General features: G+C 47.3%; 2 protein-coding genes across 2 annotated transcripts; one reads left to right on the plus strand and one right to left on the minus strand.

Annotated features, from left to right (window-relative positions):
* Nucleotides 1–3,172: 3,172 nt before the first annotated feature.
* shisa9a (shisa family member 9a) lies at nt 3,173–12,114 on the minus strand. Its single transcript, XM_056577696.1, has 3 exons — nt 11,600–12,114; nt 10,875–10,981; nt 3,173–3,216 (listed from the first exon to the last, which is right to left on the minus strand). The coding sequence occupies exons 1-3, from the start codon at nt 12,112–12,114 to the stop codon at nt 3,173–3,175; spliced, it is 666 nt and encodes a 221-aa protein (XP_056433671.1).
* Nucleotides 12,115–13,795: 1,681 nt separating this feature from the next.
* Nucleotides 13,796–49,275, plus strand: cpped1 (calcineurin-like phosphoesterase domain containing 1). Its single transcript, XM_056577169.1, has 6 exons — nt 13,796–14,018; nt 15,254–15,463; nt 24,841–25,013; nt 26,258–26,377; nt 27,130–27,262; nt 48,041–49,275. Exons 1-6 carry the CDS (start codon nt 13,955–13,957, stop codon nt 48,268–48,270), a joined length of 930 nt encoding a protein of 309 aa, XP_056433144.1. The 5' UTR covers nt 13,796–13,954; the 3' UTR covers nt 48,271–49,275.
* Nucleotides 49,276–62,500: the final 13,225 nt, after the last annotated feature.

Raw genomic sequence — 62,500 nt, forward strand, 5'->3', positions numbered from 1 at the left:
AATCTTCTGGGTCAGAAGGAGACAGGCATACATAATGCCAATCTGCCAAGCGGATGGCACAGCATGCAATGAATTATACATCATTTACGGCTGTTAACTGTTGATCTGAGACCCTGTGTGTCTAGCAGGCCTGCTTAGACAATACAGCCAATCAAAGAGGGGGGAGGTGGGGGGGGGGGGGGAGGGAGGGCGCGGGGGTGAGTAGGGATAGATAGACAGAGAGAGGGTGGGGGGGCTGGAGAGAGCTGAGCAGGGATGGACAGAAAGGACAGAGGGAGGTAGGAAGGGAGAGAGGGGGGAGAGGCAGATAGATAGGGAGAGGGGGGAGACAGAGAGAGGGACAGCGAAAGAGGAGGACAGAGAGAGAGAGAGAGAGAGAGAGAGAGAGAGAGAGAGAGAGAGAGAGAGAGAGAGAGAGAGAGAGAGAGAGAGAGAGAGAGAGAGAGAGAGAGAGAGAGAGAGAGAGAGAGAGAGAGATCACAGCTACCATTTTCCTGATAGACAAAATACGCAGCGAGAGAGAGATGACCATGTAGGAGATGATGCCGAGAGTGGGAGACGACAGGAAGTGTCAAAGGCGCTGATTAAAATCAATACCAACATATGGGCCACATCGGCGGAGGGGGCCATATTAAGGGATGTGGAATTCAATATGATGCTGAAATATCTTGAGGGGCGCGGTACCGACACAGGGGCTCTGGGAGCAGAGATTGCACAGCGTGGCTGTGCATTTGAGCACTCTTTCAGAAGGATGACCATGTACACCCTCTTCTCACACGTACGTGCAAACTCATGGACACACACGCAGGCACTCACACATCGAAAGGAAGACACACACACACACACACACACACACACACACACGCATACAAACATGGACTCAAAACACACACACACACACACACACCCACACACACACATGCATGGATGGACACGCAAATGCATTCAAACACTTTCGCCTTTGTCTCTGAAAAACCAGACCCGGCTCTCATAGGCTTCCCCATTGTGCTGCAGATCTTTTAAGCAACAGCTCAAACCCCCACAAGGCATGGCTAATCAATCAAAGATCATTAGCGCGGCTCTCTTCCTTCTCCTTGGGAGACCGAAAACTGAGGCTTCTGTCAATCTCCCGCATCAATATGTGTCTCGGCGCACCGAGAAGGGGGGCCTGGTGCCCATACAGTGATTGGGCCGGGGGGGGGGGGGGGGGGGCTAGCTGGAGGGCGGCTACTCCTGCGTCGAAGAAAACCATTAGTCAGCCTGACTTATCGAACCGCATTTTTCGGTGCACCATTGTGTTTGAAGGTGAGGCTCAACAAGGGGTTGTTCCTCAGTGTGCGCCCCCTCCGCTCTCTCTGTGTCCGTGGTCCGACGGCGTGTGAGGGCGGGCAGAATCCATAGACGGCCGTGGATTGCTTTGTCTTTGATGTGGTCCGTTCACCACGAAGTGAAAACAAATAAATCTCAGTTTGTTCTCGTGTTTGCCAAGGCCATCTTTGCCTTGGCTGCTTCCTCTCAGGTGTCCATCCCTCACTCTATCTTGATGTCTATGTCTAGCTCTCTCTCTCTCTCTCTCTCTCTCTCTCTCTCTCTCTCTCTCTCTCTCTCTCTCTCTCTCTCTCTCTCTGTCTCTGTCTCTGTCTCTGTCTCTCTCTCTCTTTCTCTCTCTCTGTCTCTCTCTTTCTCTCTCTCTGTCTCTCTCTTTCTCTCTCTCTGTCTCTCTCTGTCTCTCTCACTCTCACTTTCTGTCTACCTCACTCTGTCAGTCTATCTCTCTATCAGTCTCTGCCCCTCTGCCTCTCTGGGTTTCTCTCACTCTCTCTCACTTGCTTTCTATCTGCGATACACTATTCATAAGAAACCGTATATATCTATCTCATATAGAGGCATAGGGACAGAAATGGCTCCTTTATCATAATTTTCCCAGAATTCCTTGGGGGAAAGATTCCTGGGGCGATATCAGTACCTGGTACATCATAGCAATCCCCTCTGCAAAAACATTGTTCCTCTTCGTCTCCTTCTAACCACACTGGACTTGCAATTTCCCCCCTCTCTATGGTGGATGGGTAAATTGTTTTGTTCTATTTTGTTTGATTGTGGAGGGCTATGATGAGGCACATAAGAAAACATATATTCATAGTCTACAGGCTGATTTAAACTGCATGGGCGGCGTCCATGCAGGTTAAAAGGTGTGCTGCCAGTGCAACCAGTGCTATAAATACCCATCTCTACTTCCACTCCCGGGGGGCAAGGCTATAGGTTGTTCGGGGGATAAAATCACAGGTGCTCAGGGGATTTTTCACAAAGGTAAGGCCGGTGGAGAACATACAACCCGCTATGATACACACGCGCCCAAGCAGGCAGTGTCCAACCAGGGTAAACATGAGTAAAATGGGGACATTTGCATATATGCATCTTAAAAGAGAGTGACACAATGGAAAGGGCATGGTGATGATCATTGTTTTGATAACCCCACTGGACTTAGAGTTTGGCTGTTGAAACAACTGAATCGACTGTCACACTCCACACTATCATACTACCGTTACTATGTCAGCTATTGTCAGCTATTGCCCAATCAGTGAACCAATGGCCTTTTTCCAGCAACAGAACCAGCTCAACTCGCCTCGACTTAGCCTGCCTATTGATTCGGTTCGATTACCAAAATTAGGTAACCTGGTACTTATATAGACAAAACCGGAATGGTAATACTTATTTGAACTTATTGAAGGCAAGTTAGGTTCCAGATTGTTGTGATCATTTTGTGTGTGTGTATTGAACATTGTTCATTTTTATTGTTTATTGTATATTTTATATCATGCATTGTATATGCACAATATCGATTACAGATCGGGTAGTATTTGCAGCAAAGGTCTTCCCCGATGCAATGTTCTGTTTGCTCTCTGATCGCAGGTAGCAAGTGGCCAGATTACCGAGGGATCCTGCCTGACCTGCCGGCTAACATTAACCCTGGACAAAACAACTCAAAACAAACAATTACAACCAAAAGACAAACTCATGTCTCTTCTCCAGGGGAGAGCAAGTCGTTCAGAGCCAGGTTTGACCTGTGCACTACCTCCAAGAAAAGAAGACGCAAACATGCCCCCAGTAAATATACTCTGGAAGACCAAAGGTTTTGGACGAGCAGGCCCTTGTTTCCTTTCGTGTCTGTCTCCTATTGGCTGCTGACATTGACACACTTGAGGTTCTCTTCGGGGGCTAGCGGTCGAAAAAGAACAGCGTTAGCGGTAAAGTAGCACAGCCCCCATGACAAAATACACAGCGCCTCGCCGAGCTAAACAGATAGAGGAGGCTTGAAAGGAAGTGCGTGTATTCGTGTGTACCCCTGTGTGTGTGTGTGTGTGTGTGTGTGTGTGTGTGTGTGTGTGTGTGTGTGTGTGTGTGTGTGTGTGTGTGTGTGTGTGTGTGTGTGTGTGTGTGTGTGTGTGTGTGTGTGTGTGTGTGTGTGTGTGCGCACCTCTAGGTGTCCATGAGCGGTTTCAGGCTGGGGAGTCATGGGTAGACGGGCAGACAGACAGACAGACAGACAGGCAGAAAGACAGACAGTCAGACAGGCTGGCAGAAAGGCGGGCAGACAGACAGACAGACAGGCAGGCAGCAGATCTATTGGAACCGGAGCCAGGCTTTTGTGACACACTCTCCACCACATGTCCCCCATCCATGGGCCAGCTACCAGGCTGGGTCAGTGTATGTGTATGTGTATGTGTGTGTGTTAGTGTGTGTGTGTGTGTGTGTGTGTGTGTGTGTGTGTGTGTGTGTGTGTGTTTGAAGGGGGAATGGGGCTGGTGGAGGGTGTTGCCAGCCGGCCCACTCTCCCTAGGGCGTGGTGGTAAGCGAGCCAGGCCATGCTGAAGCCCGTAGGCAGAGAGAGAGAGAGAGAGAGAGAGAGAGAGAGAGAGAGAGAGAGAGAGAGAGAGAGAGAGAGAGAGATCAGACCCATGCGCTAGCAGGGTAGCGTCGGGTGGCGGGGGGCTGGAGGGTTGCTGTAACAAATGGGTGCACAGCAGGGGCTCTTTCTGTCAACAAGTCAAGATTAGCTCGCGGCGTTAGTCACCTAGCCAAGCTAACCGGGCCACCTCTTTCCAAAGGACATGTGAAATATTGAATGAGGAACACAGCAGAACATGTCATGTATCCACATTATGTATTCATGGAAGGTGCAAAGAAAAAAATCATCATGTCTTTGTACGCAAGGAATCGTTTTTTCGTCGGGTTTCAAACCAAATCTCCCTACACTGTCCTTCAAAGCCCTCTCTCTCAGCATGCAAGCACATTATTTAAACAACTGCACAGCCCATGGCAATCATATAACCAAACATGTACAACCATTCCAGTATTTATAACTGAATGTATGATCTATACATACATACACACACACATGCACACACACACACACACTATTATGTGTATTATTATACAATGCATTAGGAAGGTAGTAGTAGTATGAAGGCATAGGAGAGTGGTGCATGTGCATGATTTCTTTTGCGTATTTTGTCTTGCAATTAGACTGGATACTGGCAACTTGGAAAGTATTACCCTTGAAACTAGAACCTGAATACGATCGGCTCCACACAAAAGATTAAACGAAACATAAGTTACGTTTCATCAAAAGAGACTCTTACACAAACGAAAGGCGTATATATTTGCCAACTGCTTGCCTCATTAACTGGAATGGTCAATTAAAAAGAGTTAATGTATCAGTTAATCTAAAGCCAGTGTTGGCAGCCCACCTGAGCAGATGCCTAGTTTGAAAGTCTGGCTGCACGCTCCTCAAAGTCCTCTCTGGCTCTACTCTCTCACTACCGATAGTCGGCTGGAGAGGAGATTGAGACAGAGACGCCAAGACAGAATCGAAGAATTATTACTTTGGACATAGTTGAACGAACTAGCTTGGCCTGGTCGTGCACCAAAGTCACACACACACACACACACACACACACACACACACACACACACACACACACACACACACACACACACACACACACACACACACACACACACACACAAATACCCATTCACATACAAACTTGGACTTAGAACATGCTTGCGTGCCACCAACCCATTTCGTCATACACACGCCTACACACCGCCCTGCACGCACATAATTACCTGTCATCTGTAAGATGTGTCACCCTGGGAGTAAATTAACTGATTAATATTCGCGAGGAGGGGCAGGGGTTTGGCGGGGGCGGTTGTGTTGGAGGGGATGGCGGCGGTGGCTGGCCGTCTGATTGGAAGTTAAGATATTCCCCAAGTTCTCAATCCTTCTTTCATTAAAGCAGCCAGGTGACGAGATTAGAGGATCATCAGGGAAACGGTGCTGAACACTTGAAGGTCCGCAGGAAGACAAAAGGGCGTGTTCACCTCGCTGTCATTCATATATTCCCGACTGCTTTTTTTATTTTTCTCATCTACTCCAGAAGACGCCGTCCTCGGGCTGGGTATCATCGTCATCGTCATCATCGCCATCATCGTCATCATCATCATCAACATCATCATCATCATCATCATCAGCGGAGTACCTCTCGGGAGAAACACACAGGTCCGAGGGAAGGGCAGCTAGTTTGTTTCGTTGTCATGTTTATCTTTCCACCCATGGTCTTACCTCCCTCTCCTCTGGCTCCCCCTGCCTCTTTGCACAGAAAGAAAAAAACTGCCAGGAATAAAGAAAGAAACGGTCTCCCCTATCCTCCCCCTCCTCCCCCTCCTCCCCCATCTCTGTGACTACATTTAGCCAACGTCTGCTGTTGGTTCCACGCGGGCCTCCAGAGCAATGTTGGTGTGTGTGTGTGTGTGTGTGTTTGTGTGTGTGTTTCTGTTCGTGTGTGTGTGTGAATGACTGTGTGTTGTGAGGGGGTGTGGGGTTGTGTTCATTGGCCCCAAAGAAAAGGACCTGCCAAGCTTTCTCTGATTCTCTCTCTGACTCTGTACCGTCTGCCTGTCTAGGTTTGATTGAATCTTCTGTGCTGTGTTATGTTTGTTTGTTTGTGTGTGTGTGTGTGTGGTTGTGTGTGTAATTGTCTAGCCTGCCTATCAAATCAGATGCAAGATCCTAGAGGAGGTGTGTTAGTGTGTGGAGGCGGGGGGGGGGGGGGGGGGGGGGGGGGGGGGGGCACCTGCCTTTAAGGACCAAAGGGCTCCCCACCGTACAATTGACAACCACACACAACGCTACACATACGCAGGTGCCTGCGCCACTGTGCACACTCACACGGAGACACAATGTGTGCATTGAAGAAGCGATGCGATGAGTGAACGATTCAAAGGAACACACTCAAAACACACAAATTCACAGGCAGCGGAGAAGACTTTGTTTTACCCTAGCATCTGTGGCAGCAACCTATTTGGGTGTCATTAATCTCATCAGTGAACTGTTTTGAGGAATGCTCGGGCTCCTGTTAAAGGAGGCCGCTTTCTTCTACGGGCCGTTTTCAGGAAATAAAATCCTGAAAACGGCCCGTAGTAAGCGTTCTTCAGAATAATTCAATGCAATAAAATGTAATCTACGGGCGTGAGCGTTAATGACTGGCCGCTCGGGATGCTTGCGCAGTACGCCTTTGAAGCACTGACATAGCATCTGTTCTGATCGTTACCATTACGGAGCGGTCGGAAACCCTTAAATGACGAGAACAATGGTGCGGTGTAATTGAGTCACCTAAAAGCCCTGTTTCATCGACGCTAGAGTTGTCTACAGTTAGCCGCCTCTGTGGTATAATGAGCTCCTCGAGGCTGGGACTATCACATGCCACCGCATTGTTGTGGTGTCTGGTGTCTGAGCGGTTCTCCAGGAACTGAACTCGGGTCTGAGCTCTGTCCTTCAGACAGTTGATAATGAAGATATGACCACTTTGTTTCAGGACAATGGCACACACTCATCAAAATGTCTTATAGCTTTCAACTCTCATGCTCTCTCAATTCTGTGTTGCTCTCGTCTCGCGTCCTTCATACTATTTTCACCCACCCTCGCAAATTTCTTCAAATATCTTTCTTTTAACTTTCCTTTCGCTGCCTTTCATCCCTTCGCTCTCTTTCTTCCTTTCTTTCTCTTTCCTTCTATATTTCTATCCCTCCTTATCCTCCTTTTCTCTTGCCCTCTTTGATGCTGAGAACGAATCTCAGAAAGTGGATTCCCTCCCCCCGGAAAGCGGTCTGCGGGACGCTCCGATGAGGTTCTACGATGGGCTGGTTTGTTTACGGCCACAAAGGAGTGTTCACTGCTAAAAGGTTCTTGCCTTTTGATTAATATGCAGTGGGACGTAGGGAGCAGGCTAACACACAACACCAACCTCGTAGACAAACCCATTCATGATAATACCACCAGAGCCCAGGTGACCGGGGATCTGTCTTCAACCCCGACACAGCGTGTACCAACCAGCGGGAGCGCAGGGCTTTGCTCGCTGTTGACAAATGTGCACTGAATAAACAGTTTTGCAGTCCAAGGCATATAAATGATATAGAGCAGCGTAGCTGTTCCCAGTGATTGCTTTTACAGACAAATACTATTCTGTGAGTGACGGGCCACACAAGCCCCCCGGAGGGACTTTCTCCGCCGCGGAATAAGCCAGGGAGAAGGCTGCCAGCACAGATTCATTGACGCCGGTAATAGCGCAATACTGGCCGTAAACTATAATCAATAAATGGTGTGCGCTGAAATACATAATCCCACACGGCCCCTCTCACCACAACACCTGACCCGTCTCCGGCGCCAATGTGGGGGTGCGAGCGCATGTGCACACTGTGTGAAGAGAAGATGCACGTGTGCAGCGGCCTATTCCACCCGGGCACTTATTTTTTACATAGCGCTTCACCTCCTATCGCCTCTGCCTCCAATCATCTGCCTTACCGTGCGTTCTGCTCCTCTATCTCGGCAAAGAATCATCATCCAGTACTGTTCATTTGATTTACTTTTCATCAGCCTCTTCTTCTAACTCTGAAATAAGCCATCCATAACCATTGCCTCCTCTTCTCTCCTCCTTCTTCTCTCCCATCGTCAATTCATTGCTCCATCTGTAATAAATGTCCTCTTCCTCTTTCTACGAGAGAGACAGCATAAGAGAGAGAGAGAGAGAGAGAGAGAGAGAGAGAGAGAGAGAGAGAGAGAGAGAGAGAGAGAGAGAGAGAGAGAGAGAGAGAGAGAGAGAGAGAGAGAGAGAGAGAGAGAGAGAACAAGGGATGTCTACACCCATCAGGTACGAGAGATCCTGCCGGATCACAAAGGTTAATAGCGTTCCACATGATTACCCACAAGCCCTGGGATTAGTAGGTTCAGGAGAGCAGGTTCCACATCACTGGTAATAATCACTATTTCACAGCAGCCTCCTTTTGACCAATAGAGGTGATCGCCCGCTTCCTGTAATACTCCTCTCTCTCTCCCTACCTCACCCTCTCTCTCTCTCCTATCTCCTCTCTACAGGTCGGCTTATTCCCCGTCCCCGTCACCTACTTGAAGCTCATGTATCCTCTAGTTTAAAGGTACTTCACCATGTATCTCTCTGCGGTCAGACCGATGAAATACGCCTATGGAACTAACCAGGGCCATTAGTGAAAGCCACCTCCACCCTCATTTTTCTTTCAATGAGATCCATGTTTACGACGGTGGTGGGCGGGCTGCTTTAACATGAACAAGGTTAGATCATCGTGTCCTCAGTTTATATGGTACATGCTGTTTTATCATCAGGCTACTATGCAGCCCCACGCACCCTTAGCTGACACACACACTCACATAAACACACACAGACACACACACACACACACACACACACACACACACACACACACACACACACACACACACACACACACACACACACACACACACACACACACACACACACACACACACACACACAAACACAAGCAGACTCACACACATGCACATCCACTCACACAGACACACACATGCTGACACGCACACACACACACACACTCTTGCACAGACACAAACAACGCATATTTTCGCGGGGGCGTAGGAGTGGTTACTCATGTTGCCCTTGCCTACTGGTGGGAAGCGCACCAGAAGTTAGTCTCCCAGGTCTATTTATTCCTATATCTTTGAGTTGTAGCGATGCTTACCTAACATGATGAAAATAACACAACAGGAAGAAAAGTGGGACAATCCAACGTTTGAAATAAATGTTTCTTCTTTTTTTCGGGGGGACCGCCACGTGTCGTGGAATGAAAAGTGCATCGGCGCGCTCCCTCTCTCTGGGGGATTAGTGGTTTTTGACAGACATTGAAATGTATCTCAATGCATTGGCATAATTTACATCAGAAACTCTATACTGTACCAAAGACACAGTGAACTTCTGCACATGCCTTATATTTCTGCGTGGTTAGCGAAGCAGACTTTAAAGCTCTCTTGGCAAACCTTTCATCAGAAAGGCACCAAAGCCTCGCGAACGCTCTCTCAGTTATCACAGTTGGAAACGGGCGTCGGGTGGAATCATCCCAGATCCAGGCCTCCGTACACGACAACAGATCATCATTCTAGTGCAGCTGTGCTTAGGGTAGGGTGGTGTAATGTTGGTGGTGGTCGTTGTGGTGGGGGAGGAGAGGGGTGTCTGGGCTGGACTTCATGTCAACTGAACGGCTCCCCCACTGAGCCTTGTTTCGGTAGGGCCAGTGTTGGCTGAGGAGGGGGCGGGGGAGGGGGAGGGGGAGGGGGTGGATCGCTGGTGGGTGGTGACCCGTCCAACACAATTGCACTCTGATGTAATCTCGGTGGAAATTGAACACTTTGAGTGGGAGGTGCTTAGATACATCCTTCCTTTCTCTTCCTGCTGTGGACTTAGCGTTTCCAGTCTGGTTTCTGGAAAGGCTCTCTGGAGATCAGTGAATAATGACCACCGAATTGCAATAATTTCGCTTTCGCTCAATGATGTTATTTTTGTAAGAAACCTTTTGAGGGCTAAATATGAGATTAACTGCCTGATGTTGGTGTCTGCGTTCTTAGTTGTTTGATGTTCTGGTGTTAAGACACAAAGCTTACCAAAAAAATTGTACTGTAGCAGCCCACGGGACGTAACAGAAATAGATGGCATTCAGATTCATATTCATATTCAATACACACACACACACACACACACACACACACACACACACACACACACACACACACACACACACACACACACACACACACACACACACACACAGGTCCACATCTATGCCCATGTCTTCGCTCTCTTTCAGTTGCATTCTTTCAATCTGTCTCACTCTATCGCTCTCTCTCTCGCTCTCTCATTTCTTCACCGCTTCACCATATCAGGCTTGTTCCTCTCACACATTCACACGCACACTGTCTTTCAAGTTCTCTCTCTCTACACTTGTTATCACATGTGGGCATAAGATAAAAATATACCGGCGAATAACCAACGGATTCGAAAAGCACATCAGAAACCACATGGAGCAGCCGTCTGTGCTTTATGTATATGAAAGGGCTGGCTAGCTACCAGTGCTTATATACCAGCATGCCTCAAGAAATAATAATAATAAAGAGAAATGTTTAGTGGCAACAATGTATGCATCATCTCAATCCACTTTCTTTGTGCAAATATTTATTAGTAACAAATTATGTCATCATGGTTAGTTACCACGGCCGCCCCCTTCTTACTCCAAATTCGACTACAATAGGCTAATTTACTTTAAACTCAGTCGGCCTATCCCCGACTGCGTCTATCAACGACTCTCAACATATCCGTGTCTTTATACTCACACCAACTGCCCCTGTTCATGCCGACACAATTAACACCCCGCAACAATCATCACTTCCAACAGAACACTGATGTAGGTCAACCAACAATTCACCCCAGACCAGTAATGAGCTGTCCAAAAACAGTGGCAGAGCAACTCACGGAGGTTAGTGGCCTTGGCAACAAAGTGCTGAGAATGCATCCCCAGGGGGTCCTTACCCCGAAACTGCTCACCCGGAGCTCCGCCCTGGAGAACGCTGGCGACGGCCCTGTCCACACACAGGGAGAGAGAGAGACAGAGGGAGAGAGTGCGACAGAGGGAAACAGAGAGACAGAGAGAGACAGAGAGAGACAGAGAGAGACAGAGAGAGAGACCGAGGTGAGGTTGGTGGGAGAAAAAGACAGAGATATTAGGAATTGTGTGTATGATATGCTTGCTTTATCAGTTAACCTGTGCCTCTGCACACCATATTTTCTGCACACCATATTATGCACACCATATTCTCCTTCAAATATGGGGGGGGGGGGGGGCATTTCACATATTGAAATGTGCTATCTGCAAATGCATTATTTATGCAATAGAAATGTGAACATTTCGACGGCAGCTGCAGGGGGAGTTCATTGGTGCGTATTTCTGAGTGTATTGTTTCACGGTGGAAGCCTGATCCGTATACTTGTGAGCATAAGTACACAAACCGAGAGGAGAGGAACAAAGAACAGCACTTCGCGCGCTCCAGACTGTCCGCGTGATGCTGCAAGTCCCGAACAGGCGCGCGGAGCGCAGCGCGGGATTTAGGAAATAAAAACAGGTGGAAGCTCATGGATAGAAGAGAGAGAGGGAGAGGGGGGAGAGAGCGGAAGAAAACCAGAAGCACAGTGAGACTAACCTGGACATGTTCTCTCTTTGCGGTCGGTGAGCCTTCTCCAGACCCAGTTTGGTAAAAATACCCACAAGAGCCATGATAGCCACTACTCCACAGATGATGTAAACGATTAAGTTGGTTTTGTCTTTGGTGCTGTCGTGCAGCTTGTTGATCTTCTTGAACGGGGTCTCCCTGGTCTTCATCCACACCGGGGTGTCGTAGTTCTTACAGGTGCTTTGGTCCAAGCGCGAGTGTTTGTACGAGCAGCAGAATCGGAAGCCACAGGTGCCGCAGCAGTAAAGGTAATTCTCGGTCTTGCAAATGAACGGCGGGTCCCACTGGCCCATCACGTCGAAGTAACCCCGGCATTCCTCCTCCGTGTGCGGCGTCTCCTCCGACACGCTTTCCTCCTCCCTGGATCCGTTGGAGGTAGTGATCATGACGAACCCCCCCAGCAAGCCCGGCTCGCCGTCCGCCTTGCATACAAGGGCCATAACTTTGACCAACAAGTAGCCCAGGATAAAGTATTTCCCCTTCATGGTGCTTTTGCACCTTCGCTCAATTGCATGCGTAACCGAAACAGGAGGAAAGACAGGCAAACGCTGGTGTAATCAGGAGTCCAGGAACATACATCCAAACGACAATTCACCGCCATCCGCGGCGATTGGCATTTTCTCGAGAAAACCAACGCATGCGCCGATAATCTTCAAGTCTTCACTCTATACCTGAAATAAATCGGATTAAATGTTATGTCAAACTGAGATGTTGCACACACATCCAATGGAGCGCCTATGGGTCCGTTCGGCAGCGCATCGCGGGTTCTCAGAATGTTGCGTTATCACAACTGCATCTCTTTGAACATGGCCATCGGCGCGCTCTTACGCACGAGGAGGAAGAAGAGCGAGCCACACCAACGGAGCGCGCGGCGCGACTGAGCGAATTATAGAGCCGAGGTTTGGTGAAGCCTCGCGCGCACAGAGAGAGGTGGAGATGAGCGCAGACGGGGAAGGGGAGGGAAGGAGAGATATAGTGCAAGAGTCGGAGTGGGAGAGGGAGAGAGAGAATATGTATTGACATATTAACCCAGAAACAAAAAATGGCCAAAAGGTTTCACTCGAATGTTAACAAAGCTTTATTTAATCATAATGTTTATTTGATCATAATGTGTCTTATCTGCAACATGAAGGTCTGATGACTAGGCCTACGTCCCCGTCTGCCGGAAAAAAGCAGGCCTCTAGTCCGGGTGGCCTACCCGAAACATTCAGGCTAAGGTCCTACTCCCCAAGTTATTTTTGTTTTGCTGATATAAACGATTGTGAACTCCCCAATGTCGTGGCGACTGCAGCCTCACCAGGAACAATTCGTTTAATTTAATTCGTTTTCCAATAATCTTGTGAAAACAATTATAGGCTGTAACCTGTGAAGGTTTTACAACCCCCTCGGACTTGTCATTGATGTACTTTTGCTCCTGATCATTGATTATGAAAATAGCCAAGCAAATAAGCCTAATATCTTGGTTACAGGCCCACTGGTCGGAGATTAAAAAAACGTTAACATGTAGGCGGGAGATTTAATTAATAATATTAGGTTAAGAGACAGGCAGATTTCAGACATAATGAAGTACTAGACAACCAGTCACTCCAGCATGATTGCATCTGACAGCAGGCTGGGGTCAACAGCCTGCTGTTAAACAGATACAGACAGAGATATGGCTATACAGAGATGCAGACGGGCATGTCTGTAGTTATATCCGTGTTTTAAACTCTTAATTAGTAGTAGTATGTCAGAAGTTATATGGGAACTAAATATTTCATATCATCAACCAACTGTCTTAAATGCTCGGATACATAACGTGAGACCTACATTTCGATATACTTGTAATCACCAAAAATCTCACAGATCAGATTGCTGGCGATTAACGACTTCCATTTGTACCTGTCCATGGTACTGAACGGTTCGTCTCTTCTCTATCCGTGGTGCTGCTCGCTGGAGTCTGAATAATTCCCCTAACATACCTAAGGCCCTTGGGTAACTAAATACTTAAATGGATCTAGGTTACAGGGGGGGAATCAAAGCATTCTCTCCACTGAAACATGTGTTTCTTTGTGCAAATGCATTTCGTACTTTGTGAAAGTTATGCAACGGAACAACCCGCCAGCGCGTAACAAGTCGCCTCCCCTGCAGCATGCCACCGCTTGGTGGCTGTTGCGTCTCGGTGAAGTTCCGTGACAGTAGACAGGACGCCTAGTCGATCGCCGAAACAGAGTTTGCAACCTCGCAGAGCAGCGAGAAAACCACCGGAGTTGTCTAGTTACACGCACCGTTGGCATATACTTGGAGATTCATTGCATTGCTTGGATATTTTCTTAAAGCGTGTTTATGGCTGAGAACGGAGACATCTTTTTACGAGCAAAACGGCGTACGTTCAGCGGACTGACAGAAGGTATTGGATTAGCCCCTGCTCACTAGCTAGTCGCTAACCATAGTTAGAGCGTAACTAATAAGTAAATAGTCGTGGATCTCACAGTGCACCAAGAGTTATTACCAGTTCTTATTTATTAATATATTTATATATACAGTATATATGATATAGATATACAAGCCATCTGACGGCTGTGATGTTTTGTTACCGTTTCTATTAAGATATTGTGACTGTAACTTCCCTATTTTAGCTTTTTCCTAAAGAAATGCACTATGAATGCGAAGCTATCGCTCCTCTATTCAGACAAGTTCACGCATAAACTTAAAGTAGGTATCTTTCGGAAAGTAGCGTGTTCATACGGGGCTGCTTGGGAATACTTGGATGTGTGGAAATGTGCTGCAACTATCACTAGTTGTAGCACAGAATGCTCACTTTTCTATGAATATTTGACATCTTGAAAACATACATTCAAAGCATGGTTGATTTATGCCTTCACAAATTGTCAATTATCCAGACAAGATCGTCTTGAAGGTATGACTCATTTTGTTCCCAGGAGTGTGATTGCATTTTCTCTGTCTTATTTCTTTTCCATTCCCTGGTTCTCTGGAGAACATAATTATCATAACTAATTTAAGAGACTATTGCATTGAGAGCTTGTTAAATACTGAAAGTGCTGATAGTGGTGGTGAGATAGTGGGGGAGCAGACGAGTATTTCTCCAAATCAGATGAACAAGGGGACTGCCTTGCATGTCTACATGCCTGCTCCAGGCTGTCTCTCAGGTCCCATTGCATATCCCAACTCCACTTAGCATCAGTTAGGTCTGTTTCCATGTACAAATGCTGGTGTTTTTTCTTTTCAAATAACATCATTTTTTACCGGATCACTTATAAATATATCAGTAATAAGGTAGGAGGTGTGGTAGTAACTATTTACGCGTGAGGCTCCATCAACGATTTTTGAGTCACGCTGCTGCTGAATACTTCAACATTGAGCTATATATTTGTATTCCCACTGATTCTTAGAATTCCGTTACCTTTCCTTGACCAGGCACCACATACCTAATCTAACGCCGAGAGTTATTTAATGGAGGGCGTCTACTACAAATTGCTATTGCATATAATAAGGCAATTCCAGTGTGCTCTGTCGAAGGTTAAACAACCAAAACTGGGGTTCCACTTTCACATGACACCAAACGCCCTAACCATCAAATCCCCTCTCCCCTCTCCCCATCTTCTCCTTGGCGTCCACGGTCAGATGTGGAGCGTGAGTGGCGAGGACCCTTCTGCTTCATCCAGGCCGCAGACCCCCAGCTGGGGCTGATCAACGACTGGAGGGACAGTGGGCCTGGGGACGTGTGGTCGGAGGAGGTGCAGCTCATTCAGCAGACGGTGGGCGCCGTCAACAAGCTCCGCCCCCGGCCCAGGTTCATGGTGCTCTGTGGGGACCTGGTCCACTCCATGCCAGGTAACGCGCACGCGCACGCACAAACACAAACGCACACACGCACAATCACACACATGTACACACATACACATGCATGCATAGTGTCACACATGCACACACACACACACACACACACACACACACACACACACACACACACACACACACACACACACACACACACACACACACACACACACACACACACACATTTTGTATGGAAATTCTTGATTCCTGAAAACCCTTTTCATCTCATCAATGTTACAATTATTGCCGGTAAAACAATGGAAAATTTATAATTATCTCAAATACTTTTTTTAACGTTTGATGGATTGCTGAACATTTTAAGTTTAATTTCTAAAGCCTTGAACAGGCATAGGATTTCTGTAGGGTGAAAGGCTTTGGCGAAGGAACACTACGACATCTATCAAAGCTGTCTTTGACTAAACAAACACATGTATGCAGGTGATTAAGGTGGCATTAGCCAATGAGCAAATAGTAGTGAAAAAGCTGAGTTCTGCAGTCAAAGACAACCAAGCTGTCTTTGACTGAATTAATGACATGTATGCGAGTGATTAAGGTGGCATTAGCCAATGAGCAGATAATAGTAAAAAAGCTTAGTTGTGCTTTGGTTAGTCAATCAGCCTAATTGACCCCTTTGGGCAATGAGAAAACCTCATTTGGAAGCAGTTTCCTGGAGTAAGTCTAGGCAGTAACTCTGGAAATGTCAAACTAGGTTCTTGGTAAGTCGACCAAGACATTCCATTCACCATGGTACCAGACAGATTTTATTCTGTCAAGATATGGGCACAGGCACAGAGTGTAACCACATGTCTATACTTAACATATCACTTATTCTAACCCAAGTATATCAGGGTTATATCCTGTGAAATGTAATTTAAAATTCGATCAAGTCGGGTCCATTGCAACCTGTAATACGGTACGACGTGACAAATTGAGACAGCTGTGGTTCTGGAGATATGGCAATCACTTGTACGCCCCAGGCAGAATGGATTGTTTTTGACCTGAATGCTCAGTAAATCACTTGAGACAGCAGAGGGGTTTTCAGTGGCCTGAGTATAAATCAATACCGGGTGCATATCCACAACGGGCGACCAGGGCAAACAAGCACCTCGCACAGGGATCCCACAGGCACGCCGGGGACAGAACACATGCACCGGCGCGGAGAGATTCAACTGCTGCCCTCTGCACAAAATCAACTGAACAGGTCCTGCTTTTTACCATCCTCAACTCCAGGAGTGGGTGCTGGCTCAGTGGTTCTGGCGAAGTGTGTACACACACACCCACCTCGCATCTGCAAAAAAAAAAGAGCATAGCGGTATCCATTTTATTCCCTCCCACTGATCACGTACATCTACCTCTGAGATGTGTCAGAACGCGGGCCGTGCTCAGATTCCCAGCTTTAGCACTCATCCGTCTTTAAAGGGAATGGAATATGTCGGCGCCAAGGAAATGATTAATGTATCCTACCGCTCCCCCCCTTAGATAGTGCTAGGCTTAATTAAAACGCTGGGTGAAGGAACTTCAGCTTTGGCGATAGATGGGTCTCAATTTGGCTTCATCATCAGGGGGTCTGCACTCTGATATGCTCCGATATGCCCCCCCACCCCCCTCCCCCGCCTGCTGATCTAATTGATTGCCAGAACAAATTCCGACAGGAGCCGATAATCATCCCGTGAAACAGCTAGCCAAGATTCATGTCGTTAGCTCTTTTTTGCAAAAAAATGAGTTAGCACAGTGTAAAATTATAATTTATATTTTTTTGGTTGTTGGTTTTGTCGGAGAGTAACAAGAGTATTAATTTCTCTGACTGATGGCTCCGGTCAGTAAACACTGGAGGCGCTGTGACAGTGTGTGCTGTTTATCTATGAAGAAGCACCTGGGAGTCTTCAAGCTATTTTAATATAAAGGCAGCACTAGCGTCGGGGGGGGCGACGGCACAGGGGCTTGTGCGGAGGCAGAATGGGAGGCCTCTTTAACATTTCATGCTCGTTTTAAATAAAAAGTCGTGTTGTTTTCTGAAGGCCAGTGTGCCTGTATTGTATTCACTTCAAGACTGATGAATTGCCTCTCGCTCCATTTTTGGTTTCGATGCTGTACATATGTGGAGGTTTCAGGACATTACAAAGTGACTCACTGCAAACACTTCACTTTTTCCAAACAGGTTAGATATTGAACTACACAATTATTGTTAGATTTGTTTATATTACAACCCCCCTGGAAAGTTTCTAAACGAAGGTGGTACACAATTAACTTAGTGTCTGTTGTTAATTCCCCAACTTACTTGGTATCTGACCCTGCTGTTTTTTTTGGATAATATAGGCGCTGTTTTATTCGCCTTCTTTTGTCTTTGTTTAGACCATCCGGTGTGTGGGAATTGATATTTATAGATCTGGTTGTGAAATGGCTTGTATGGCCATAGGCACACGCACACCTCAGTACTGCAAGATAGAGGTTGGCGCCGGTTGTGTGCTTGAAACACTGTGACTGCTAGCATATGCCTCTGTTAAGAGTTATGAAATGAGTGTGTGTGTGTGTGTGTGCGTGTGCATGCTTGTGTTTTGGCCAGATATTGGCCTAATTTGATAACGGGGTAAGAGGAGCGTGCGGGCTAGACACACTGGAGAGATAACAGTTAGTAGGAAAAAAGAGCGCCGCGAGCTAACAACCGAGGCAAACTACCTTTGCATGACAATTAGGTGGGCTAGCATGGGGTGCCTGCCTGCCTGCTCTCCTGTATAGCCTCAAGGAATGGGCTGAGGAAAAAACTGAGAGGGAAAGAGAGGAGAGGAAGAACGGTAAGTAGACAGGCCAATTTTCTCTCTAGCACTGTCTCTAATTATCTGTCTCTGTCTCTCTCTCTCCCTCTCACTCTCTCGCTCACTCGCTCACTCCTCACTCACTCTCTCATTGCCTTCATGTGTCTCTTTAATATCTCTCTCTCTCTCTCTCTCTCTCTCTCTCTCTCTCTCTCTCTCTCTCTCTCTCTCTCTCTCTCTCTCTTCGCCCCTTTCCTACCCCCTCTGATTCACTCTAGTTTTTTTTGAGATGTGTTCAACCCACTGATTAAAACATAACAAAAGATAAGATATCTTAAGATTACTTAAGTTATCCGGCAGTGCAGACGTAGAACATTGTGTTTCAGACATGGACTTTCGTGCCATTCCAGTGTCACCTTTTTTTTTATCACCAAAGGGCTGATCCACAATGTACTCTATCTACGATTTGGTCTCCAGCTTAGTCATCATGACCCCCACCAAAGGAACACCCCCACCCTCCTCTTTCTCTCTTTTGTTGCGGCTCCAGCCTCTAAACATAACCCATGCTGAATTGTATCCTTACCCGGACAGTCATAAAGCACAGCCCTCACACTAGCCCTCTCTATTATCGCAGACAGAGGGTCTGGCTTTCTGCCTCCCAGTATGTCTCTATGTTATGCTCGTATCTTCTCCACGACTTCCCCATCCCAGCCTCTAAGCTGAGCTTTCCTCGCTGTCTCAGTCCCTCAGTCTTTGCCTCGTCAGCCAGCCCGCCGCCCCCGTTAAGCTGCATTTATAGGTCACCTCCGGGTCCTGGCCTCGGAGCCCATCGCAGACACTGATACTGTGAGCTTTTGGTGGTGGATGGTGTTGCTTTTGGTGGGCCGGGGTGTGAGTGGTGGTGGTGGCTGGGTGGCGGAGGGTTTAAGAAGTGCCTTGCTCCCGGGGCCCGGGTTGACACCACAGTGTCAGCCCGTGTTAGCGTCACAACCCTGGCGGAGCATGTTGCATGCGTCATCCTCATTACGCCCCCCGTCCGTCATCAACAGCCTCGCTGCCGGTACCGGCGCCGGCTCCGCTGCCGTTTGGGACGCTGTGGTCCGACCATGTTGCCCGCCGCGGGGTGGGCCGGGGCGCCTGGTTGGGCCGGCGTGGTGGTGGTGGTGTTGGCGGTTGGGGGGGAAGATGGTTTCACGGGCGGGGGGGGGGGGGGGTAGCGATCCTTCCTTCGCTCCTCTGTTGACATTTCCTCTTCCGAGCATTTATTTAATGTGCTGAACGGAAAGGTTGCCGGTGGGTGGGGGTAGGCGAGGCAATGGACCGCCATACTGCGTTCACCAGCACCACCGGCGGCAGGAAATTGGCGACTCTATTTCTTTTTTTCACCCCCCTCTTTTCTTATCCTGTTGTCTTTCTCTCTCAATCTCTCCGTCGCTCCTTTTCTCGCTCTCTCTTGCTCTCTCTGTTTCCGTCTCTCTCTCTCTCTTTTTCAATCGGTGCTTCCTCAGGTATTCTCTCTGAGCCATATTGTTTCGGCTGCGCTTCGTCTTCCCTTGATGTCTCTCTGTCTTTCTCTTCTTCATTCTCCTCCCGGTATCATCTCTTCATCCTCTGCCCCCTCTTCTTCTTCTTCTTCATCTTCCTCTGGGCGGTAAACACTCGACCCCTCGGTGTGCCAGCTCAGCGGTGTGTGTACCACGACGTGAGCTCACCGTTCTGAAACGCTGCGCTGCAAATACACCACTGCCTTTTGCCTTTCTTTCGTCCTCCCTGCCCGCAGTGAATGTGTCCGATTGGTGCACATCAGACCTCGCTGGATTCATTGAAACGGAGCAGGGGTAGCGTGGTGGTGGTGGCGGCGGCGGGTGGTGGTGGTGGTGGTGGTGGTTTTGGAGGGGGAGGAGAAGGGGGCCGGATTATACGGGCATCAAATCTAAAAAGGCAGCACATGTTGGCCCCGTCGGACAGTGGAGTCATTAATCCCCGCCGTAACCGTGATGATAAATACTGAGTCCTAATGACATCTGGGCGCAGCCGTACTGATGGGAGCTGGCGACGGTGGGGGTCCGGGGCGGATTCCCCGGACAGATGTCCGGTCAGTCAAACGCCGCCGTAGCCCACGCAAAAATAAACTATAGCCGACACCCTGCTGGGATCACAAGGTCGTAGCAGCACACATGCACACGCTCGCATGCACACGCTCATGCACACGCATGTTCACACACACACAATAACCCATGCCCTTCGAGCGTGCCCCCTTCCAAGGTGTGCTGTTAAGTCCCGCCTCCTCTCTGTGGACTGCGCTGCTGATGTTCCGCTTGCCTTGTTAACTGACAGCTTGGGCCTGTGATCCTGTTGATCGGGATTCGCTCTGCACGACTCCGTACGGTGGGGGGGGGGGGGCGGGGATGGATTTCACTTCTCAAGGACTTCCTTCAATCACAATATACCCCTCAACTCCCCCCAACCTTGTGTCTTTCTCTCGCTCTGTGTGTGTCTGTGTGTGTGTGTGTGTGTGTTGGGGCATGTGTTGTGAGTCTCCTTTCAGTGCCGACATATGAAAGGGAGGGGATGGAGGGAGGTGAGGGAGGGAAGGGAAGAGGGAGATGATTAGATTAGAAGAACAGGCTGGGCTTAACACTCGGCTAATGAGCACTACAAAGGATCCCAGCCTCGCACCCGGGAGGGATGAGCACGGAGTAACTGACGAAATGTGCGCCGTGGCGGTTGATTAGTGCACGTGTGTGCCCTACTGTGTGTATGTGTGTGTATGTGTGTGTGTGTGTGTGTGTGTGTGTTTCTGGTTGAGCATTCGAATGGGCCACCGCTGTCCCTAGGCCTTTGCGGCTCTGAAAGGTAGGTTACGATCACCTTGGGCCCCCGTGCGTCCGTGCGTCTGTCCGTCGCCTCTGCTTAGCTGTAGGAGCCCCTCTTATTGTTGTTGAAGGCGCGAACAGGCAGGGGCCTCTGGTGTGAGTGTATGTCGGTGTGTGTGTGTAGTATGCGCCTGCTTTTTGTTGAAATGCATATTTTAAACATCACCATGAGACCGCCCCGTGTAAGTGAGTTAACGTCTAACGTTACACTTTATTAATGCTCGGGGGGAAATTACATGCTCTGCACAAACGCGTCCTGCTAGGAACCGTGTGCCGTCCGCCACAAGGGGAGTGCCCGGGAACTAACCCCAGATCTAGTGCCCGGGAACTCACCCCAGATCTAGTGCCCGGGAACTAACCCCAGATCTAGTGCCCGGGTACTCACCCCAGGTGTAGTGCCCGGTGTACTCACCCCAGGTGTAGTGCCCGGTGTACTCACCCCAGGTGTAGTGCCCGGGTACTCACCCCAGGTGTAGTGCCCGGGTACTCACCCCAGTCGTAGTGCCCGGGAACTAACCCCAGATCTAGTGCCCGGGTACTCACCCCAGGTGTAGTGCCCGGGAGCTAACTGTGAGCATTGCAGCATTGCAGCCGTGTTCACTTGCATGTTTTGTCATGTGGTGTGGGAGTTGAACCCAGCACAGGGATTGAGCACAGCGAGAACATACAAAGTCTACACAGAACGGTCCCGCATCCCGGGATTTGAACCCTTCTTGGGGGGGGGGGGCAGCAGTGCTGCTACCTCCTTCTGGCAGTGAAGGAAAAACAATTATTCAAGGACAAATCAGCTCTCCGGGCGAGGGACTTTCAGTTCACCATGAACAGGAGCGCCAAATTTGAAAATCAATGAGCGCGACCATCAGAGATTTTTTAACAAGAAAGGGCTGTGGCCATGTTTGGTAATCAATTAATATCACAAGCACTATTCACTAGCGCTATTCACTACCGTTCGACTGTGGCCAACACCGCAAAATGGTGCCAGGAATCCAGTGATTTCCTGTATGAATACAGAGTATTTGTAGAATAAATCATACACGCTGTTTTTTTGTTCCTGCTTCATTTTGATGCGGTTATGACTAGACACACCTGGGACGCGACCGTGCTCTCTGCCCGCCGCTTCTCATCCTGCGCCTTCGCTGGAACAATTTAAAAAAAGGAGAGTCTCTCTTTCCAAAGCAACGTTATCGACAACACAACAAGCGAAACAAATCCCACACCTGAACTCATTTCACCTGTTGCTCTTTGAAGGCTGTGCCAGGCACCACTGGCAAACTGCGAAGTCAGACTACGGGCGAACCCATCTGCTTTGGATGACCGTGCTCCACAGGCTGAGGGATATAATATCTGTTGTATGGTTGGATCTGGCCAGCTCATCTGGCTGCGATGCCGACAGGCTCCATCTGTACGAGGTCCACTGTGACTACCTACACACGTAGCGGACTAGCCCCTCACCTTCAGCCCATAGCCAGGCACACCATTGGTCTCTGTGTCTCACGCCTTTGACTGCTGTGAGGCAGGTAGCTCTGTCCACACTACAGCCTACCTGTAGGTATCCCTGCGCAAGATGCCCTCACCACGAACCTGCACTGACTAAAATACTATTTACCCGTGCACCGACACCGGGTACAAACTGTAGGACAACATGAGTACAGGACAACTTAAAAAATAAATAAAAGGAAAAACACCCGAAAATTGGTTTTGAATAGCTGTGGAAAAAGATATCCAGAACAACATGAGGGTATTAGGGAGCATCTGCCAGTTCTAACTGACCACCCCTCCCCCTTCCCCCATCCCTCCCTGGTACAGCACAAGTCCCCCCCAACCCAACAGCTCACTTGAGCTTCATTAGTTTCCATGGTTTCCTTTGGATTGTTCCCGCCAACAAATAGCAAAATATTGTTATTGTGTACTAATGACTCCAGATGTCTTTGATTTCAGATGTCGCCTTCGTTTTCTCTCTCTCTCTCTCTCTCTCTCTCTCGCTCTCTCTCGCTCTCTTGCTCTCTCGCGTGCGTGCACGTTCCTGGGTTTATCTGTGCACGTGGGAGGCATGGCTGCTCAGGTCTCTGGTGTCTGAGGTCGGCTGACCTGTGGGGTGTGTGTGTGTGTGTGTGTGTGTGTGTGTGTGTGTGTGTGTGTGTGTGTGTGGAGACGGACAGGTGAAGACGGACACTCTTTATATCCTCCCCCTCCTTCTCGTTTCACGCCGGCATTAACGCCGGCTTCATCACGCTCCTCAATCAAGTACAACGTGCTGGGGAGGGAGACGATGGGGGTCTTATGTAACCAGTCCTGTCCAAACATCTAAGGGAACGTCTGTTTTGAAAGTAGGCCAGTAAAATAATTACTCAGAAGAATAAATTGGAATAAAATAGACGAGGAAACGGGAGTGGAAGAAAAGGGAGGGGGGGGGGGGGTTTAGGAGGAAAGAGGAAAAAATAGACATATCCGCGGAGGATGTGCTTGGCAGTTAATACACATACTCATTTATAAATAGATCTCTCTCTCACCCGTCACGCTGGCCTTCGTCCACACGAGGGCCGGACACGTTTGACATTTGAAGAGCAGCCGCTCGCCAAGGCATCTGCTCAGCGTGAACTCTGGGTCTGACCGGGACGTGCCGGAGAGGGGGGGGGATGCGGCGGCAAAACTAATGTTTTTTTACGCAACCGCGCAAAGTCCCGTAAAAAGGGGTTTATGCGTGATGAGGCTGGGCTATGATACTGCAGGCCCCTTCTTCTGGCCTCGGTTGTGACCAGTTTTGTTTCTCTGTTCGGAACAGATGCACTGTGAGAAACAACAGTGCTGTGGTCGGTGCAACAGGAAGTAGTAGAATTGGTAGGACCTAGGGAATGGCAGCTTTGCTATGCTAATTGAGGACCATGTTTTTCCCAGAATGACCAATATGCTCAGAATGATCATTGTGTTTTGATTGATCACTTGCATTCAGAGTGACCAATATCATGTGCATGGAACAAACTGATAACATGCCTTTATGTCGGTGAAGGCTTTGCAGTGAGCTCATGGTATTGATCAACAATCTGTTACTGGTGTCATTGTCATCCGACTCCTTAGCCATCCTTACACCCGTTCCAATTATACCAGCTTTAGGTCTCTCCCTTAGACTCTTGTCTATATCTCTGTCTCTGTATGCCTCTCTCTGCCTCTCTCAGTCCTTCTCTGTCCCTCTCTGTTCCTCTCTGTCCACATCTGTCTCTCTCTGTCTGTCGCTATAGCGCTCTGTCCCTCTCTTTCTCTCTCCGTCTCTCTCTGTCCATTTCTTTCTCTTTTCCTTTATTTTACATTACTCATCTTCATCACCCAGCACTGCGCTCACTCACCAATTTATCTTTTTTTTTTTTTGCTTTCACTCGCCCACTCGTCCACCCCCTCTCTCTCTATCTCTCCCTTAATTTCAGTTGAAAAGACGCAGCTAATATTGCCTAAAGCGAACATTATTGTATTTTAGGTAAGCTGTGTCATTAATCACATGATATACAACCGCACGGAAAGCACGATGCAGGAATATGAACATTGGGGCAAGACCAGAGAAAGTACTGAGAAATGTATGAAATGAACTGAAAAATCTCTGTTCCTCTCTGATTGTCTCTCACACTCTGTTCTCTCTCTCTCTCTCTCTCTCTCTCTCTCCCTCTCCCTCTCCCTCTCCCTCTCCCTCTCCCTCTCTCTCTCTCTCTCTCTCTCTCTCTCTCTCTCTCTCTCTCTCTCCCTCTCTCCCCAGGCTCCCCCTACAGGTCTGGACAGGAGGCGGACCTGAAGCGGGCCCTGGAGGACACGGACCCCTCCATCCCGCTGGTGTTTGTGAGCGGCAACCACGACCTGGGCAACACCCCCACCCCGGCCACCGTGCAGCAGTACTGCCAGGACTGGGGGGACGACTACTTCAGCTTCTGGGTGAGTGCCACCGCTGGGGGGCTGGTCATCTCTCAAGGCTACTTTTGAGGGGCCCGATCTAGAGATCCAGAACCGAGTCCAAGGTACCTTGACCAATCAGGACACAGTGTTAAGCTATGCATAGCCTTGCTTTTCAGTCTCTCTTGTGACACTTTCGTTGTTTAAGAGGGACTGGAGGAAGACCCTCACAATTAGGGCTTGTCAATCGGGTGTTGCTTGAGCTTTGATTGGGCGAGATGATTGGGCGAGAAACGATGAAACGGGCAGCTCGATGGACCAATGGGTGGCTCGAACCACGAATCTGAGGGAGCTACTAAAAGCTAAAAGCAACGCATGGGTCAGAGTCGTCAGACTGAGCTATACATGACAAAAGACCTCCTCGTTATGGTTCCAGGACAAATGAACTGACTTGTGATTGGTTGAAACAAGCTTGGCTCTGGTTGGATTTCTGTAAAAGTGGCTGCCTAAAGTACAGATGTGTAGGCAGGAGCCTTTTTAAAAAGATCATGCAAGCCTCTGGTCTGTCTTAAAATGAGCCATGGTGTGTTCACGGAGTGAAGCTCTGTCTGGGTAGCGTTTTATATTGATGGCCATGTCCGAGAGAGGGTAACGCTTCTAGGACATTTGTAGTAGAACGAGACAGTGGGTGGTGCATTTAATCCGGGAGATCGCTGATTATAACGCCAATTCTCAACAGTGCATACTCGCAAACATAAAAAAAGCATCACAAAGTTGCCGTGGGACGTAACCCTGGGGAAAACACCTCGTCCGTTCTCCATAGAACCTGAATTTGAGGTTGATTTGAACTGAAACAGGGAGTTCACGTACAAAGAGAATTGGGGTGGGGGGTGGAAGTGGTGGTGGGGGGGGGGGGAGGTGGGTTAGTAGGTGTTTCACGTATCAAATTACAGTACTTATAATGATAGTAATAGGTAGTACAAGTCTAAAAAGACAAAGAGAAGGAGAAGGCATGGAAACAGATGTTTTATTGCTCAGGCATTATTAATACAATCACTGGGATTGTTATTGACGATACTTAGGAGACTCTGATTCCCTTGTAATTAGGCCATGATTAGCAGCTGATATATTTTCAATCCCTGCTACTTTTATCCAAGAGATGCGTTCAAAGGCAGCAGGTGTGACGCTACAATTAAACGTCAGAGTAAAAGGCTGTAAACTTGATTCAGCGTTTCTGCGGCTGCCTCCGCTAACTCCGGTTTGATTTGCGTGCGGGGCCGTCCCAGGTGGGTGGAGTCCTGTGCCTGGTGCTCAACTCCCAGTTGTTCTATGACGCCTCGCTCTGCCCCGCGCTGAAGGAGGCCCAGGACGTGTGGCTGAACCAACAGCTACACAACTGCTTGGAGGTGAGCTGCTGCAATGTTTTTCACCCCATTTTGTTCAGTTTCCTTGTATTTCTGTTTAAATACATCTCATACATTTTTTTACTTTATTGTTGGTTGTCGGGACAAAATTAAACGACATTCTACATTTTATGCTCAATATGATTTGTTGCTGTTTTCAACATTTTGTTGAAAAAGATTTTATATTTTGGATTCAGACTCTCAAGAGACTTCATCTGAGGGGACTTTCATGTGAGGCCGAGAGCAAGCAAGGTGTCAGGGTTTTATTTTTAATTTTAATAAAAGCCAAGTACTTTTGAGTCACAAAGAGGCGAGCCACTTAAAGTTTTTCTGGAAGAGACCGGTTGTTCGAGTACTTTATGATCGTTGAAAGGAAAGATTTATATATATATAGACATGAAGCTGAAGCAAAACACAGGAAGGTAATACTGAGTGCCAAAAACCGACAAAGGATCATTTCAACACATTTGGGTGACACCGGCTGAAAGGAGGTCCACAAAGAGAGGGAGAGACAGATAAGGGCAGGCTGATTTATGAAGGTGCTCAGGAGGTGAGATGTAATGTGACTCAGGGGGTCCGGAGGACACTTGTGTCTTGTGTTCAGATAATAGCCGACTTGTGTCCTGGCGCCACATGACGTAGCAATTCAATTTCCTGTTTGTCCGTTCTGAGATCTACCCATCAATCAGCTGTCTGTCTGTGTGCGTGGCTGCGTGCTTGTGTGTGTGTGGGTGTGATTGCGTGTGTGTTCTCAGGAGCCCCGGCCTAAGCACGTCCTGGTGTTCCAGCACATCCCTCTGTACCTGAAGACCCCCGACGAGGACGACGACTACTTCAACCTGCACAAGGACGTCAGGCCCCGCCTCCTGGAGAAGTTCAAGGCAGCAGGTAAAGAGCGTTTAATTAAACCACTCACACGGCGGATTAATGATTATACCTGTTCAGGTGATATGGGACACGGCTCCCAAGTTTGTGAAGCTCTATCTGGTTTTCTGCATTCCTTTGCAACATTTCTTCACTGTAAGCCATCTGGCAAATGAAAAAAATGGAATATATTTGTTGGGATTTGTAGAGGGAGATGTGACATGAGGGTGACCCATGTGTATATTAAGCTGATGCAGTCTTGACTTAAAAAAATTATAAATATAGATTCAGACTGCCGGAAGACATCCCCGCTGCTCTCCATGCTAATTAATTTAGTCTGCTCTCCCGTGGCCTACACCTCTCCCCCTGAATCTCGCCCAGGGCTGCAAACAGAGGATGTCAGGAATCCTTTGTCAAACCCAAGGATAACCCAAACCCAGGCCCGGCTAAAACTCCAGCTTAAAAGCCTGCTCTTGTGGCGGGGGCCGACAGGATTACCGTGCCATTAGCCTTAGCAACAGGGGCCAGTGTGCCCGCAAGAGCGTCCTAATTAAATTAATCGACTCGCCGCCCGGCACTCTATCCGGTACGACTCTCCACAATCACAGCCCATTGTCACGGGCTTACGGGCCGGGCTGAAGAGAGGTGTAGGGAAGGGTAACTCCTTCTCTCTCTCTCTCTCTCTCTCTCTCTCTCTCTCTGTCTCTGTCTCTGTCTCTGTCTCTGTCTCTCTCTCTCCGTGTCTCTGTGTGTCTCTCTCTCTCTGTCTCTCTTTCTCTCTCTGTGTGTGTGTCTCTCTCTCTCTCTCTCTCTCTCTCTCTCTCTCTCTCTCTCTCTCTCTCTCTCTCTGTCCCTGACTCTTTCTATATGTTGAAGGCTCCTCATTCTCTAGTCTATCTACCCTTACTCTCTCTCTCTCTCTCTCTCTCTCTCTCTCTCTCTCTCTCTCTCTCTCTCTCTCTCTCTCTCTCTCTCTCTTTCTCTGGCTTTTCTTTCATGCATTCTTTCACTTATTCACTATCTACCCCTCTCGTTCTTCTTTCGTGATCTCTCGCTCTCTCTCGCTCTCACACGCTCGCTCGCACTTTCGCACGCTCGCTCTCTCTCTCACTCTCTCTCTCTCTCTCTCTGTCTCTGTCTCTGTCTCTGTCTCTCTCTCTCTCACGGTGCTCTGTCCATGCTTCTCAGTCCAAGCTTCAAGGTGATCCACGGTGAAGCTCTTAAGGGGGATGCCGTGGATTTAATTAAGGGGGACAGAATAGTCTAGCGGTGAGGGGTGTTTGGCTCAGTCCCAGTCCAAAAGCTGCCGTTTTTGAACCCCAAATGAGCACAGTCTACGTGTAAGGCGTCCTTGAGCAAGATGCCCTAACCTCTAGCCTGCTCATTCATGTCATGTAAGGAAAATCACAGCCTTTGGATCAAATTGTTGGCGAGATAATACATTTAACCCTCAGTTAATCTGGAAGGGTCATCTCCGTATGGGAAACATTTGATCATATTTCTGGTCCTTTGACCTCCCTCTGTATATTTTTTATTTCTTCTTCTGCTTCTTTTACTTAATCATCTTCTTCTTCTTCTTCTTCTTCTTCTTCTTCTTCTTCTTCTTCTTCTTCTTCTCTCTATGTCACGTAATGGGTGATCTATCCCTTTGGGGGAACAAGAAAGCGAGGCGTGCCTCTGTTCCTTTGACATGTGGTGGGGTAGTGTGTGTGTGTGGGGGGGGGGAGAGTGCGGACACATCAGTGCTTGGTGTTAATGTATGTACAGGGAGGTGGGGGCTTCCTTTGCCTCTGTTATTTTCCGTTGTCCCTTTCTTTTCCCCCTCTACACTTTTGTTCACACTTATGAATTCAGAGTACATACGGGCCGTGCACACGGTCATTCATTATTGACGACGGACATGTTCTAAAGCAGTGCAGTGTACAGCAAGGGTAAAAAAAATCGGATGTAGGGTTTGTGTCTGTGTGTGTGTGTGTGCGTGCATTTGTGTGTGCATGTATGAAGAGCATGTATGTGTATATGTCTGTGTGCATGAGAGAGAGAGTGTGTGTGTGTGGAAGAGAGTGTGTGTGTGTGAAGATTGTATATGAACGTGTGTTCTTGAGAGAGAGAGAGCGAGGGAGTGTGCGTCGTGTATCCATGCGGGTGTGTGCAGGGAGTGAGGGGGCTTTGATTGAGGGCGGAGGTGTGTTTAATGTTTCCCCTCTCATCCTCTCTCTCTCTCTCTGGAGAGCAGAGCTCAACACCCTTGTAGCCATGGCCTCTCGTCCCCCGCTGCCATTGACACGTGTCAGTATAGGGGCCATAACGAGAGGCCCCGGAGCTGTTTCCAGCGTCCCCTGGAAGGATGAGAGGAACAGTCAGCTATTGAGGAAAGATTTGTCAAGATGGATGAAGCAAGAGGCTGTAGGGTGACTTTTAGTTCAGCCGAGACTCTTAAGGATAACTCTTTCTTTACTGCATAGTTAGTTGGCTAGCATGCTGCCCCTGAGGCTGGAAAGTGAGGCCGTTTCGATAAGGACTAGGTTGATCAGTTTGTTTGACCTAAAACGAGTAACTTTTTATTCAACAACTATGGATTTCAGACTAAGTAGGTTAGATATATTTTTTGGATTTTTATCCCAAAAGAACTAATCATTGTAAAGGATAATAAAGATACTGAAAAGCTTAATGAATTAACGAACAGTTAATTTCTTTAATTCATTATTCAGTGACTCTTTCACTTGATTCATGACATAGACATAACCCAAATCCTAGATGATGTTTAGTATCCTCTCCCCTAATGATACTGTATGTTAACATAATCCATGATCCATAGACCCTCAGATGCTGTATTTCAGAAACCACAATCAATTTACTCTAGTCCCTTGATCCTCTGTAATCTTAGTCCAACCAAGCAATACATAAAAAGGAGCAGGCGCCAATTGAATGTATATTTATTTTTATGCTTTTCACTAATTTAATGAAGGTCCTAACATCTCATTATGAACTCACAGCTAAACTGACAACACAAATATTTTAGGCCCGGGAGTTGGCACATATTCAGAGCTTCAAGACATTGTGCTAAGTCGCTACACCCTTACCCCCAGTGTCTAGCAGAAGTCAAATTAAAGTCAGCGCTTTTGTTTGGGCCTTGAAACTTTCAACTGCAGTTATATATATATATTTATATTTTGACATGCAAACACACAAACACGTACCACAGACACATACACACGTACATACTCCTACACCGCACGTCAATATTTATAGCGGTTGCTCTGTGGAAGGCAGCTCTGTAATATATAAATGGGTTTTCCCGCTGTCGTCCATGTTTTGGTACACAGAAGGCCTGAGATGTTTGGAGCTCCTCATGGTAACGCAACATGTCACCGCAGGGCTGACAAGCGGCTCGGTCTTTTTCTCTTTAAAGAACACAAACACAAATGAGAGAGGTTGTGTGTGTAGCGCATTGCAGAAGCGCACAAAACGGAAAGAGATGTAGAGAGACAGTGTACAGAACGTTCTATTATGGTCTGTAGTCCATTTAGCTGACAATGGGTGATGGTAACTGTGTGCCAATTATGGTCACGTTTATGTGGGAAATATGCATATCTATGATGTCTCAACCTACGCAAGAATTCAATCAAACATCGTCTTCAATTATTCGTTTTTGCAGATTTTGCTTATTCTCCTCAATCTTACGTCATGTTGGTCTCGATTTAATCTTGACTAGTGTCTTGCACTTCAGCGGGGATGCCTTAGTTTCTTGTCTTGGAATCGGTTCCACGTATTGAACCGTATTTTGTCAGACACTCAAAGTACTTTTAGTGCTTCTGTAAAACCCCAACCATGAATTCAGTGTGAACCATCGATGTAAAGGTTGAACCTGGTTTTAGAGGAGGGCTCCAGTCGTCCATCTTACCCCAGTGCTCCCATCAGAAGAGCAGCTGTGCTCCTGGGGGTACCGCACCAGGGCAAGCCCTGGTGCGGTTCCCCCCCGGAGCACAGCCGCAACCTCTGATGGGAGCAGCTCTCTCCGCTCTGCCTTTAAGCTTCTCGTTAGGGTGGCAGGTGGTTGTGAGACTTCTCCTGGCATCAAACCCTCACTCATCGCCGTACCCGTGGGCAAGCCAGGCCCCGTCAGCGGTGTCCGCTGAGATGATGGATTTTTTGTTGTTGTTCTTGAAATGTATTCCTCCGTGTTATTCTACTTCTGGTGGGCCGCCGAACTCTGCAGTGTGAGGGCGGTTTGGTACAGTGTTCTGTCAGGCAGCTATCTGAGCCCGGCCCGACTCCACGTCTACCAGGGAGGCCCCCCCCCTATTCACCCCCTGACTGGCAGCGTCGGGTGAGAACGGAGAGCACTGAATTACCTTGCATTGAATTTTTCCGCACCGAAGACATTTCCCAACCACTTATTTCTGTCTATAGGGATGTGTGTGTGTGTGTGTGTGTGTGTGTGTGTGTGTGTGTGTGTGTGTGTGTGTGTGTGTGTGTGTGTGTGTGTGTGTGTGTGTGTGTGTGTGTGTGTGTGTGTGTGTGTTGTTTTGACATTATTATATGAAACTGTGTCTTAATGCATGGCTTACTTGGGGAATAGACATGTTATCACCGCAGAGCAGCTGCACATGGAGCTCGTGTCCCAGTGATACCCCCCCACCCTGACGCCTATCACCCCTGTCACTTGAATCACAGAGTACCAATTTACTTATTCACAGTTGATAGCGATGATATCCTATTGGATTTCCCAAAAAAATCTTATTATAAGGTATTCACAGTGTTACTGTGGATACCTATTTTGATTTTATGATTATTATTATTATTTGGATCATTAATATCCATTATTATAATAATCACCCATTATCATCGGCAGTTTCACAATCAAGGACATGAGGAAACGATTCGGAGCTCAAGAATTAGAATTGTGTTTTTCTTATGTCTTTCTTGCTCAATGTCTCAACATGCGTTCAGCGTAATCACATTGATTTGATGCTCTCTAACCATGCTGATAGCGCTCTGCTTCACTAGTTGCCATGCCAACACACACTTCAACCCAAGAGCCAGTTATCCCTTATTTATTTTTTTGCCCTCTCACAGTTTTCCTTTATGTAATTTTTTTGTTTTGTGTTTGCTCGATACTTGGTGAGGGTACACCCCACTGTGGAACACCCTAGTCTTCCGACCGTTGTCTTGTTTATTTACATTTTTTACAATATATTTTTGCGTTTTCTATGCTTTATTCATGACAGATACAGTCAGAGTTTAACAGGAAGGTATGGGAGAGAGAGAGAGAGGGGAGGACATGCAGCAAGGGGGGTGCCCTTACCGCCGTCTTCTGACAGATGTCATTCATCACTGTCTGCTCAAGCAGTGCATGTCTGATGGTGCTGCATTTACATTTATACTACTCAGTGATAGATTCTCGCATTCCGAGAAGAGACACATACAGGCTCACCATCGTCCACTCTAGTGGCAGTGTCAGCAGTGTTTTTGATCTTCTGGTAGAGAGGCACTCCAGCAGAGGCAGAGAGGTACCTCTAGGTTTCGCGCTCTGCGGAGTACAGGCATGCGGCCATGTGAATCATCTCAGCGAGGGGGTTGTGAGGAAGCAAGCGGCTCCCCAGGAATGATCCTTCAACCACCACTTCTGGTCTTCACCCTGATGGAGGATTGTAATTAACCCCTCTCACCACCCAACGGCTTCTCCCCGTCACCACCTCCTCCCGTACTACCACCACCCCCCTCCACCATCACCCCGCAACAGCCATGATCCGTGCAGCCTCCACACACACACACACACACACACACACACACACACACACACACACACACACACACACACACACACACACACACACACACACACACACACACACACACACACACACACACACACACACACACACACACACACACACACACACAGCGGGTTGAGAGCGGGTTGAGAGCGGGGTTGGCTGGTAACCGGAAGGTTGCTAGTTCAACCCCTGGCCCCTATGAGTGTCGAGGTGTCCCTGAGCAAGACACCTCACCCTAACTACTCCTGACAAGCTGGCTGTCACTTTGCATGGTTGACACCGCCGTTGGTGTGTGAATGTATGCATGAATGGTTGAATGTTGTATTCTGGATGTAATATTGTGAAGCGCTTTGAGTGGCCACTGGTTTGAACAGCGCTATATATGTGCAGTCCATTTACTATGTACGACACACACACACACACACACACACACACACACACAGTCACACACACACACACACACACACACACACACACACACACACACACACACACACACACACACACACACACACACACACACACACACACACACACACACACACACACACAAACTACCTGGGCATCCATGTAGGTTGCTGCTTGCAGTTAGGAGATCGGTCCCATATGGTCACCATGTTCTGTTGCAATGAACGCAAACAACGCGTGACCTATATTACGCAGAAGGTGTATACCTTAACGTGAGCTTGTGTCTGTGTGAGTGAGTCTGTCTCACTCAAATAGACATATGCTCGCAAACGCAGACTCATCACTCTCTCACACACACTCATTATGACACACACACACACACACACACACACACACACACACACACACACACACACACACAGACACAGACACAGACACAGACACACAGACACACACAGACAGAGTCACGCATTCAAATTGTGCCACTCTCAGCTAACCTTCGGTAACATCCAAACCCACGTTAGAGAAATGAACACCGACTGCTAGGTGAGAGGGAACACAGCGGGAGCCACAGCATGGCCGGCGGCCCTGAGTCGTACGTTGCTAATTAGAGGCAAAGTAAGTACTGATCCTCAGCCTGCTTTGTGTTCCTCCTACTGCTCTCTCATTATCTTATTCTCTCTCTCTCTCCCTTGTCACTTTATTTTTTATTGTTTCTGTCTCATTCGATCTCGATCTCTCTCTCCAGCTTTTCTTTCATGCACTCTCTCCCTTATTCACCATATACTCGCTCTCGCTCTCTCGCTCTCTCGCTCTCTCTCTCGCTCTCTCTCTCTCTGTGTTGCCGCTGGTCCTCTGCATCAGCAGCGCAGGGAGCTCCAGTGTTCCCAGCTGAAGACACATTCATCACCCAGGGGGGGGGATGTGATAAGAGGGCACGGCTAAGACTTTAACCCCATTGTTTTAATGATGAGGAGGATGAATAATGCTCTCCATTTTCTCTTTATCTCTCCGTCTCGCTCTCTCTCTCTGTATATCTGTGTTCTTTCTGTCTCGCTCACCCTCCGTCTCACTCGCACCTTTCCTCTCATTTCCCATCTCACTCTAACTATCGCCATCTCCTGCCGCTCTCTCTCTCTTTTGTTCCGTCTCATGTTTTTCTTTACCTTTTCCCCTTTTCTCTCCCTCGCTCTCTCTCTCCGTCTCTCTCCGTCTGTCTCTCTGTCTCTGTCTTCTTTCCAAGTCAGCTAAATACAGAGATTTATTCTTCATCCCTTTGAATGCTATATGAAGGAGATTACCTCAGCAGCGGTGCAGTAGGTCATGCTAAGAGGTGCACACCATGTAGACTCCACTTTCTCACTCCATCTCCGTCTTGTTCCGTTGTCTCGTTTCCCGTGGTCGTGCACCCATCTTTCATCTTTGATGTCTCTTCACCTCTACCTGTCTCCTTCCTCCAATCATTCTCTCTCTGGCTGTCTGTGTCTCTCTCCCGATCAACTAATGGGAGAGAGTGATGGATATGCTTGTTCACAAACACCATCGCCTTGGACAGACGGTGTCAGGCTTTACACTCCAGAGTGTATGTTTGGGTGTTTTGTATTTGTATGTGTGTGCGCGTGTTTGGGTGTTTTGTTTTGCATGTGTGTGTGTTTTGGTAATGCTCTCCGCTCTCTGTGTTTGTGTGGGGGTTGGCCGATGTCCGTATTAAATCAGTGTAATTGAGTGAGTAACTGTAAAGGGTCCGGCCAATGGCCTGTTGACATATCATTACCGTCCAATGGACATCCAGGAAAAAAACATTATCTTTCATTACTGTCACTGTGGGTCTTGGCCCTTGCCACAAACGTAACCGCCTGCTGTAACGTGTAGAGGAACCCTCTGAGCTCCGGACGTCGTAGAGCAGCGTTCAGTGAATCTCATAGGCGTCATTGGGGGAAGTGCTGTCATTTTGGCCTGTTAGGCTTATTTATTATTCACTGATAGTCTCAGCTGCTGACTCCAAGGCTGGCTGAGACCACGAGTTCAGTGGAACCACACTGACAAATACAGTGTGGTGTGGATGGATCCCTTCATCCGAGGGATGATGGCAAGATGGCAAATACAATCCTAATCCGTCCCTCCATCCACTAGTGGCGTGTGACATTTAATTAGTCTTTTTTTATACACATGAGTGTCAGAACGTGCCCTATTTGCGTACTTGCTTATCTTGGCGGGTGCGTCTTCTTTCTGTCATCAGGCATTTGTGTGCATACATCGACTGCTAACATGTCAGGGAGTATATGGGTGTGTGTGTGTCTGTGTTTGTGTGTGTGTGTGTGTGTGTGTCTGTGGACCGTTACACACGGTGCGCAAAGTGCGTCTATGTTCTATGATATATGTGGTTGTCCAGTCACTTGAGAGAAGAGAGATTTTTCTACTTTAGTATGTGTGCGTGTTTGTTTGTACATATGTGTGGGTAAACATGTTAGTCTCTAGGCATGTATGTATGTGTGTGTGTGTGTGTGTGTGTGTGTGTGTGTGTGTGTGTGTGTGTGTGTGTGTGTGTGTGTGTGTGTGTGTGTGTGTGTGTGTCTCGAGGGCCACGTGAGGAAGGAGGAGGGGGAGGAGGGGGAGGAGGCGGGGAGCCGTGGTGTCTTGACTGACTGGCGAGGCTGATTTATGGGGTGCCGGGGCCGGGAGAGGCCACTCCCCGCCACATCATCCTGGATCTCTCTGTCATGCAAATTATCCAGCGCCACCATTCATGATGAATTATTTCCCCGGTCCTGCTCTTTTAATGACAGCCCGCGTGCAACACAGATACACACACACACACGCACGCACGCACAAACGCACGCACGCATGCACGGCACACACTCATTTTCATACAAATCCCCCATCTCCGTCAGATGTGCAGATGACAGATTTGCCCAGAATGGCCTCTAGTTGGTTCTGACAGAGGGAACGAGATGCGGGGGGAGGAGGGGTGAGAGAGGGTGAGGTAGAGATGGAGAGAGACACAAAGTGGTTTGACAGAACGATCGTCCTTGAGGTAATCACAGGAAGGAGGTTGCCCTAGGGACCAGGTGGAAACTTGGTTAGCTAACCCTTAGCGCAAGGTAACTGTTAGCTCTGTCCGGGGCGGTTGGCGCCTGATCCATGGCCAGGACATGGAGCGGAGAGAGGGGAGGGATGAGAAGGGAGATGGAGAGAGAAAGAGAGAAGAATGAGAATACAATAATAATCAACAAGGGAGTCTATTAAGGGATTCATACTAGAGGGGGGGGTACGGCCATTCTCATAACCATTCAACACTGCGAGCATAGTTCGCATTGAAATAAATAGTGGATTGTTTGGGGATTGTGGTGAATATTTCAGGACGGAGCCATGTGGTAATTAAAGTGGGGGATAGCGCCCGCCTCCCCAAAACGAGGGTATAAAGACCGCCAAGCGGCTCCCCGGGGAGGGATTTCCCCGGCCCTGGTGCGTGCTTCATTATTTCTGCAGCCCTGACGCCAATTCACTTTGACTCGGGATGATTTTCACACTGCTGGCGCTGCTCGCAGACTCCTTATTCCAACCACTGCTTACTCTGGGCATTTTGTGGGAAGGCTCACACACAACTCCATTCGCACAAGGATATCCAAACAAAGACACGTACACACACACACACACACACACAAACATGCAAATGGATAAGCACACACACACAAACGTACGCACGCACACATGCAAACACACACACACACACAGCTCCCAGAACCAACGCTAGCTGTCAAGGCGGGGCACGTCCCTGAGCGGGAGTCGTTATCAGGGCGAAAGGAAACAGGATGGAAACAATGAAACAGAAGCACAGTCAGCCGACTGGCAGGTAAATGGGATCTCCACGGGGGAAAAACAACAGGCACCACTAGTTATTAGCGTTTTTGTGTGTTTGTGTGTGGGGATGTCTGTGTCTGTGTGGGTGTGTGTGGCTGATTGTGTGTGTGTGTGTGTGTGTTGGGGGGGGGGGGGGGGGGGGGGGGGGGGTCTGTGTGTGTGTATGTGTGTGGGGGGGTTCTGTGTCTGTGTGTGTGGCTGTGTGTGCGAGTGTGTCAGCCAAAGACTGACACCCCCCAGCCCCCCCCGATTGGGGGGAAGGGGATCTCTAGTCCTGTATCTGATGCTGTGAGGGATTTATATCATTGTATGGTGTCTGTCATGCCACGCCCAGTGTCCTCCCTGCTGTTAACGAGACGCTTTCTGCATACGTTAGGTGATTGTAGAAAGGACTCACTTAACGTGTCTAGGAAGCCTCTATGCGTTTAGTGAGATTGGCAAGGACTCACTAAATGTCCGTAGGAACCCTATCTATAGCTTTAGTGAGTTTGGCAAAGTCCCACCAAACATATCAAGGAAGCCTCTCTACGTTTAGTAAGTTTGTTAAGGCTCTGAGGCCTTTTTCTTTGTGTCCCCCAAACAAGAGTCCCTTCTGATGAGTCAGGATAATGTCATGTTCTCGAGTGGGTGTCTTGCTTTGTCTATAGCTCTTGATGTTGCAAGTTTAGTTTCTTAGTCACGTAATTAAAGCAAGCCAGTATTGTTTTGGAATTCATTTCCAAACAATTACTTACTTGCAGGATTATAGGAAAGCAAATCAGCGGAGATGATTTGAATAAAGCACACAGATCGCTTTGTTAGAATTGATCCTGCTTAGCCTACCTTTTGGATCGTTTGCATATTCATACGTTGAATATGGAACATGGCTTGCAACGTGTTCAGTCTTGTGCAGCCTCATGCACGAAAAGTCGCACGTGTAATGTTTGCCCTCAAGGGCACTTTAGACATTTAACGTATACCTTTTTTTCAAGAGCTTCAATCACAGTCGATTTGACAATGGTTTATTGCCGAGAACACGACTTATGCGGGTTCAGTTAACGAGAATCTGTCTAGGATCGCTAAAAGCGTATTCATTTCACTTTCTCTTCTCAGATGGGTCACACTCCATTGGGCTGAATTGAAGCAAGGCCGAAACACAAATCTATTCAAGGTCTGCAGCCATGGTTTCGAATTGTATCTGAAAGTCTGTGTGAGACGATGTCTTAATACGATTTTGGTGGAGGGAAAACAAAAAACAACGAAAATCTGAACCGACCTGTCGTCTAAAATAAAGAAAATATATTACTTGCTTTATTAACCCCAGGCAGGAAATATGAGTGTGGCTGCCAAAGTACAGGACAATAATAAGAATCCCAAAGAGAAATACATTTAATGCAACTTCAACCAAAAACATCCATCCTGATACACAAGATAGCTTCCTTGTTCCTCTAAGGGTCCTTGACATTGCCACTCAACTCAGCAGAATCTCTATCACCACCACCACCTCCGCCCGCCACCACCTTGACACGGGCCTCCCTGGGGGGTCTTGATACTTGGCTGCCACCATTAGAGCACTCAGCGGTGGACAGCCTGGGTACCGTAATGGGGCCCCTGACACCAGGGGGCCTGTCCCCCCCGGTGGAAAGACAGCCGACAGACCTCTTAGGTTCCAGGACTCACGCGGTCCGTTTCAGTCTTCCGAAGGTTAGGAATATGAATGCAGATTGGTTTGAATAGGAATATGAGAGTGTGTCACGTAATTAAATTCTATATTTCTTTGAGGTTATGAAATATAATATACATCTATTTGGTTGGATGCGTGCATCTAAAGCCTCTTGCAGGAAGAAGTGCCTACCTCAATTTTTTAGCAATTATTTTTCATATTTATTTTGTATATTTTTCTGCTATTCAGTGGATTCTTTGTGCTGCTATTCCTGTTTGGTATGCAGGCTTCCTCTCACTCCCCCGTTAAGACTGCTTGAGGGAGCTGGACTCTTTTGCTCTCGCTTCGTCCTCACGGGTCAGACTCAATATTCAGCTACAGAATTCATTTTATATTTTTATTCAACTTTCTAGTCATCGTTTTTTCTTCATTCTTCCCGTTGCTTTTCTTCTATTCTCACAAACCGGAGCCTCACAGACTCACACTCTGTTTCCCATCCAAAACTGAGAGAGAGAGAGAGAGAGAGAGAGAGAGAGAGAGAGAGAGAGAGAGAGAGAGAGAGAGAGAGAGAGAGAGAGAGAGAGAGAGAGAGAGAGAGAGAGGAGAGAGAGAGAGAGAGAGAGAGAGAGAGAGAGAGAGAGAGAGAGAGAGAGAGAGAGAGAGAGAGAGAGAGAGAGAGAGAGAGAGAGAGATGTAAAGGGGTATAAGCAGGGTTAACGATGCTGCTTGGGGGGGAGCTGCGGTGTGTGTTGGCGGCTGGGGGGGGTCTTCGCTTTCATGAAGCCGCCACTAAAACGCCATTGGTACCACTTGCCCTCTATGAGAACCTGGCGTGATGAGCGGCGAAGCATCTCGCCTTCTCACACCATCTCCATCGCTCAAAGGTCCGCCTTCCACTCTGGCGCACGGAGGAAGGTGGTTGGTTCTGGTTGGTGACCGCCCATTGGGTGTGTGTGTGTGTGTGTGTGTGTGTGTGTGTGTGTGTGTGGGTCTGTGTGCATGAACGTGAAGAGACTAATACATACAGCACCACACTTGTGAATTTTTCCTCACACTTCCTATATCCAAACATAGTCTCAATGTCCAATTAAAATGAATCACTGAATCTTTGCTTCTGTTTGATGCCCAGTAATCATCTCCCACATTCCTTTATATCTATTTTAAAGGGCGCCTATTTAACTTCCAGGTATAGTCCAACTCGTCGTCACCTTCTGCTGGACTGTGCCGACTGGGAGGCTGGAGTTGTATCTATCCGTCTTGCGTATGGATCCCTCCCATCCCTCCCACCAACTTCTCCCACCTGGTAGATAAAATAAGGTGCCCTTTAAATCCTACATCTGTTCCTGTGGATATTCCCGCGTGTGATTTCCTCTCTTTCAGAAGACTTGAGAACAGGGCAGTAGCCAAGGTTGGAACAATAGTGAGGCGATAGGGGGGTCGTGCTCAGATCACGCAACAACAGATGCTTCACACGACTGAATTAAGGGGTAACTCATATCTTAGAGGCTATCAACCGCTTAATTTGTATACAGTTGTTCTTCGTTTCTTCTAATTCTATTTATATCTCTAGATGAAATGACAGAGGTCCGGACCTCGTGTGCTGAGAGCTGACTCTGGGCATGCTTGAGGTCCCTAATGGTAGTTCCCTCTCTGCCCGGCGGCAGGGCAGTGGCGATGGGAGACTGTCACAGCGTGCAAACACGCTAGTGAGTCAGACACTCGACCATCCCCGCAAAACCTCCGCAAACCGTAGGAACTTCCCCAGCCCCCTTCTGTCCCCCATGGGGGGCTGTTATTGGCAGAGCGGGGTCTGACAGGGGGGGTCTAATCAGCGGAGAGCCCGTGGGACGTCCATTTTCTTCTGTCCAGCTAAGGCGAAAGGGACTTTGTGTGGTTTATCTTCTCCTATCCTTCGCTTGGCTTTTGGGGATTTTTCCGCGATGGAGCTAAAGCTTACATCAAATACCAACATTTGGTATTTGCTGAAACCTTCTATACTTGATTATATATTGGTTGTTTGTAATCAAAGTCGCAGAGAACCACTTGTGGATTAGTTACACGCACGCACACACGCATGCACGCACGCACACGCACATGCATACACGTTGATCAAGGGTGTGCTCATACAGTCACTTAAAATGTGCATGTAACTCCTCGTCCATCAAGGCTGTTGTGTCTGGTACACCCGATCCGTGAGCAGAATCAAACACAGGGCCATGTCTCATACATAGGAGACCGCTTGGCCTCGCCAACCTCCCCTTCAACTCATACAAACTAACAGCAGCAACAACAACAACCTCAGCACCTAATGGGGCGCCCTGTGGCTTACCTGGGAGCCCTCATACTATCAGGGCTTAGTGTTCATGGGACCCAGCCTGGGCCCTTGGCCGCAGGTCATCTGATCCCCCCCGCTCTCTCTCTGTCCTGCCGTTCCTGTCAATCTACACTGTCCTGTATAATATGGCAAAATATAAAAACAAAAAAATTGGTAACCACAGAGGCTCATTTGTATGATTCACACAAGTGTACATACACACGCACACGAAACTGTCCACCTCACACACACACACACACACACACACACACACACACACACACACACACACACACACACACACACACACACACACACACACACACACACACACACACACACACACACACACACACACACAATGAATATTTATTACTTTTTCTATGGTATTTTGCTTCAGAGTATAACCAAGGTTAGGTAGTAAAGGACACACACACACACACACACACACACACACACACACACACACACACACACACACACACACACACACACACACACACACACACACACACACACACACACACACACACACAGTAAGGCGTACGCAAACACACACACACGCAAATTAATGCACACACAGAAATAACACTTACACACACACACACACACACCTACCCCAACTTTTTTGCACGAGTCACAGCCATGACAGCTGTGGCCTAATGATGAATCCCTGGGCCTATAGATGCTAACCGGAGGCTAGCCAGGTATGGGCCACACCACTCTGCCAGCTTACATTAGTGGGTGGATGGTGGCTTCCACACCAGATTTGCATGCACTCCCTGCGAGGGGCTTCGGAGGGGCATGGCGCTGTAGTGGTTATCTCTCAGGGAGAAGATACTCGGCTCCTCCCCCCCCATGTCTGCAGCCTAACCTGTAGGCGTCTTTGATCGAAACACCCTCACAACACCGCCTAGTGCTTAATGAAATGCATCTCAATTAATTGTAAGTTGATCAAAGTGTTGACGAGACATTCATGTAAATGTAATTGATTTCATGATTTTTGAAGTGAAAGGTTGCAGACTTCCAAACCAAAGGTTAGCCATAAAAGTGAGTGTTGATGCGTGGCTAGTGAGTTCCGTGATATCTTTGACTTTCATGTGATTTGTAATTGGCTGCGGTAAGATTTTCCCTTGGCTACCATGGTAAGGTGGCTCAACAGGAGAGCTAAGCAGCAACAGAAGATGGGAATGGTGGGAATTAATTAATTAATATAAATCGTACAAGGCTCTTCCCGCATTTCCTCAAAAATATGTTTAGAAATATGCATATCTGAATAAATCCACTCATTCATACTAGAGTCAGTCTGGAGATGGTTGGTATGTTATTAATTAATGTAGACAATGCAATTTGTCATTCAGACCAACGACAATTGAGCAGGGCTCGAGTTAAAAGATGAACGGCATTCCGGGCAACCAATCGGTATAGCTAGATTCATGAGGGGGACAAAAACAGCTTTTTGAAGAATTATTGGTATGGTGCGGGAATCCAGATTGTGGTATTCCATTATGAACCAGCACTGGAGGTCCACAACCACCCGGGTAAGAACCAAGGACATGGTGAGCATTGCCAACAACATTAACTTTAAATTGGATGGACAATTATATTTCCCCAGGACCTCCCCCCAGTCCAGAGTTTAGATTGCAAATTAATTCCGCCCTGAACTGACCCCAGCGTTAAGTCCCTGCTCCTCACTTTAGATTCATTATGCTCTTAGCTCACAGCAGGTGCCCCCGTTGTTCCTCTGCAATGTACACCATTAATATCAATTGGAGTGAAAACACGTCATCTGGGGGCTGTGTAATTAAAATGGCGGCAGCGATGTGGAATTGATGATTCATGGGAAAATCTGCTATGCTAATAGAGTAGCGACGCTAAAGCACGGGGGGGGGGGGGAGGGGGGGGAGCTAGTGTCCACAAGAGATCGTCCCGGTGGGAAGGCCCTTGTTCTCGCAAGTTTCCGGGGAAGGCGAGGGGCTCTAGCGGGGGTCCTCTATAGCAGGGGCCTCCAGTGGGGTTCTCTATAGCAGGGGCCTCCAGTGGGATTCTCCTGCTGGGTGCAATGCTGTGATGCAGGCTTTCCTTTTCTTCTCATCGCAAACTTTGTGTTTTTCATGCTGGTTTTGGCTCGTCGTTTTCTCTGGAGAGGGAATCGGAACGCAGGCAGACTTTCCCCGCCTCGCAAATAATTACAAAGAACACCTGAATTCCTCTGCCAAAGCCTGCAGTAGAACAACACCTTTTTTTCACCTCTTTCCCTTTGTGACAAGCAGGAATGCACACATGTGTGTTGCCAACTGCATCGTCAGACCTTAGGGATTCTGGAAAGCGCATGGATTCACATTCAAACGATTATGCATGTGCACGTTTATATATGTATGTGCGTGTGTGAGAGTGTGCGCCTTTGTGTGTGTGTTTCCGGGAGAGTGCACGTTTGCGTCTGTGTGTGTCTGTATGTGTGTGCGTGTGCGCATGTGTGTGCAGTGCACATGCTTCAGAGCTCTGACAGCGCCTGACTACCCTCCAGCAGAAAGTGTGCACGACTACAAAACAGTTAGTTCTCCCTCCACTCTCCACTCATTCATTGTGATGCTCGCTAGCCAATCAGTCTGAGTGTGTAATCACTGGGATGGAGCAGTTCTGAATCACGGCTGTAGGGTGAGGCTGGGACCAAACCGTGTCGCTGATAATGTGGACTGTAATCTAAAATAAAATGGGGTCAAAGTTTGTTCAGGTTTTCTCTCTCTCTCTCTCTCTCTCTCTCTCTCTCTCTCTCTCTCTCTCTCTCTCTCTCTCTCTCTCTCTCTCTCTCTCTCTCTCTCTCTCTCTCTCTCTCTCTCTCCCTCTCCCTCTCCCTCTCTCAGTTTTGGATTGAACAGCGAGACAATACATATTGAATATGTATTGCGATTCGGTAAATATTGCAGTACGAAATGCCGGAGCTCTGCATGGTTTAGCCTTGGCGTTCGGTTCTACCATTATTTCTTAAGTCAATATTCTGTTAAAACAGAACAGAACATCGTTGATGCAAACGATATGAACAAACCTTTGCGCTCTATATAGGACTGGGACCACTCATTTAGCTTCGATAACATTGATAACATTTATTATGGTATTGTGCAAACAAGAATCCCGATTCTCACATCTGTACCTTTTTCCTGCCTTCTCTCTCTATATATATATATATATATATATATATATATATATATATATATATATCTCAGTGGAGGCTTTTCCAGTGAGGAGAGGGAGGAAGATCCTCCTTAACATTGTTGAGAATAAAAACATTTAGATTGACCAGACTACTGTAATGAATGAATGCCCTTAAATATGACTACTTAAATGCCTTTGTATATTTATTGTTTGTTTCCCTGGGTAAAGCGACATTAGCACCCCCTGTCCCCTATTGACACTTACTTCAGGGAGGACGTTCTTCCCTCAGCCTCCATTGACTCCCATTCATTTCCCCGAAAGCGGCCGGTGAATAACATGAGGCTCAACGGGAGAGGAGGAAAGTCCTCCTCTGAGTGACTAGCTAAGTGATCTGGATCTCGCCTACGTCTATTCACGAATAGGCTGGAGCCCTGGCTGCGCTATGAACCAATAAGCAGGCGCCCTGGCTGTGGAGCTGCCCGGAGGGAGGGGTTAACCCTAGGGCTGGGACGACGCGTCGACGTAATCGACGACGTCGACGCATAAATTACGTCACCAGCACCTGAAGAGGCGCCACCCGGTAGCAGCTGCAGATGACCGAGCACCGTAGAATTCTAAGAATGCATTACTTTGCACTTTTATATTGGAATTTAAAGGCAATAAACATGTATTGAAATGTTAAGGAATTCATATTTTATCATTCAGATATGTAAATCAACATGTATAAATTGCTATTAGTCAATTAATGGGGAGATAATCGAGAATCGAATCGAATCGAAATCGAATCGGACTGAAAAAATGAATCGTTAGATGAATCGATGCATCGAAAAAATAATCGCTAGATTAATCGTTTAAAAAATAATCGTTTATCCCAGCCCTAGTTAACCCCTCAAGTCTATGCACTACGAGAACCAACGAACCCGCTCAGTCATATGCCTCGTTTCAACCGAGCAGTGCGCTACTGTTCGCTGCGGTACAGTGCGGCTCTGTTCGCTTATATTGACGTTTCCGTAGCCCGCGGCCGGGCCCCGTAGCCCGCGGCCGGGCTGCAGTGCCCTTGGCCGGGCAGGGCTGCCCGAGGCCGAGCTGCGGAGCCCGCGAGGAGGATTGACTTGATCTATAAATGAAGTTCCTCAATCTCACTCGGCTTAACAAACACCATGACCAACATTCTGAAACATCCATTAACATCCACATTTGCCTCAAACAATGCTAGGCTTACAGCCCATGTAAATAGTTGTGAAATAATGTTCTTTTCTTTTAATTGTTTGTTACTCTGACCGTTCTGTTTGATATTGTGGAAAAGATGTTAGTTAGTGACTGTTAGTTAGTGTTAGTGAATGATTCAGAGCATGATGCATTTTAAATGATATCACTTTTGGTCTTGTTTCTTCATTTTTCAACAATTATAGATGAAAATAAACATAGCCAAATTACAATCAATAGCTTCAGTCCTTGAGGGCAAAAATAGGCCCAATGATAGGCCCAGATTTTTTTATTTAGTTATACAAATTAAGAGTAGGCCTGATTTGACTAATTGGCTTTGCATCCTTTCCTTCTGCACTTGTAGTCCAAGACTTGCAGCCCACCAGCTTTCAAAGTACAAGGCTGCCACTGGTGGATTTGTATCAATTCACATAATTATCCCCCCCTGCTATTTTGTAGTTTACCAAAACACCCTGAAACATCTTGAGTCTCACATACTTATGCCACCATACGCCCCTAACAGTGCAAGCAGGCCAAAGGCAACCTAGCGCGCAGTCCTTCCTCCCTCACTTTTTTACCAGCCTCCACTCAGATATATATATATATAATGTATGTATATATATATATGTGTATATTTTACCTATTTTTCATTCATGTTCCTTTTATCTAAGTTTTGCCCGGTCCTCTCCGTCCTTCTTCTCTTTCTTTCTCTCCTTCTAGAAGTTTCCCTGAACCTCCAGGAAGCTGCGCTGTAGGTGCTCTCCTAATGCATGCACAAAATGCTAGGCTAGGCCTGACTTTCATTTTTTTTTCTCTCGACGTCCGGTAATTACTCCCTTGCAACACGCCCATTAGGCTTTGAGAAATGCTCTGGGGATTGCCGCCGAAGCAGCCCAATCAGCTGAAGCAAAGTCACGGCCAAAAAATAACCTCCCTCCCCGACCACCAGGGAAGCATTGGCCCACTCTGCAAGGCACGCCGTCAGCGGCTTTCAGAGGTCAGGCCTGCTCAGGAAATATGCAAATTCACCGAGTAAGAAGTGAAAACGGTCACTGGTGAGTTTGAGACATTTGATAAACAAAAGCGTTGGAGGAAGTGCCTGTCTTTTCTTTCAAAGGTCATTCAGCACGGTGCCCAGTGTTTTCAGAGCACTAAATTGGTCACCGCGCCAAACTGTTTTGAGGCTCATTTACAAGTGATGGGTCCCTGTAACCCTGGTCAATGCGAAAAATAAAGTTGAATGGTTCTTTGAGGGACGGAGATGCAAACTTTTTCTGCAACTTCCATCGAAACAAATTATCATTTGTAACAGTCAGCATTTCTTAAAATGGCTGCTTTCTGTAATATAACACATCACACATCGTGATTCTCTCTCTCTCTCTCTCTCTCTCTCTCTCTCTCTCTCTCTCTCTCTCTCTCTCTCCTTCTCACTCTCTCCTTCTCACTCTCTCCTTCTCACTCTCTCACTCCCTCTCTCTCTCTCCCTCTCTCCTGCTATGTGTTTTTCTATATCTCTCTGTGAGTTTTCCTCTATTTATACCAATTGGAAGTCACAAGGAACAGCAGCGTGACTGAATGATTAAAGAAAACTGAGCTTTGAGGGTTGATCTCCACAGGAAGGAACGCAGCCACAAAGGAACCGCCTAGTTTACGACTGAGGAACAGATCTCATGTCTAATTTCCCTGACTACTTTCTCTCCCAGCGTTCCCCTTATATAATAACCAACACAATAAACAATTCTGATCTTCTTTCGGTTTTTTAAAGGGTTCATATTATACCACCAGGTGCCACAAGCCTTTTCGAAAATCTGCCCCTTCTGACATCATTAGTGGGCGTGTCCACCTAGATCTATGCTGGATAGATGAGCAACGTTTACTTCAGTCCAATGGGTAGGCTTGTAGACTGATACATCCTGCACAGATCTAGGTGGACACGCCCACTAATGATGTCGGAAGGGGCAGATTTTCGAAAAGGCTTAAGGACTAATCACACTCACACCTAGTGGTATAATATGACCCCTTTAACGCAAAAAGAAGAGCACACTGAAAAGCGACTCTGCACTACCAGAGTATGGCCATACTATACCGGCAGCACTTTGTTTTGTTTCTCTGGTCTCTCTGATGTTGATTATATGCTTTTAGGGCCTTTGTTCTGAGCTGCCTCTGCCGTGCGTCACTTAGGACTAAAACATGTAACATCCTGTCATGGGAGTGTCAGGCGAGGTGAGCACTGACGCTCCGTATCAAACCCCATCTCTCTCTCTCTCTCTCTTGCTCTCTCTTCAGTTTTTTATGGGAAAATCAGCGTGAGAATAGAGGATAAGCATTAAGAAAAAAAAAGACAAGAAAGTTGAATAAAAATATGCAAGTAATTCTGAAGCTGAATATTGAGTTTGACCTGGGACCTCTTTCTTCTCTCTTCTCTCCGCTATCTCCAGGCGTGAAGGCGGTGTTCTCGGGCCACTACCACCGCAACGCGGGCGGCGCCCACGACGGCCTGGACATGGTGGTGAGCTCGGCCATCGGCTGCCAGCTTGGCGGGGACGCCCACGGCGTGCGGGTGGTGGTGGTCACCGCCGACGCCGTCCTCCACCGCTACTACAGCCTGGAGCAGCTGGCCGCCCAGGGCATGGACCTCGACCTCAGGAGGCTCCTGCAGCAGCCGTGACCGGCCAATTGGAAGGGGGGGCGGGGCGAGGCCGTGACGAACCAATCAGGATGATGGCTGCGGTCATGACAAACCAATCAGGAGGATGGCTGCGATCGTGACAACGAATCAGACAGGTTTCCCGATTTAGGACCGGTTCGACTGCCGTGATAGTATTTGATTTTGGTTTTGATTTTTGATTTTGTAATCCGTTGTGAAATAACGATTGAATGGTGATGTGGAGGGGGAGGGGGGGATCGTAATACTTCCTTATTATACCTCAGGAACTTTATACTAGATGAAGGGACAGGACTCGTGTCTCTAGGACAGTGAATAATGGTTCTTCCATTAAAGTTTAACAATATTGCAATCCGTTATCACACTGGTGGTTTTAGTGTGTGTTACATAATAGGTTTTTATTCCCTTTCTGTTAGAAAATGATAATAAGAAGAAGGTCAGCACAAAAATGTTATCGTTTTAAGCTTTTATCGTCTCACAACTATGCAGCTTATTTTTCTGTCGAGGTCTTTGCTGCTCCACTACAAGCTACGTTGGTTCACCTCACCTGATCGTTTCTGTTTGGTCCTTTGTTGTGTTAGCCGGAGGGGGCTCATATGCCAGGACACAGAATATGACTCTAACGAAGGCCGGTTGGGGTTGATTGATTAATATACCCGGATCGCATGTCATAAAACAACACTGTTCAAAACTAGTTCAACGTCTAATAGTTAAGTTCATATCCCAAAATTGTGTGTCTGTATTTAAGTGATCCATCGCTGAATAGTGGTAGACTGATAGTACCGGTGATATCAAATCAGATGATATCATTGGCTATAAATCTAGATGGAGCTCCTAAGCATAGGCCTTTGGTACGTCTGGTGACATGCCTGAGAACTATGTAGAAAACCTAGACATTCCTGGAGAATTCATTGCATATAATAATCAATAATAATAATACTAAAATGAGTCTGTACAAAATTTAATTAAAAACTCCAAAACGATGCAACTTTGTATGCTGATTTCTTTTTTAAGTCTAGTGGTCACATCAAGTGTGTCTGTAAAGTATATCAAAGAATGACGCACGTTATTTCACTTTGGTTTAAACTTATTTAAAATGAGTGTGTTCAAGTGCAGTAAAAAAACATGTTTTGTATCTGCTTCAACCGAGAGATTTTCTATCTCAATCAATCAATCAGGAACATCTTGATGCAAGCGGGGTGGAGAGGAAGAGAGAAAGAGCCTCTACTTGAAAATAATATTCATGAATTTCTGAGTACTGGATGCGCACTATTTAAACCATCATGTGTATCATTTTCCCATGTATTTCATTTCAGCATCGTCATTTTCTGTTGCAAAGCGTCCTTGAGATACCAAATGAAAAGTTCTCCATCAGTCCAGTTATGTATTAGTATTGTCCTCAATCACCATTTCAAATAATCCTGAAACATGAGATTCAGATTTTGGATAAAAGGCCAATTCCCTCCTTTGGCTCCCCCACCCCGCTCTTCCGATGGTGGGTCTGTGTTTGTTACATCACAACCCCATAATCCCACAAAAACCCCACCTGGCTCATCCGCCTGGCGGCTCTGCTGGGATTCAGAAACACGCTCCTGTCTGTGCTGCGTCGCAGCGTTGCGTAAGAGGGCCTCCAGCGCAGCCATCCCCTCAAGCACTTCTGCTTATTTCTCAGAGAGAGCTTTTGGATTGGGCTAATACGTTAATGATGTGTTTTCAGCACAGCGACTGTGTGAGGGGAACATGCTAAGACCTAGCGATATGGGAACCACTACCCCCGCCCAAGTGTTGTAATTATAGAGAGAACCGGGGGGGTAACATTGTTGTGAGGGAAGTAGATGCTGAAACAGGAGGTTAGGGATGCTGTTGTGTTTCCTTCACCGCTCTTTGAGTTCTGCCTCTCATTAGAAGGAAGACTAGACTACAGGCTAACGTTTAAAGCTAAGCAACAGGGCACAGGGCACAGGCTAATCGTAATAGCAGAATTGTTCACAATATGATATAACTTTCCATGTGAGTCCACTACTTGCTTCCAACCTCAATGCCAATATCTCTGTTTCTCCCTCTCCATACCCCCCCCCCCCCCCCCCCCCCACACACACTCAACGATCGTGAAACAGTTGTCATAGCAACCGTTTAGTAACACATCTGTGAACCATAGTGTGTCTGTGAGCGTGCACGCGTTTGCATGTGCATGTTTGACCCTGCAGGTGTTTGTCCGTGCATCGTTACGTGCGTTTGTGAGAGTGTTAGCGTGCGTACGTGCGGCATGTGCACAGGTGCAGACAGGTGTGGCGTGCCCCTCCGCTGAGCGAATCTAATCTGGCGACAACGGTAAGCTGATTCTCCGTAACCCTCCTCTGTTCACGCCAAAGGACTCTTCTCTCAAACAACTGAGAAGAAAGTGTCTGCGTGGTGTGATGGAGTGAGGAGCGAGACGTGGCAGAGAGAGAGAGGGCAGATAAGAGTGGATAATCGTTTCCAACGTGTGAAACGAAAGGCGAAGACTCAGTCCATCTCTTCGGTTTCCTGTCTGATTAAGGACCAGACAGGTCTTGTTCTCTATTTTTATATCCTGGAGCTTTGCAGAGCAAAAGTCACATTTGTCTCCAGCATTGTATTAGGGGAAAACTTTATTTCTTTTGGAGAGCCTTGAGACTTTTGGGTGAAAAATGGGAATCACATGATTTCTTGCAAGCTTCTCATGACACACGAATCATCGAAGATTTTCTTTTCTTAAAGGGCCTATTGCAGAGCTTTTTAGGATTCAAACATCTGCAAAACAATTATTCTGAATACAATGTGGGTCAATCCATCATCTTGCAGCGTGGGATCCAGCCCTGAACTTGCCGGAAAATAGGCAGTTTTCAGTGGGCGTTTCCTTTCAACCAAGTCTTTTGGGAGATCATCCAGCGATTTCTGCTTTCGTTTATTTATTTTTTATTATTTTTTATTGCATAAGGAATGTTCTTCTGCTTCTGCTCTATTCCCACCATAATGAACCGCATTGACCCACTGCACAAAGTACTGCTGGTGTTCTGGATGACTTTATAGACCAGGAAGTGCCCGTCTGAGGAGCCCCATTGGCTACCTCGTTAACGATTGAAAATATCTGAATTCTCACGGTCGCGACTTTACGGTGAGACTGACGAGGAAAGCGGCAGTTTTAAGAGCTTGAATTTCTAACAGATATACTATACCAAATTAACTATTTATGCTCGCAAAGGCCAGGAATAGTTGGATTTGTACAATAGGACTTTTTTAGGAACTTTAATCAGCTGTCCACAAAGTTGAATTTGACTAAATTGCATGTGTGTTCTCTCTCTCGTTCTTCGTCTTCATCATTTGGTAGTCGCACACATCCACACATGTCCGTGTCCTCCCAGAGGTAGTCTGGAAAGGTACACAGGGCGGTTGTCGGCTCTTCGCTTCCCTCCCCTGCTGTGCAATTGGGATAATTTATGACGAATCGCCGTCCCTGTCATGTTTCTCTGACGCGACGGCTCTTTTATGTGTGTGTTCAAAGGGGCCAGAGCCAGGCTGATATACGATTCCTCTCAATTTATTTGACAAGGCGTTTGATTTATGAATAACACACACAAACACACACACACACACACACACACACACACACACACACACACACACACACACACACACACACACACACATAGAAACTCTCCACCGAGAGACACGACCCCACACATAGAGAAACAAAAATGGGGACAGTTGCAAAATGGCGGCTTTGGGAGAGATGGAAGCTGCCAGTCTTGGTTTTGCTCCCCGGGTCGTTTTAGGGGATTCATTCAGCTGTGACAGCTGAAAGCCCGCTCCTATTTATTGATCCCAGTCCTTGTCAGTGTGTCCCCACCCCCAATTTAGGTTCACACACACACACACACACACACACACACACACACACACACACACACACACACACACACACACACACACACACACACACACACACACACACACACATACACACACACATACATACATACATACATACATACATACATACATACATAGGCAACAGATGGATAAATTGCAGAAGACTTGCACAAATAATTCCTCTCCATCCACATTAACATCACACATACACACAGACACACACAGATACACACACACATACTAAGACACATACTCCCAAACACACACACAACACACACATGCACACACACACCGACAAATACATACATAGGCAAGTGATGGACAGATTCCAGCAGACTTGCAATGAAAACTCTCTCCATTCCCATCAATAATCTCACACACACACACACACACACACACACACACACACACACACACACACACACACACACACACACACACACACACACACACACACACACACACACACACCGAAAAATATATACATAGGCAACACACAGACAAACACAAAGACATGAACAAATAGCAGCCGCTTGCACTGAAATACCCTCTCCATCCACATCAACAATCAGACACACACACACACACACACACACACACACACACACACACACACACACACACACACACACACACACACACAGAGATGAGGCGACACGTACATATACACACATAAAGACACACACATACATACATACTCCTTCATGAACAGGGACAAGGACAGATTTCCGCAGGCGTGCATTGAAGGAGCCCTTTCCATCCACATCAACACACACACACGCACAAACACACACCCATTTATGAATGGAGCGAAAACACGTACACATACCAATCGTAAGCCCAAGAGTGGCGCGGTGACGTAGCCCATGATCCAAACGCCTCCTCTCCCTCTTCCCGCGACCAGCATCTGCCCACGACAGCACGCCCCTGTCCCCCTCTCCCCATGCATTTGAGTGCAGTGTTGATGTTGGAAGTCACTGTCGCCAGTGGCCCGTGAAGCTCTGTGAGTGCGTCAGGGCTGGGTGAGTGTAGGATGGGATGGGTATGGTGGTGGTGCGGGGGGAGACATCTGGTGTCTTAAGGAAAAGCCAGAGAACATCAACACGGACGTACAGCTGGAGGTAGCTGCGTGATGACCTTCGTGTCCCGGCCCCCGATGGCATCATAATCCCATTAACTCATCGTCCACGAGCCATGAAGCACCCAAGCTCGCACTCTCTCTCTCCTCTCTCTCTCTCACTCTCTCGCTTTCTTTCTCTACCTCTCTCCATCTCGCTCTCGCTCTCTCTCGCTTCCTCTCTTCCTCTCTCCATCTTATTTGCTATTTAACCTTTATTTTTCCAGATAAAACATTAAGAACAGTTTCTTATTTACAATATTTATCTGGATATCTCTCTCTCTCTTCCCCTCTTTCAATCTCTCTTTCCCTCTCCCTCTCTTTCTCTCCCTGTCTCTGTCACTCTCTATTTCTCGCTCTTCATCTCTCTATCCCTCTCACCCTCTCTTTATCTCTCTCACTGTCTCTCTCTCCCTCTTTCCATCTATCTCCTTTCTCTCCCTCTCTCTTTAACTCTCTCACTCTCTATATCTGTGGGGAGAGTTTGGTGGTTAGAGCCATCAGAAGAAGAAGAAGGTGTGTGTGTGTGTGTGTGTGTGTGTGTGTGTGTGTGTGTGTGTGTGTGTGTGTGTGTGTGTGTGTGTGTGTGTGTGTGTGTGTGTGTGTGTGTGTGTGTGTGTGTGTGTGTTGGGGCGGGGGTATGAGGTGTGTATGAGGATCCGGACATGAAAGGTCGCTGAGGTAAAACATTTTATCTGTTTTTCAAATCCCTCCCCCCCCACAAAAAGGTCTTCATGTAAGAGGGTGGCAGGCAGGAGGGGATTTGTGGTGGGATGTTGCTCACTATGTCAGTTGAACTAATCGACCGCACCAAACCCCTGTCTGGTGGTGGATGTTGGTTCACTGCTTCTAAACACTCCTGACAGACTTCTAGCAACTCACGGCCACCCTGTTAAGTGCTTTAAGAACAGGGCTTGCAGTGGGTTTTCTATGGGGAGATTTATATTTGACAATATTTTTGGGTGTATTTTTGTTTTCTCAGTAAACAAAGAGGTTTTTGTTTGTTTTCATGGAATATGTGCCTATCATACCACAAAATGCAAACAAACTCTAACAGGGCTCTTAAAAAAGTTAGGGAGTTAAGATTGTTTAGCATTGACAGCTAAATGACACAATACGATTCCTAATAGGGTCTTAAAATAGAACATGACTTTTATGTCAGGGTTTAGTCAAATCGCTTGGGGACTTTTAACAGGTTTTGTTTTGATTCCTTGTTTCATTAATAGCACAAAATCTTAAGGGAAACTTAAGTAATCTGGGGATTTGTAAGGTAAACAATGACTTGAGTAAAAAGCTTAATCACAATGTTTCACCCAAATAAAGAATTAGCTTCTATGAATGTCTGTAGTTTTAGCGTAATTGCAGCTTATTCAAATGATTTGTTCAGTGGCTTAAGCAGAAAAGGTCGACATGAACTTGCAGTATTTTGGTTTCTCTTTAGTAAGCCACAATTAATCAAATTAAAGGACTCATTTGTGTAATATTTGTTATCCAGTGAAGTGTGGGATACACAGGGACATTCTCATTACCAACAGCAGAGAGAAATCCAGACATACTGAACCCCATATTAAAGGACTACTTTAATGCCTTCTTTTCAGGCAAAACGTTCATCTCCGGTTGTGTTATGAAGTCCAATTCTCCCACTTCAATTGGCTTCATTTCCTTAAAACACCATTTAGCTTTTCAGTTTTCGTCTACAATTGCATATTTATATTTCCATTAATGGTTTGTAAATTAGCTACAAAACGGTAGCATTCAAACTGCATTCGTCCTCGCTCCCAGAGCCCTCGGCCCCATCTTGTGCTACAACCCCGGGCGCCTCACCTTTCCTTTCCAGCCCTATTAGCGCGTGAGAAATTCACACGCTCTGAACCTAACAGCCGACGCACCAGCACGTAGCTGCCGTTCACCCACGCCCCGGCTTGTCTCCGGAGTTAAATCTCCTCGCTCGCTGCTCCCCCCCCCCGCTGGGTCCACAGGTGTTTTCGGGGCGGTAAATTAAAGTTGGCATATCCAATCAGGCCCTGGCGTCGGGCGAGAGCCACCCCGCCTGGCTGGGGGCCGGCGAGGAGAGAGAGGGAGACATCTGGGTAGCGAAGACCCTGAGGCGGCCCCGTTCATCCACCGGGGGCCCCGTGCCGGGCCGCGGCGACAGGGTGAGGGGAGGGGCTCGGCACCGCACAAGTTCACACACAAGTTGTCATGTTTTTAAAACCTGAATGTCACTGAGTTCCTGATTTAGCTTCTTATTATTGCTTGTATAGATGTTATTTTTCTTCAAACTAGTATGGTGCAGATATATTCCCATTAACATCATATCAACATCCTTATTGTTTCACACATTTGTAACACTTTAGAATAAGGGCACATGTATTAAAGTAATGAGCATTAACTATTTACTAATGGTGTTCATGTTTACTAATGGTTTTCATGTTAACGAGGGTAATGGTGTTCATGTTTACTAATGGTTTTCATGTTAACGAGGGTAATGGTGTTCATGTTAACATTTATACATTATTTAATAGGATCCTGATCTTGGAGGCCATCGCAGGTCATCTGATGACAAATGAACGCTGAGTACACCACGGGAAAATATCTCACGGACGGTGTAGCAGGATAACGGATAAGAGACTTCCCCTTCCCTCTGCCTGTCTAAAACGTTGTGTGTGGTTCAGGTGAGGACAACAGTTCGCCTAATCTCCATAAACGGATCAAAGCTTACAAAAACCCAAAATGTCGTCGGTTGTCGATGGATTCGAGATTGTTACTCTCCACAAGGGGTGCTTACCTGTAGGCCCCCAAAGCATGCTCTAACGTGATTGGTCAACAGTGCTCGGAGTACAAACAGACTACAAACTGAGACCAGAATGCTTCCGATCCCAAAGTCTTGTTCTGTTCCCTATGTTTTCTGCAATCTAATGCAGATATCTGTCATTAGAGATTAACCCCAACCATAACCCCCTAACCCTAACCACTATGCCAATGCTGTGTAATAATGCATTGTACTGCATGAGCTAATGTTAATTAATGGCTACTCAATGTATCCTTATCGTGTTAGTGTTCCCTATGAATCGGCCTCGTTGTTGACGTGTACTTGCAGGGGACCACAGGTTCGTGGTCAGACGGTTTCCCAGCAGCCTCGGCCGGCGGTTCTCTGGATGGAGTGGGGGAACCATCAATCCCTGGGCCCCCACTAACCCCCCCCCCCCGTCCTCCCCCCTCCCCCCCCCCCCCCACCCTCTAATGAATTATCCTCTCCATGGCGACTCCCGCCCTTCCATCCGCCACCTCTCTGTTCTCGGTCACGCTGGCTCGGGTCACGAGGATGGGCAGCCGTGACCGTCTCGGGCCCCGGCAAATGACCGGGCCCTCTGACGGGTCGTAATGAACACAGGTGGATACCACACACACATACACACACGACCGGCACACGCATACACACACACACACACACACACACACACACACACACACACACACACACACACACACACACACACACACACACACACACACACACACACACACACACACACAAGAATAGGCACTGACTGAGGAAATTTAAGATTTAGATTACAAGTTTTACAATACTTTCTTACTCATAAGGAAACATTCTATGTACCGGTATTAAGAAAACTGTTTGAAGGCTATTAAGAAAGGCCCGCTTTCTTAATAGCCTTCAAACAGTTTTCCTTTTTCGTTCCATTGAAAGGGGATTTTCTCGCCATTCTTCTCTCTGGATCCAATTGATTTAAAGAGCTAGAAAAAGCCCCATTTAATTGAGCCGTGGGTGGATGGATGGTCACTCGTAATTTCAAGTAATTTCGAACACAAGTGACGGTTGAAGTGAACACGTGAAACAGTCTGACGTAGGCCTATATACTCGTCATTGTGCCTGGATTTCAACAATGATTTTGGTTGTTGTTGTTGTGGTGGCCTTTCAGTCAGATTCGGGAGAGAGAAAACTCTTTGGGTGACATTTCACCCACAGAGCTGTTCTTCACACCTCCACCGACTGGACTCCCATTCTCTCAGGCGCTCACCGATACTTCCTTTCAGGCGCTCACCAATGCTTCCTTTCATGCGCCGTTTACTCCGACAAAGTGACCGTTTCATTGCCGTTAAACAACCGTCACTCCCGACGTCGCGTAGAGCACGAGAGCAGGAAGTTACCTAATTAGTTGGAGGACGCGGGTGAGTCTAGGTAAATAAATAGAAGGCATTTTCTAGTTCACATAACATTTCCTTTTTGCATTTTCTTTCAATAATTCTGTAAACTCTCTTCCACGGCGTTGTAGCAAACTTTGGTTCTTTATTTGGTTGTTTGTTACGGCGTAGCGACCGACACGCGCGCTCGCAGCCCGTCGTGCGTGTGCTCTCAGGGCCGGGATTACGTATCGCCGTGCTCCGCCGTCTTCTCTGGGGTTCTACTGGCCCCGCGCTACGGAGCTTTTCCTTCACAGCTAAGTGAGCGCTGGACGTTTATCCCCGCGCTGGGAGGCAGGAGGGATCTCAGTGTCCGCTCACACAAATATTTACCAAAAATATATAGCGTTGGGTTCCTGCACGTGCGCAAAGTAGGCCTAGGTATACCTGCAAAACTAGACATATATTTGATTACGCACAAGCGCGCGCACACGCACGCACATTCAGATTCAGCTTTATTGGCCAGGTTTGCGAACAAACGAGGAATTTGTCTTCGGTCCCTTTGCTCTCTATGTACAACACTCAACATTTAACCTATTGTTAATATATAAAAAACAAAACATGCACATATTCTATCTCTCGCTCTGTCCCTCGCGCACGCACACACACACGCACACACACACGTCACACACACACACACACACACACACACACACACACACACACACACACACACACACACACACACACACACACACACACACACACACACACACACAGACATATACTATCTCTCTCTCGCTCCGTCCCTCATACACACACACACACACACGTCTCACACACACACACACACACACACACACACACACACACACACACACACACACACACACACACACACACACACACACACACACATATTCTATCTCTCTCGCTCTGTCCCTCATACACACACACACACACACACACACACACACACACACACACACACACACACACACACACACACACACACACACACACACACACACACACACACACACACACGCGCCACCATACTCTTGAAAGCAAGCCAACTTTGTTATCTGTTCTAGCCTATAATCTATTAAGGGCTATTAGAGTTGTATTTCATTATATGCTGTTCTATATCCAGACAAGGCAAAGAAAAACACAAATGGTGGCAACACAACCGCAGAGACGGCACCTCGTGTTGCTCACCTCGTGTGTCAGTGAACCTTCCTTCGGGCCGCTAAGTGAGCGGAGCCTGTGTGGCGGACGGCGGCCCATCTGCATGTCATTACGGTGCGGGGCCTCAATGCTAATGGAGCCATTTTACCCGGCAATAAGCGGCGAGGGGAACATTAGCCGCCGGCGAGATGTGGGGAAACGCGCCGCATTGATGAACGCGGAAAACTATCCGAGCATCGCATAAAAGCCTTTCGGGCCGCCGCGCGCCAACAATGATTCTAAATATTAATATCCCCCCTTTACCTCTGCTCCGTCGCACAGGGACCAGCGGACAGGGGAGGGGGCAAAGGCGTGCCTGTGTTTTGGTATACCGACATCTCGTCCTCCAAGTCGATTAATCCCCTGTGGGCTGACAAAACCCTATAGAAGGAATAACTATTATACAAATGCATCCATGAGCGGAACAACTCGTCTCCTTTTGTGGTAGTGTTCATTGGGACGACTGTGATAATCATGTCTTGGGCAGCTGGGCTCCAACGGCTGGGGTTTCATATGATGTGTGTGTGTGTGTGTGTGTGTGTGTGTGTGTGTGTGTGTGTGTGTGTGTGTGTGTGTGTGTGTGTGTGTGTGTGTGTGTGTGTGTGTGTGTGTGTGTGTGTGTGTATCTGTGTGTCTATGTCTATGTGTGTGTGTGTGTGTTTCTTCGTGTGTGTGTGTCTGTGTGTCTATGTCTATGTGTGTGTGTGTTTCTTCGTGTGTGTGCGTGTGTGTGCGTGTGTGCGTGTGTGCAAGTGCGTGTGTGTTCTTGTGCGCGTGACCCTACACGGAAATCCTGCATTCAGAGTGTGTCCGTCAGCACGTTTCTTGAATAAGCAAAGAAACAATATAACTATTCAGGCTTAGCTTTACATTAGTGTCCTGTTTACTCAACTACTGTGCAGTAAGCAATGTAACAGCATGGAGCTAATGTGTAACAACATTATTGAACAGCATCTAACTACATCCTCAGCGGCAAACAGACCAGCATGAAGAGGTTGGCAATGACAAGGTTGAGGAGGAACAGCGCATTCGGATTCCAGCAGAAGATCCACATGGCAACTACGTTTCCCAGAAGCCCTAGTATGATGCCTAAGGTGAGGGTGGGCGACAGGATTATGCCTGCCAGGCCCTCACCCCACGCCCCCAAAGGGGTCTGGGTGGGGACAAACTTCTTCGTGGTGGGTAGGGGTGGATTGTCAATTGTGAGGTTGAATGCAATTCTTATTTTGTTTCGTTTTTTTTCTGGTGTGGATTTCTGAGATTAAGATGTGAAAGTTTTTGTTGGGTTTGTTGCTCAGTAGCGAGGGCTTTGTTTTCTTTACGTAAACAAACCCATTTGTAAAAAATTGTGAAGATGCTCCAACACAATCATGAAGTTCTTATTTTCAGAGTGTTGCCAGTATACCAGGATTAAAGACAAATTAAGAGTTAGCGGGAATGTGGGCATTTGTTTTGCTTCCTCCTCACCTTTACTTCCTTACTTCTGAAGGAATAGGACCACAACAATACATTAAGGTCTTCATGATAAGGAAACACTGTTTGCACATTTCCTGTAACAATGGTTCTTTACCAAAATCCTTCAAAACACCCGGATATAATAAACCGGGTCTTAATGTTCCTGAAGGGTGGTTAGGCTAAGGGGTTGAGGTTACGAATAGGGGGAAAAGGGGGTTCCAAACTATGGTATAGGGTTGGGCTGCACAGGGTTGGGCTGCACACAATGCACATTTCTTATTACATAATGAAACTGTTAGAAGGACACTGTCATGTGAAGTGTGACCAGTAAATCTTTAATAAGATGCATGCACACAGACACACACACACACACACACACACACACACACACACACACACACACACACACACACACACACACACACACACACACACACACACACACACACACACACACACACACACACACACACACAACCACACAACCACAGATGCTCACATACAAACACACGGCCAACAAGCTACATAAAGAGGGCCTGTGTCCACCTCCGTGTGTTTAGACGAGCCCTGTTTGCATGTTTTTAACATGTTGACGTTCCCCCTTAATCCCTGTTTGTAATAAACTGGGTCACACCGTGGCTGGTAAAAATAGAGGTGATTAAAAGCAGGATAATCCAATCAAACACGCTCCTTTATGAAGGCACAGAGTTCACCGACAAGGTGGCTGGCTTCACACGCCACACTAACAATCATCCTCGTGCATGTGCACGTAGGGACACATGCAGACACACAACCACACATGCACATGCCCATTAGGGGTGCAAGCAAGCAGACACCGTAGAAAATACATTGAGACAGAAAATACGTATTTGTACACACCATGCACCGTAGTGTGTGTGTACTTTCTGGGGTCGGGAACAATGCTAATTAATCCACATCTCTTTTTTTTTTCTCCCTCACAGAGTATCCAGGAGCTTTCATCCTATCTGTTCCCCAATTAGAACAGGTCCCTGCTGCGGTGTTAGTGGTGGGATTAAGAAGGGAATTATGGGCGAATGCTAATGTTTCAAATCCTGCTTTGCCTTTGCGTTTGCCTTTCCACATCAGATGCTTGACAGCTATCAGGCTTTTAATAGCAGAGGCGTCTGTGTGTGCATGCGTGCATGTTTGTGTGTGTGTGTATGCACGAGTGTGTGTTTGCACGTTTGTGTCTGTTTGCAAGTGTGTGTTTGCGTGTGTGTGTGTGTGTGTGTGTGTGTGTGTGTGTGTGTGTGTGTGTGTGTGTGTGTGTGTGTGTGTGTGTGTGTGTGTGTGTGTGTGTGTGTGTGTGTGTGTGTGCTGTGTGTGCATGTGCATGTGTGTTTGCACGTGTGTGTGTTCAGGACTCTTCTTACTGAGTAATCGCGGATACGAGTGGGGATATTACAGTGATTGGCTGAAATGTCGACATGTGTTTGCATGTGGATAACTGACAAATGAACAGGATGACTCTCCTGTGTTTGGATGGGAATCAGGCACCAGGGCTTTAGGGTAGCTTGTCATGCCAGGCGGTGGCGTAACTTGACATACATACCACGCTCAAATAACAACTCAGAACTTAGAAGCTTCAAGTGTGAGTGTTCCGCTTTTGGTAACTCTGGAAGGGTGAGGGGGGAACTGTTATTGCTGAAGGTGAAGAATAAATTAATTAAAGCTTATTTAAAGATTAAAAAAATGTAAAAATATGAAGATGAAAGGAGATGCCGCTGGTAAGTACACATTTGAGTTAATATGGAAATATAGAAGATTTAGATTTTTTTTATCCTTTTTTGTAACATTTACAAATATCAATGATGCAAACACATATTCCATGATTGCACATCTAACGATGAGTTACAACGTAAACAAACAATTTTTTATTATTTCATAGCGGTGAAATCTGTCATGATTGATCTTGATGCTAAAGTCAAGTCGTACAAACCGTAACTCTGTTAATGAATTTCCGACATTTAATGATGAGTTGGACAACTGATCAATTAATGTGAACAACTCGGAGCCCGTGTTTTTCACAGGTTCGTTATGACTTTAATGTCACATTAATGTTACATTCTGCAGCAACCCCAAACCATTAGAATAAACCAGGTATATTTCTCACTTTTCCCACCAGGCTTATTCTTATTCTCCGTACTGAGCATGTGCGCCTGTGATCCCCACTTTGAGAGCGCAGTGGTGATTAAAGCGTTATAAAAATAAACTTTAAGTGAGTCGCCTTGACGTCTCCCTACCTCCCTCCTCCAATCTCCCTCCTCCCCTTCCTCATCCCTCTCTTCTCTCATCAGGAGCGAGGGCAAGATATTCCCCTCGATGCCGACGCCCCCTTTTCCATCCCCAGAGCCTTGAACCCTTCCTCTCCACACG

The sequence above is a fragment of the Gadus chalcogrammus genome, chromosome 18 (genome assembly GCF_026213295.1).
Source record: "Gadus chalcogrammus isolate NIFS_2021 chromosome 18, NIFS_Gcha_1.0, whole genome shotgun sequence".
Lineage (NCBI taxonomy): Eukaryota > Metazoa > Chordata > Actinopteri > Gadiformes > Gadidae > Gadus > Gadus chalcogrammus.

Bases quoted from the DNA above. Each gene is read 5' to 3' on its own strand.
- shisa9a (XM_056577696.1), bottom strand. From the start codon at position 12,114: ATGAAGGGGAAATACTTTATCCTGGGCTACTTGTTGGTCAAAGTTATG. The intron at 10,982-11,599 runs GTTAGTCTCACT...GTGTGTGGACAG, and splicing joins CAAAGAGAGAACATGTCCAG to GGCCGTCGCCAGCGTTCTCC. The intron at 3,217-10,874 runs GTGAGTTGCTCT...TTCGACCGCTAG, and splicing joins TGCCAAGGCCACTAACCTCC to CCCCCGAAGAGAACCTCAAG.
- cpped1 (XM_056577169.1), top strand. From the start codon at position 13,955: ATGGCTGAGAACGGAGACATCTTTTTACGAGCAAAACGGCGTACGTTC. The intron at 15,464-24,840 runs GTAACGCGCACG...CTCTCTCCCCAG, and splicing joins CCTGGTCCACTCCATGCCAG to GCTCCCCCTACAGGTCTGGA. The intron at 26,378-27,129 runs GTGAGCTGCTGC...GTGTGTTCTCAG, and splicing joins AGCTACACAACTGCTTGGAG to GAGCCCCGGCCTAAGCACGT.